The sequence below is a fragment of the Grampus griseus genome (assembly GCF_964374135.1).
Source record: "Grampus griseus genome assembly, chromosome: 3".
Lineage (NCBI taxonomy): Eukaryota > Metazoa > Chordata > Mammalia > Artiodactyla > Delphinidae > Grampus > Grampus griseus.
In genome coordinates this window covers 132,621,675-132,687,665 of record NC_139019.1, presented here as the reverse complement: position 1 = coordinate 132,687,665, position 65,991 = coordinate 132,621,675, and the positions used below count along the sequence as shown (strand labels likewise).

At 41.7% G+C, this 65,991-nt stretch overlaps 2 protein-coding genes across 4 annotated transcripts; both read right to left on the bottom strand.

The window, feature by feature from the left end:
* Nucleotides 1-38,389: 38,389 nt before the first annotated feature.
* LSM11 (LSM11, U7 small nuclear RNA associated) lies at nucleotides 38,390-47,196 on the bottom strand (the record flags this gene model as incomplete). Its single annotated transcript, XM_082650969.1, has 4 exons — nucleotides 38,390-38,800; nucleotides 39,481-39,564; nucleotides 41,372-41,511; nucleotides 46,749-47,196. The coding sequence occupies 4 exons, from the start codon at nucleotides 47,194-47,196 to the stop codon at nucleotides 38,390-38,392; spliced, it is 1,083 nt and encodes a 360-aa protein (XP_082507095.1).
* A 3,292-nt stretch (nucleotides 47,197-50,488) lies between these two features.
* On the bottom strand, nucleotides 50,489-56,460 carry THG1L (tRNA-histidine guanylyltransferase 1 like; the record flags this gene model as incomplete). 3 transcript variants are annotated; one of them, XM_082649986.1, is made up of 6 exons in its annotated part: nucleotides 50,489-51,172; nucleotides 52,236-52,343; nucleotides 53,553-53,641; nucleotides 54,444-54,613; nucleotides 55,272-55,448; nucleotides 56,270-56,460. In XM_082649986.1, the coding sequence occupies 6 exons, from the start codon at nucleotides 56,458-56,460 to the stop codon at nucleotides 51,011-51,013; spliced, it is 897 nt and encodes a 298-aa protein (XP_082506112.1). In that variant the 3' UTR covers nucleotides 50,489-51,010. The 3 variants fall into 3 exon arrangements, with proteins under 3 accessions (XP_082506112.1, XP_082506114.1, XP_082506113.1); XM_082649988.1 differs by lacking the exon at nucleotides 56,270-56,460 and having other exon boundaries at nucleotides 54,444-54,518; nucleotides 55,272-55,442; XM_082649987.1 differs by lacking the exon at nucleotides 56,270-56,460 and having other exon boundaries at nucleotides 54,444-54,609; nucleotides 55,272-55,373.
* Between the last annotated feature and the right edge of the window lie 9,531 nt (nucleotides 56,461-65,991).

Below are 65,991 nucleotides of genomic sequence, written 5' to 3'. Positions count from 1 at the left end.
CCCCTTTTTTCCTGATGAGTCTGGCTAATGGTTTATCAATTTTATCTTCTCAAAGAACCAGCTTTTACTTTTATTGATCTCTGCTATTGTTTCCTTCATTTCTTTTTCATTTATTTCTGATCTGATCTTTATGATTTCTTTCCTTCTGCTAACTTTGGGGTTATTTTTATTCTTCTTTCTCTAATTGCTTTAGGTGTAAGGTTAGGTTGTTTGAGATGTTTCTTGTTTCTTGAGGTAGGATTGTATTGCTATAAACTTCCCTTTTAGAACTGCTTTTGCTGCATCCCATGGGTTTTGGGTTGTCATGTTTTCATTGTCATTTGTTTCTAGGTTATTTTTGATTTCCTCTTTGATTTCTTCAGTGATCTCTTGGTTATTCAGTAGTGTATTGTTTAGCCTCCGTATGTTTGTATTTTTTAAAGATATTTTCCTGTAATTGATATCTAGTCTCATAGCGTTGTGGTCGGAAAAGATAACTGATACGATTTCAATTTTCTTAAATTTACCAAGGCTTGTGACCCAAGATATGATCTAACTTGGAGAATGTTACACGACCACTTGAGAAGAAAGTTTATTCTGTTGTTTTTGGATGGAATATCCTATAAATATCAATTAAGTCCATCTTGTTTAATGTATAATTTAAAGCTTGTGTTTCCTTATTTATTTTCATTTTGGATGATCTGTCAATTAGTGAAAGTGGGGTGTTAAAGTCCCCTACTATGACTGTGTTACTGTCGATTTCTCCTTTTATGGCTGTTAGCATTTGCCTTATGTATTGAGGTGTTCCTATGTTGGGTGCATAAATATTTACAATTGTTATATCTTCTTCTTGGATCGATCCCTTTATGATTATGTAGTGTCCTTCTTTGTCTCATGTAATAATCTTTATTTTAAAGTCTACTTTGTCTCATATGAGAATTGCTAGTCCAGGTTTCTTTTGATTTCCATTTGCATGGAATATCTTTTTCCATCCCGACTTTCAATCTCTATGTGTCCCTAGGTTTTAAGTGGGTCTCTCGCAGACAGCATATATATGGGTCTTGGTTTATTTTATTTATTTCTTGTTGCTGTTGTATGCTGGCCTCTCACTGTTGTGGCCTCTCCCGTTGTGGAGCACAGGCTCTGGACGTACAGGCTCAGCGGTCATGGCTCACGGGACCAGCCGCTCCCCGGCATGTGGGATCTTCCCGGACCAGGGCACAAACCCGTGTCCCCTGCATTGGCAGGAGGACTCTCAACCACTGCGCCACCAGGTAAGCCCAGGGTCTTGTTTTTGTATACATTCAGCCAGTCTATGTCTTTTGGTTGGAGAATTTAATCTTTTACATTTAAGGTGATTATCAATATGTATGTTTCTATTACCATTTTCCTAATTGTTTTGGGTTTGTTATTGTGGGTCTTTTCCTTCTCTTGTGTTTCCTGCCTAGAGAAGTTCCTTTAGCATTTGTTGTAAAGCTGGTTTGGTGGTGCTGAATTCTCTTAGATTTTGCTTGTCTGTAAAACTTTTAATTTCTCCATCAGATCTGAATGAGATCCTTGCTGGGTAGACTAATCGTGGTTGTAGGTTTTTCCCTTTCATCACTTTAAATATGTCCTGCCACGCCCTTCTGGTTTGCAGAGTTTCTGCTGAGAGATCAGCTGTTAACCTTATGGGGATTCCCTTGTGTGCTATTTGTTGTTTTTCCCTTGCTGCTTTTAATATTTTTTCTTTGTATTTAATTTTTGACAGTTTGATTAATATGTGCCTTGGCGTGTTTCTCCTTGGATTTATGCTGTATGGGACTCTCTGCACTTCCTGGACTTTATTGAATATTTCCTTTCCCATATTAGGGAAGTTTTCAACTATAATCTCTTCAAATATTTCCTCAGTTGCTTTCTTTTTCTCTTCTTCTTCTGGGACCCCTATAATTCGAATGTTGGTGTGTTTAATGTTGTTCCAGAGGTCTCTGAGACTATCTTCAATTCTTTTCATTCTTTTTTCTTTATTCTGCTCTGCAGTAGTTATTTCAACTATTTTATCTTCCAGGTCACTTATCTGTTCTTCTGCCTCAGTTAATCTGCTATTGATTCCTTCTAGAGAATTTTTAATTTCATTTATTGTGGTGTTCATCATTGTTTGTTTGCTGTTTAGTTCTTCTAGGTCCTTGTTAAACGTTTCTTGTATTTTCTCCATTCTATTTCCAAGATTTTGGATCATCTTTGCTATCATTATTCTGAATTCTTTTTCAGGTAGACTGCCTATTTCCTCTTCATTTGTTTGGTCTGGTGGGTTTTTACCTTGCTCCTTCATCTGCTCTGTGTTTCTCTGTCTTCTCATTTTGCTTAACTTACTGTGTTTGGTGTCTCCTTTTCACAGGCTGCAGATTCGTAGTTCCTGTTGTTTTTGGTGTCTGCCCCCAGTGGCTAAGGTTGGTTCAGTGGGTTGTATAGGCTTCCTGGTGGAGGGGACTAGTGCCTGTGTTCTGGTGGATGAGGCTGGATCTTGTCTTTCTGGTGGACAGGACCACGTCTGGTGGAGTGTTTTGGGGTGTCTGTGACCTTATTATGATTTTAGGCAGCCTCTCTGCTAATGGTGGGGTTGTGTTCCTGTCTTGCTAGTTGTTTGGCACAGGGGTCCAGCACTGTAGCTTGCTGGTCATTGAGTGGAGCTGGGTCTTAGCGTTTAGATGGAGATATCTAGGAGAGCTTTCGCCACCTGATATTACGTGGAGCCGGGAGGTCTCTGGTGGACCAATGTCCTAAACTCGGCTCTCTCGCCTCAGAGGCACAGGCCTGACACCGGCTGGAGCACCAAGACCCTGTCAGTCACATGGCTCAGAAGGAAAGGGAGAAAAAAAGAAAGAAAAAAACAAAATAAATTTATTAAAATAAAAAATTAAAAAGTAATAAAAAACAGAAAAAAAAGAAGAGAGCAACCAAACCAATAAAATAATCTACCAATGATAATGAACTCTAAAAACTAAACTAAGATAAACATAAAACCAGAAACAAATTAGATGCAGAAAGCAAACCCCAAGTCTACAGTTGCTCCCAAAGTCCACTGCCTCAGTTTTGGATGATTCGTTGTCTATTCAGGTATTCCAGAGATGCAGGGTCCATCAAGTTGATTGTGGAGATTTAATCCGCTGCTCCTGAGGCTGTTGGGAGAAATTTCCCTTTCTCTTCTATGTTCGCACAGCTCCTGGGGTTCAGTTTTGGATTTGGCCCCGCCTCAGCATGTAGGTTGCCTGAGGGCATCTGTTCTTCACCCAGACAGGGCGGAGTTAAAGTAGCAGCTGATTAGGGGGCTCTGGCTCACTCAGGCGGGGGGGAGGGAGGGGTATGGAATGTGGGGCGAGCCTGCAGTGGCAGAGGCCAGCGTGATGTTGCAACAGCCTGAGGCGCGCCGTGTGTTCTTCTGGGGACGTTGTCCCTGGATCACGGGACCCTGGCAGTGGCGGGCTGCACGGGCTCCTGGGAGGGGAGGTGTGGATAGTGACCTGTGCTCACACACAGGCTTCTTGGTGGCTGCAGCAGCAGCCTTAGCATCTCGTGCCTGTCTCTGGTGTCCATGCTGATAGTCACGGCTCATACTGGTCTCTGGAGCTCGTTTAGGCGGTGCTCTGAATCCCCTCTCCTCGCGCACCCCAAAACAATGGTCTCTTGCCTCTTAGGCAGCTCCAGACTTTTTCCCGAATGCCTTCCTGGCTAGCTGCAGTGCACTAGCCCCCTTCAGGCTGTGTTCACGCAGCCAACCCCAGTCCTCTCCCTGGGATTGGACTGAAGCCCGAGCCTCAGCTCCTGGCCCCCACCCGCCCTGGCGGGTGAGCAGACAAGCCTCTTGGGCTGGTGAGTGCCGGTTGGCACCGATCCTCTGTGCGGGAATCTCTCCGCTTTGCTCTCCACACCCCTGTTGCTGTGCTCTCCTCCGTGGCTCCAAAGCTTCCACCCCCTGCCATCTGCAGTCTCCGCCAGTGAAGGGGCTTCCTAGTGTGTGGAGACCTTTCCTCCTTCACAGCTCCCTCCCACTGGTGCAGGTCCCGTCCCTATCCTTTTGTCTCTGTTTTTTCTTTTTTCTTTTGCCCTACCCAGGTACGTGGGGAATATCTTGCCTTTTGGGAGGTCTGAGGTCTTCTGCCAGCGTTCAGGTGTTCTGTAGGAGTTGTTCCACATGTAGATGTATCTCTGATGTATTCGTGGGGAGAAAGGTGATCTCCACATCTTACTCCTCTGCCATCTTGAAGGTCTCCTATACTCTTAATAATTTGTACTAGAGTTTAAAAGCTTAAAAGAAATAATCGCTGCTTTGGGGACTGAGGTAAGTGATTACTCCACTGTCCTCAAAAGTTCCTCAGAGGGAACTATGACCACCAGAGGTGGTTTGTTCTAAAGGCATGGCTTGCTTTCATTGCCATGGTTGTCATACGGCTCACTTTATTTATTTATATTTAAATTTTTATTGGAGTATATTTGATTACAATGTTGTATTAGTTTCTGCTGTACAGCAAAATGAATCAGTTATACATATACATATATCTATTCTTTTTTAGATTCTTTTCCCATATAGGTCATTACAGAGTATCACAGGGCTCCGTTTAAAAACTTTACTTGGACTTTAAAAACTTGAGTGGAAAATTGTATGGCAAAAGTTTGATATTTATTGTTGAACCTGAAATACATTAATAGTGAATTTATATGTGAAATATATGAATTTTTGGTATCTAAGGGGCATTTATAAAGACAAGTTGAGTATTTCAAATAGTCATAACTTGCCTTTGCATATTAGTTTACAGAATGGATTCACACTCATTTCCTCCCTGATATTCACAATAGCCCTAAGCTAAGAAGGTAAAACAGTTATTATCCCCCCTTGTTAAAGATGAGGAAACAGGCTCCAAGAGAGCAAAGCTGTCAGTGAAGCCATGTCTCCTAGGATAGGTTTTTGGAATCCAAATCCAGTTTTATTCCACTATCCCTCATTACTCCTCTATTAATATTTCAGACCTTTCAATTTAAAGACTGTACATGCCATACAGATGTACTGTCAGCTTTTTGTTACATATCCCTGATCTCTGACCACACTGTCCCAGATGCCACACATAGTAGACCACTAGTAGATGGTTAACTATTATGTTTTTTAAGTAAGCACTGAATGTTTATGAAGTCTTTTTACATTTTCTAAAGGTTACCAGCTGGAGATGAGCCACAGGGCGAATAAAAACTGATCTATTCTGAAGAGTAAACCTTTGATTTCTTTTGCAGGAATGGTGATATAACTTGCACAGGACATTAACCAAATCTCAAAGTCAGGGATTTCCCTGGAGGTGCAGTCGTTAAGAATCTGTCTGCCAATGTAGGGGACATCGGTTCAATCCCTGGTCCAGGACAATCCCACATGTTGCAGAGCAGCTAAGCCCAGGCACCACAACTACTGAGCCTGCGCTCTAGAGCCTGTGAGCCACAACTACTGAGTCCACGTGCCACAACTACTGAAGCCCGTGCACCTAGAGCCCGTGCTCTACAACAAGAGAAGCCACCACAACGAGAAGCCCACGCACCACAATGAAGAGTAGCCCCCACTTGCCACAACTAGAGAAAGCCATGTGCAGCAATGAAGACCCAACACAGTCAAAAATAAATAAATTAACTAAATAATGTGTAAAAAATCTCAAAGGCAGGGCTTCCCTGGTGGTGCAGTGGTTGGGAGTCTGCCTGCCGATGCAGGGGACACGGGTTCGTGCCCCAGTCCGGGAAGATCCCACATGCCGCGGAGCGGCTGGGCCCGTGAGCCATGGCCACTGAGCCTGCGCGTCCGGAGCCTGTGCTCCACAACGCAAGAGGCCGCAGCAGCGAGAGGCCCACGTACTGCCAAAAAAAAAAAAAAAAAAAAAAACTCAAAGGCAGAAAATTCCAGCAGATTTGGACTAGTGTAATACAATGGCTCCTCAAGGGATGGGAAGACATATTAAGAGCAAGCCACAGTACAGTTGGATGGTCTTGGATTACTTGTTTAGGAAATCCATTTTAAAAAGAGTACTGCAATGTTTTCTAAAGATTATGTGCTCTAGGCTATTTTTAATTTGCTCCTGTGATTCTTGCACTTGAGAAATAGAATTGAGATGCCCAGTCACCAAATAAAAGTAGAAGTGGAGATTGTAGATTTAAGGTGCTCTTAAGGGAATATTTGAATTGACATCTTTAGAATAGGATTTTTAAAGGGCATTTAGAGACATTCAGGGGTTAAGATGGCAGAGTAGAAAGACCCTGAGTCTTGGTGTGCTCACCTCCTCTCATGAGCACACCAATATCACAACTATCTGCAGAACAGCCATCGATAAAAAAAGACTGGAACCTCCCAGAAAAGATCTTCTACAACTAAAGACATAAAGAAGGAACCACAATGAGATGTGTAGGAGTGGCAGACTCACAATATAATCAAGTCCCATTCCTCTATGTAAGCAACCCACAAACTGCAGAATAAATATAATTGCAGAGGTTCTCCCACAGGAGTGAGAGTTCTGAGCCCCAAGTCGGGCTCCCCAGACTGGAGGTCGTGCACCAAGAAGATGAGCCCCCAGAGCATTTGGCTTTGAAGGCCAGAGGGGCTTAGTTTGGGGAGTCCAACAGTCCTGGTGGAAATAGAGACTTCACTCTTAAAGGGCACATTCAAAATCTCACATGCACTGGGACCCAGGGTAAATGCTGTAATTTGATAGGAGCCTGGGCCAGACCTACCTGCTGGTCTTGAAGAGTGTCCCAGAGAGGCGAGGTGGGGGAGGGTGCTGGTTGCAACTCACCCTGGGGACATAGACACTGATGGCAGCCATATTTGGGGACTATCTACTGCATGGACACTCCTGCTGGTGGCCACTATCTTGGAATCCTCCCTCTAGCTCATTAGCACCAAGACCTGGCCCAACCCAAAAGCCTGTAGGTACTAGTACTGGGATGCTTCAAGCCAAACAACAAAATGTGGGGACACAGCCCCATCCATCAGCAGAGAGGCTGCCTAAAGTCTTCCTGAGCACGCAGCCACCCCTAGACACGCCCCTGCCCACTAGAGGGCCAAGACCCAGCTCCACCCAGCAGCGGGCAGGCACCAGCCCTGCCCTCCAGGAAGCCTGCACTAGCCACTGGACCAGCCTCACCCACCAGGGGGCAGACACCAGGCACAAGAAAACCACAATCCCACAGCCTGTGAACCCAGCTCACCCACAGCAGGCCAGACCCTGCCGTGAGACCAGCTGGGTTCTGGCCCTGCCCACTAGCAGGCCAACGCAAGCTTCAGGACACCCCAGACCCCATACCCAACTGTGTGCCAGGAACCAGACCCCGGCCTCTACTGCAGTGATCTGACACTGGCTCTGGGATCCCTGAGCCTTGTAGCCAGCCAGATTCAAGGACCTAGCTCTGCCAGTAGTCCAGCACTAACCCCAGGACCTGGCTTCACCCACCTGTGGGTGGGCAACAGCCCCAGAGTCTTCTGGACCCTGACTTTGCCGATCAGTGAGCCAGCACTAGCCCCAGGACCTCCTAGGGTTCAACAGTCAGCTGCCTAGTGACCAGGCCCTGCTAGCCAGCAGCCAGCAGCACCCACACAAAGCAGGGCCTGGCAACCACCCAGGCTAGGGGCCAACCAAGCCTACCAGACCACCCACATACTTAGCTTGCCACAACAGAAGGACACACACGGCCCTCTTAGGGGGACCCCATAGAGCATACTGCTTGGGTGTCCAGAGGGGAGTGTACTGCTAGGACACACAGGACGTCTCCTACAGAGGGCCACTTCTCCAAGGTCAAGAAATGTAACTAACCACAGACATAAAAAAACAAATAGCACCTTAGGCAAAATGAGGCAGCAGAGGAACATGTTCCAGACGAAGGAACAAGATAAAACCCCAGAAGAAGAACTAAGTGAAGTGGAGATAGGCAATCTACTTGAAAAAGATTTCAGAGTAATGATCTAAAGATGATCAAAGAACTTGGAGGAAGAATGGACACACAGAGAAGTTAGAAGTTTTTAACAAAGAGTTAGAAAATATAAAAAACAATCAAACAGAGATAAAGAATACAATAACTGAATGCAAAATATACTAGAAAGACTCAACAGTAGACTAAATGATATAAAGGAACGGATCAGCAAGCTGGAAGACAGAGTAGTGGAAGTCACTGCTGCTGAACAGAAAGAAGTAAAAAGAATGAAAAGAAATGAGAACACTTTAAGAGACTTCTGGGACAATATCAAGTACAGTAATATTTGCATTATAGGGGTCCCAGAAGGAGAAGAGAGAGATAAAGGGCCTGAGAAAATATTTGAAGACATAATAGCTGAAAACGTCCCTAACCTGGGACAGGAAACAGTCACTGAAGTCCAGGAAGTAAAGAGAGTCCCATAAAGGATTAACCCAAAGAGGAACACACCAAGATACATTGTAAACAAAATGACAAAAATTAGATAGAGAATATTAAAAGCAGCAAGGGAAAAGCAGCAAATAACATACAAGGGAACTCCCATAAGGCTATCAGCTGATTTTTCAGCAGAAACTCTGCAGTCCAGAAGGGAGTGGTATGATATATTTAAGGTGATGAAAGGGGAAAAGCCGATAACCAAGAATACTCTAACCAGCAAGGCTGTCTTTTAGATTTGATGGAGAGGTCAAAAGATTTACAGACGAGCAAAAGCTAAGAGAGTTCAACACCACCAAACCAGCTTTACAACAAATGTTGAAGAAACTTCTCTAGGCAAAAAAAAAAAAAGGCCACAACTAGAAACAAGGAAATTATAAAATTAAAATGCTCACCAGTAAAGGCAAACATACAGGAAAGGTAGGAAATCATCCACACATAAAGCTAGTAGGGAGGTTAAAAGCCAAAACTAGTAAAATTATCTATACAGCAAGTCCCCTACATACAAACCTTCAAGCTGCAAACTTTCAAAGATGGGAACCTGTGTTCTCATGTCCAATCACATAAGTTACTTCCCTTGTTTGGTGTATGTTGTCACGTGCATGCATCTACTATAAGTGGTTGTGCTTTTGTGGACTTTACTGTACTGTACCCTATACAATATCTTTATTTCAAGCCCAGGATGTCCAGAAGCAAGTGTAAAAGCAGCGGTGATATAGCTGGTACTGCTGAGAAGTGCCAAGTGATAATGATGGAACTTGCTGTGCAACATAAGAAGCTTACTAATGAAGACCTGATGGAACTGGAGGCCCAGAGAAAGGACGAAGAGAGACAAGAGGAAGAACTAACTGAAGAACCAAAGAGATTCACGATGCAGGAAATGGCAAGGGGATTTTCTTTATTTGAGGAGCCACTGTTAGTTTTTGAGGCACAGGACCCGAACGTAGAACAGTACACAAAGGTTGCAGCAGCTGTTCAGAATGCAAACCAGTGCTACTGTGTCATCTATGATGAGAATAAAAGAGCTGCTACCCAGACATCACTGGATCATTTTTTTCAAAAGGGTAGATAGAATTGAATCCAGCAAGGAACCAGAACCTGTGCCATCAACATCAGGTGTGAGTGAAACTGCAGCTTGCCCTCCATCTCCTATTGCTGATGATTCTCCAGCTCTACCATCTCCCACCTCCTCTCCCTCCTCCAGTAAGTAACTCTTCTTGCCTGTTCACTCAATGTCAGCCCCAGTATGCCAGCTGTTGTACTGTACTACTGTACTTTTCAAGGTACTGTACCATAAAATTAAAAATGTTTTCTTCATTTTCTGTGTTTGTTTTTTATGTACTATTTGTGTGAAAAGTATTATAAACCTATTACAGTACAGTACTATATAGCAATTGTGTTAGTTGGGTACCTAGGCTAACTTTGTTGGACTTATGAACAAATTGAACTTATGAACCCACTCTCAGAACAGAACGTTTGTATGTAGGAGAGTTACTGTATCCACGATAAGCAGTTAAGGGATACACAAAACAATTAGATGTAAAATATGATATCAAAAACAGTAAACATGAAGGGAGGAGAGTTCAAATGCAGGGTTTTTAAATTGCATTTGAGGGACTGCCCTGGTGGCATAGTGATTAAGAATCCACCTGCCAATGCAGGGGACACGGGTTCAATCCCAGATCTGGGAAGATCCCACATGCCGCAGAGCAACTAAGCCCATGCACGACAGCTACTGAGCCTGTGCTCTAGAGCCCGTACTCTGCAACAAGAGAAGCCAGCACAATGAGAAGCCCGTGCACCACAAGAGTAGCCCTTGCTCGCAGCAACTAGAGAAAGCCCGTGTGCAGCAACAAAGACCCAATGCAGCCAAAAATAAACAAATAAAATAAAAAATTTTAAAAGTGCATGTGAAATCAACAGATCACCAACATAAAACTATATATATATATATATATATATATATGTATATATATATATACACACACACACACACACACTGCTATAAAGGGCATTTAGAAATACTTGGCAATTTGAAAATACTAGTTTGATTGCCAGTAATTGAACTATCTTATTTTATTTATTTATTTTTTTGCGTTACGCGGGCCTCTCACTGTTGTGGCCTCTCCCGTTGCGGAGCACAGGCTCCAGATGCACAGGCTCAGCGGCCACAGCTCACGGGCCCAGCTGCTCCACAGCACGTGGGATCTTCCCAGACCAGGGCACGAACCCGTGTCCCCTGCATCAGCAGGCGGACTCTCAACCACTGGGCCACCAGGGAAGCCCTGAATTATCTTATTTTTGACAGGGAAAAAATACTAATTTTAATGAAAATATAAAAGTAAGTTTGGGCTCCCTCTTGCAAGAGCAACGGAATCACAACTAACTGCTGAACAATCATTGACAGGAAGACACTGGAATCAAAAGCTTTTCAGACAAGCAAAAGCTAAGAGAATTCAACACAACCAAACCAGCTCTACAACAAATGCTAAAGAGACTTCTCTAGGCAGGAAACACAAAAGAAAAAGGCCCACAGAAACAAACCCAAAACAATTAAGAAAATGGTAATAGGAAAATACATATCGATAACTACCTTAAATGTGAATGGATTAAATGCTCCAACCAAAAGACACAGGCTCGCTGAATGGATACAAAAACAAGACCCATATATATGCTGTCTACAAGAGACCCACTTCAGACCTAGAGACACTAACAGAGTGAAAGTGAGGGGATGGAAAAAGATATTCCATGCAAATGGAAATCAAAAGAAAGCTGGAGTAGCGATACTCATATCAGACAAAATAGACTTTAAAATAAAGAATGTTACAAGAGACAAGGAAGCACGCTACATAATGATCAAGGGATCAATACAAGAAGAAGATATAACAATTATAAATATCTATGCACCCAACATAGGAGCACCTCAATACATAAGGCAGATGCTAACAGCTATAAAAGAGGAAATCGATAGTAACACAATAATAGTGGGAGACTTTAAAACCTGACTTACACCAATGGACAGATCATCCAGACAGAAAATTAATAATGAAACACTAGCTTTAAATGACACAATAGACCAGATAGATTTAATTAATATTTATAGGACATTCTATCCAAAAACAGCAGACTACACTTTCTTCTCAAGTGCACACAGAACATTCTCCAGGATAGATCACATCTTGGGTCACAAATCAAGCCTCAGTAAATTTAAGAAAATTGAAATCATATCAAGCATCTTTTCCGACCACAACGTTATGAGATTACAAATAAATTACAAGGAAAAAAATGTAAAAAACACAAACACATGGAGGCTAAACAATATGCTACTAAATAACCAAGGGATCAAGGAGGAAATCAAAAAATACCTAGAGACAAATGATAATGAAAACACGACGATCCAAAATGTATGGGATTCAGCAAAAGCAGTTCTAAGAGGGAAGTTTATAGCAATACAATCCTACCTCAAGAAACAAGAAGCATCTCAAATAAACAATCAAACCTTACACCTAAAGGAACTAGAGAAAGAAGAACAAACAAAACCCAAAGTTAGTAGAAGGAAAGAAATTATAGAGATCAGAGCAGAAATAGATGAAAGAGAAACAAAGAAAACAATAGCAAAGATCAATAAAACTAAAAGCTGGTTCTTTGAGAAGATAAAAAAAATTGATAAACCTTTAGCCAGACTCATCAAGAAAAAGAGGGAGAGGACTCAAATCAGTAAAATTAGAAATGAAAAAGGGGAAGTTGCAACAGACACTGCAGAAATACAAAGCATCATAAGAGACTACTACAAGCAACACTATGACAATAAAATGGACAACCTGGAAGAAATGGACAAATTCTTAGAAAGGTATAATAACCTTTGAAGACTGAATCAGGAAGAAATAGAAAATATGAACAGACCAGTCACAAGTAATGAAGTTGAAAATGTGATTAAAAATCTTCCAGCAAACAAAAGTCCAGGACCAGAGGGCTTCACAGGTGAATTCTATCAAACATTTAGAGAAGAGCTAACACCCATCCTTCTCAAACTCTTCCAAAAATTGCAGAGGAAGGAACACTCCCAAACTCATTCTACAAGGCCACCATCACCCTGATACCAAAATGAGAGACACGACGAAAAAAGAAAATTAGAGATCAATATCACTCATGAATATAGATGCAAAAATCCTCAAAAATATACTAGCAAACAGAATCCAACAACACATTAAAAGGATCATACACCATGATCAAGTGGGGTTTATCCCAGGGATGCGTGGTTTCTTCAATATATGCAAATCCATCAATGTGATACACCATATTAACAAATTGAGGAATAAAAACCATATGATCAGCTCAATAGATGCAGGAAAAGCTTTTGACAAAATTCAACACCCATTTATGATAAAAGCTCTCCAGAAAGTAGGCATAGAGGGAACCTACCTCAACATAATAAAGGCCATATATGACAAACCCACAGCAAACATCATTCTCAGTGCTGAAAAACTGAAAGCATTTCCTCTAAGATCAGGAACAAGACAAGGATGTCCACTCTTGCTACTATTATTCAGCATAGTTTTGGAAGTCTTAGCCACAGCAATCAGAGAAGAAAAAGAAATAAAAGGAATACAAATTGGAAAAGAAGAAGGAAAACTGTCACTGTTTGCAGACGACATGATACTGTACATAGAGAATCCTAAAGATGCCACCAGGAAACTACTAGAGCTAATCAATGAATTTGGTAAAGTAGCAGGATACAAAATTAATGCACAGAAATCTCTTGCATTCCTATACACTAGCAACAAAATATCAGCAAAGGAAATTAAGGAAAAAATCCCACTCACCACTGCAACAAAAAGAATAAAATACCTAGGAATAAACCTACCTAAGGAGACAAAAGACCTGTATTCAGAAAACTATAAGACACTGATGAAAGAAATCAAAGATGACACAAACAGATGGAGAGATATACCATGTTCTTGGATTGGAAGAATCAACATTGTGAAAATGACTACACTACCCAAAGCAATCTACAGATTCAATGCAATCCCTATCAAATTACCAGTAGCATTTTTTACAGAACTAGAACAAAAAATCTTAAAATTTGTATGGAAGCACAAAGACCCTGAATAGCCAAAGCAATCTTGAAGGAAAAAAACGGAGCTGGAGGAATCAGACTCCCTGACTTCAGACTATACTACAAAGCTACAGTAATCAAGACAATATGGTACTGGCACAAAAACAGAAATATAGATCAGTGGAACAGGATAGAAAGCCCAGAGATAAACCCATGCACCTATGGTCAACTAATCTATGACAAAGGAGGCAAAGATATACAATGGAGAAAACACAGTCTCTTCAATAAGTGGTGCTGGGAAAACTGGACAGCTACATGTAAAACAATGAAATTAGAAGACTTCCTAACACCATACACAAAAATAAACTCAAAACAGATTAAAGACCTAAATGCAAGACTGGACACTATAAAACTCTTAGAGGAAAACATAGGAAGAACACTCTTTGACAAAAATCACAGCAAGATCCTTTTTGACCCACCTCTTAGAGGAATGGCAATAAAAACAAAAATAAACAAATGGGACCTAATGAAACTTGAAAGCTTTTGCACAGCAAAGGAAACTATAAACAAGATGAAAAGACAACCCTCAGAATGGGAGAAAACATTTGCAGATGAATCAACAGACAAAGGATTAATCTCCAAAATATATAAACATCTCATGCAGCTCAATATTAAAAAAAACAAACAACCCAATCAAAAAATGAGCAGAAGACCTAAATAGACATTTCTCCAAAGAAGACATACAGATGGCCAAGAGGCACATGAAAAGCTGCTCAACATCACTAATTATTAGAGAAATGCAAATCAAAACTACAGTGAGGTATCACCTCACACTGGTCAGAATGGCCATCATCAGAAAATCTACAAAAAACAAATGCTGGAGAGGGTGTGGAGAAAAGGGAACCCTCTTGCACTGTTGGTGGGAATGTAAATTGATACAGCCACTATGGAGAACAGTATGGAGGTTCCTTAAAAAACTAAAAACAGAATTGCCATATGATTCAACAATCCCACTACTGGGCATATACCCAGAGAAAACCATAATTCAAAAAGACACATGCACCCCAATGTTCATTGCAGCACTATTTACAATAGCCAGGTCATGGAAGCAACCTAAATGCCCATCAACAGACAAATGGATAAAGAAGATGTGGTACATGTATACAATGGAATATTACTCAGCCATAAAAATGGAATGAAACTGCATTATTTGTAGAGATGTGGATGGACATAGAAACTGTCATACAGAGTGAAGTTAGAAGGAGAAAAATAAATATTGTACCTTAACGCATATATGTGGAATCTAGAAAAATAGTACAGATGAACCAGTTTGCAAGGCAGAAATAGAGACACAGATGTAGAGAACAAACGTATGGACGCAAAGGGGGGAAGCGGGGGGGTGGGGGGGATGGTGGTGGTGGTAGGATGAATTGGAGATTGGGATTGATGCATATAAACTAATACGTATAAAATAGATAACTAATAAGAACCTGCTGTATAAAAAATAAATTAATTAAATTAAATTAAAAAGAAGTAAGTTTGAAGCATAAGTTACACAAAAACCCATTTTTAAGTCATCTTTTATAGGAAAGTGATTAAGATTAAAGAAATATTAAAGTAGCTTTAATTAATTTACTAGGTTCATCAGTGTTGTCCTTTGGACCTAATTCCTATAATGAACCAAGGAAAGGATATTGTAGCTGAAATTTTTCAGTTGTTAGGAACGTTTCACTTACTTTTAATTTCTCCAACATGGAAGGGTGTGTATGTATATTTCCACACATACAATATCAGTCTCTATATATTTATAATTATATAATAAAGGTTGGCTCTTAAATATTGTCTCTTTACCGAATTTTTTAGATGTCCCAAGAGCTCTCAAATTTGAATGATAAAAAGGTGCCATAAGGTATCGCTTTAGTAATTAACTGGTTCTTTAATAAGGCCTCAATTACTTTGTTTCATGATAAGGAAAAAAAAAATGTTCCAAGACAGAGTTACATTCGACACCTGGGAACCTCCTAACAGCTGGCTACCTAATGAATATGCATCTGCTTAAGAGGCTGTAGACCATTAATAAACCAATAGATGTAAAGCAGAAACAATCTTTGTCAGCTTCAAATGAGATTGGATGCAATGTGCTGTGAAGTGTCACTGTCACATTGAATCGAGTTTGGGAGGTTAATAATCCACCGTTAGCTACTCAGGTCTTTGTAGCTGTACACTCGTGCTAACACTCTCTCCAAACTGGTGGCCACGTTTCCAGTGTACCACTTCTTTCTCCTGCGCACCTGATTTGAGGCTTACAATGTCTGTGTTTCAAAAATGTCTTCCGTTTTATTCCACTAAACAACACGTTTGCCAAGACTCTTTTAAAACAAAGGAGACTTTTCCAGATGGGAAAGGCAGGAAATATCAGGGTCAAGTTGGTGCAAGATGGACTTGCAGTGAATTAGAAACTATTTAGAATGAAAATTCTGTGTGTCTGCAGGTAACCTGGGTACTGCTGGGTCCCTCTAAGGGAACCCTTCACTCCCCGTGCAGGCAGCGAGTCAGGTATTGATAACCTGTCTGAATGAGACCCTCAAGTAAGTGGTACACCCACCTAATATTAATAGTTGTGTGATCAGGACCATACTTCCCCAGTTTATCGATGAGATTTCTTGAGGGACATATTCATGGAAGACTTGTTTGAGACTATATCCTAGATGAGGGGAGATTATACCTAAAAGAGCTTGCACTTTCAAAACTAAATGTGTACCCATCACTCTGTTTTCACTGAAGTACTTGCTTACATATATATTTTGGGAGAACGTTAAGGGCAATGAGGAAAATTGGACATTAATTCTCATAAATTCAATTCAACTACCTTCTCTATTTCACTTGGCTTCTCTTTTTAAATTATGGTAAAAGATACATATTTTATGTGTATAATGTGGTGAATTTATGTGTATAAATGTGGTAAAATAACACAAAAATTACTATTTTCATCATTTTAAAGCATTGGTCCCCAACCTTTTTTGCACCAGGGACCGGTTTCATGGAAGACACTGTTTTCATGGATGGGGGTGGGGGGATGGTTCAGGCAGTAATGCGAGCGATGGGGAGTGATGGGGAGCGGCGGGGAGCGGCAGATGAAGCTTTGCTCACTCGCCCGCTGCTCACCTCCTGCTGTGCGGCCCGGTTCCTAACAGGCTGTGGATTGGTACCCGTTTCTGGCCTGGGGGTTGGGGACCCCTGTTTTAAAGCGTCCAGTTCTGGTAGATACATTCACATTGTTATGCAACCATTACCACCATCCATCTCTAGAACGTTTTCATCTCCCCCAACCAAAACTGTGTACCCATTAAACACTAACTCCCCACTCGCCCCTCCCTCAGCCTCTGGAAACCATCACTCTACTTTCTGCCTGAATTTGACCACTCTAAAGACCTGATATAAATGAATTCGTATCCCATTTGTCCTTTTGCGTCTGGCTTATTTCACTTAGCATATCTCAAAGCTCATCCAAGGTTTAGAGTATGTCAGAATTTCATTTCTTTTAAGGCTGAATAATATTCTATAGTGTGTACATACCATATTTGGTTTATCCATTAGTCTATTTTAAATGTACACTGTTTCCACTTACTGGTTATTGTGAACGTGAACATGGGTGCACAAATACCTGTTTGAATCTCTGCTTTCAATTCTTTTAGGTATACACTCAGAAATGAAATTGCTGGATCATGTAATAATTCTATGTTTTAGGAAGTGTCATTTGGCTTATTTTGGATTTCTGTTCATCTTACCTTGATATGGGGCCCTTAATCAGGTTCCATTTTCTCCCCTTGGTCTTTTCAAGGAAAAAGCCCAATACAACCTTAGGCTTTATTCTTTTTACTTTGATTTTTTTTCTCATTTCATGGCTGGAAAATAAATGAAAATGCACACCATGGGAATAAGTTTAAAAATGGGAATTAAGACACCCCCATTGCCCGCAACAGGAAAATGATTTATTACAAATGTGGTATTCTGTTATAAGCTGAGAATTTTGTTGTCTTTGAAAGAACCCATACATCAAATACAAATGTAAAAGTCTGTAATCTCTCAGTTGTATGAGTGACTCCTTTGTTAAATAAAACATCACCTTGAATTCCTACACAGAAATTATAACATTTTTTGTAGGAATGTAAGATCTATTTCCCCCCAAAACTCTATAAAAATTGACACCACAACTACCACCCCATTTAATATGCTCACATTACAGTTGGAAAGCCAAACACCAAAAATTTCAAATGGTGGACTGGCTCAGTGCTGGATGGAAGTAGTTTTGTAGGGAAGGACAGGTTGTACTGTTCATGTCACTACGACAATATTCTATACCACAAACTAGTAGGAAATCATATATTTGGATATGCAATAATATTCTCTAACTCTGAATGGGAGGGGAGACATTTATTTGAAGGAGTTCCAAGGCCATACTCAGGTTGACACTATTAGGCAGATGCAATCATACCTGTAGCATTTTCAATACAAGTTTTACAAAAATTAAATTTTTGTTTTTAAAGAAAAAAATTTCTTTGAAAATTGTGCTGCATCTTGTACGTACACCTGCATATCTTAAACACTAACAAATAAATGACTTAGACAATGTAAATAATAATATTCATTCACCCCTTGTAACATATTTGCAAGGCAACTTCCTTTTATTATTCTTTTATTCCTCCTTTACCTCACCACGTTACAAAATTATTTGGGAGCAGATAATATGTTCATTTGGTTTCAGTTAGGAGTGTAATCTGAGATGATGGTATTTTTCTCTGCCAAGGTTATATGTTATATTCTTATTGTTATATGGCAAGTATGGTCCCCACATTGGGGATTTTTCCATGGGCTTCCCACTTGCATTCTCAGGATTCAGCCATCGGTGCTGGGGTTGGTAAAATTCTTCAGTAATGTTAAGTCATTATTTAAATTCCTATTGTAGCTTTCAAAATTACATATTTATACTTTAAAAGGATTTTTTAAAATTTGTTATTGGTTGAAAATATGAGAATATATAACTATTTATAGCAAAAAAGAACAATAAAAAATCCAAGATCTGCTCAGGAAATATACAGGATTATAATCGCTCTGAATCAACTAATATCTTTTCCATTCCTTCTGCCATCTCTCGTTTGAGCTCAGAAAGACTTCTCACAAACACCTTGTAACAGCTTCCTAACTGGTTTCCGTGTTTCTAACCTTCACTTTCTAACTTCACTAACCTTCACTTCAGATATCCTATGCATCTCTCCCTGCTCATAAATCATCAGTGGCTCCCCACTCCCAATTGAATCAAGTCTAGATATTCAAGGCCATCTAACCCCAGGGTACTTTTCCAGATTTTATCCACTGGCTCTGCTCTCACGTGCCAACCAAAGGAAACTGCTCCCCAGTCCTGGCACACTCAGTGCCTGTTCTCCTCCCCATTGCTGCTCCAGGCCACTCCTGAACCAGGACCCTGGAGGCCTTCACCTGGACTCAGTGTCTATCAGTTGAAATACCCATACTTCTCTGAGAAGACTGAGTAACCCCAGGGGAAGTGATTTCTGTCTCTCTTTCCTTAGATAATTATATTAATAATAACCAGTAGGCACTTACAGCTGATATTTCCCTCTCTGGATGGAAAACAATAATAACATTATAATCATGGTTCTATTAACCTTTAGTATTAGCTATGTGTCAGGCACTATGCTAAAAAGTTTATATACATTCTCCTATTGAATTCTCATGATGTCCTGTCAGCTGGTCTTACAATGAAGTTACAGCTCCTGTGGAGGTCTGACTGTAGAAGCAGGAATATGGTAGATGTTGGGTAGGGTCAGAATTGCCCTTGAAAATCCCTTAAATTGTACATGGTTTTGTGTACATAAACCTACATAACTATATATGCATGAACATATAGCGTTATATACAGCATATAATAAACATATGTAAGTGGAGCATAATCCTGACCATGGACTGAAACCAGGCCCTGGCAGCGGAAGCGTGGAGTTCTAACGACTGGACCATCTGGGAATTCCCGGCCCTGCGTCTTTAAACACTAGGACACACTCGAAGTTCACATGAGAGTCAGGTGGAAATTGAACCCAGCAGAGGAAACAGCAGACTTGGGTCTCCCATCATCCCTTCCAGGCCAAACATGCACGAAGAAGAAAGGGCCTCGAAAGAGCCTATACTCTTTCAAGTGCTACTGAAGTAACATGCAAATCCACAGTGTACGCCTTATTTTCCAGATTAGGAGCAAACTGGGGCTCAGCAGGGCTGGAGAAAATGGCTCACGGTCCTGGCAGCCCCCGCAGTTGCACCAGATCTAACTCCCAAGCTCACGCTGCTAACCAGGCTGCTGAAGGTGTGGAGTGTGGCCCCTTCTAGCTGCGCTTGAGTATGTTTCCCACATGCTGCCTTGACTTGTGGCTATCCATCGTCTTTCCTCCACAATACTGAATGTGTGGAGCGTACAGGCCCTGTTGACTTGGCCTGCCACGGCACTCGGGACACAGCCCTGAGGAAATGTGATGGCTGGGCTGCCAGAATTCATGCCTGTCTGGGTGTTTGGGTGTTACGTAGATTGGTTCTTCCGTCACCAGGCAGCATACTTTTTTCTTTTCAAAAAAAAATGGGGCTTCCCTGGTGGCGCAGTGGTTAAGAATCCGCCTGCCAATGCAGGGTACACGGGTTCGAGCCCTGGTCCAGGAAGATCCCACATGCCACAGAGCAACTAAGCCCGTGTGCCACAACTACTGAGCCTGCGTGCCACAGCTACTGAAGCCTGCGCACCTAGAGCCCGTGCTCTGCAACAAGAGAAGCCACTGCAATGAGAGGCCTGTGCACCGCAACAAAGAGTAGCCCCCGCTCACCGCAACTAGAGAAAGCCCGCACGCAGCAACGAAGACCCAACGCAGCCAAAAATAAATAAATAAATAAATAAAATAACATTTTTTTTAAAAAAGGGACTCTTCTGCCCATCATGCTTGTTACCCTAGGCTGACTAGTAAGTTAACTTCCTTTTCCAGAAGGAGAAACTGAGGTCCCATAACGTTCTTAATAGAGCTAGGAGAAAACCTGGGACTAAATATTTCCAGAGAATATACAAGTGAATTCTCAAATATTTAGCACTGCTAACACCAAATGAGATCATTTTTTTAAACAGAAATCTATGATATGGGAGGAGAACCATCGGCATTGACAGAGCTGAGAATATTGACTTCTCAGTGATTCAGATCAGTGAATGGCTGGGGGAAGCAAGGTCCTGCATCACACAGCACGTCAATCAATGGCAGAGCTAGGAGGAGCCTGAGAACTAAATTTTACAGCTTCCAAATGGAAGAGGAAAGCTCCTCATGGAGCTGAGGATATAATCTGTTGCTTGATTACACGTGTCAAGATAGCCAGCAAAACCCTTTAAAGAAGGTCTAGCAGATACATTGTTAGTTTTTAAATAGCTTAAGGCAATCTTTCCCAACATGTGGTGCTTTGGGTTTTTTGCTTGTTTGAGTTGGTTTGGTGATTTGGGGTAGCACACGGAAGATTTTTTTTTTTTGCGGGGGGCATTTTTAAAGCCTTTTCCCTCCAGCTTTATTGAGGTATAACTGACAAAATTGTAAGTTATATGAAGTGTTCATTATGGTGATTTGATACACATATACATTGTGAAAGGATTCTCCCCCATCTGGTTCATTAACACATCCATCACCTCACATATTTAACTTTTTTTTTTTTTGGTGAGACCATTTAAGTTCTACTCTCTTAGCAACTTCAATTTTACAATGTTATCAACTACAGATACCATGTTTTACATCAGATCCTCAGACCTTATTCTCCATACAGGCGAAAGTTTATACTCTTTTACCAATCTCTCCCTGTTTCTTGCACCTGTCAGTCACTTTTCTACTCTTCGTTTTTATGAGTTTGACTTTTTTTTTTATTCCACATATAAGTGATACCATGCAGTTTTGTCTTCCTCTGTCTGACTTACTTCACTTAGCATAATGTCCTCAAGCTCCATGCATGCTTTCAAAATGGCAGGATTTCCTTCTTTCTTGTGGCTGAATAATATTCCACTGTATATATATTCCACATCTTCTTTATCCGTTGATAGACACTTAGGTTGTTTTCATATCTTGGCTATTATGAATAATATTGCAGTGAACATGGGAGCGCAGCTCTCTCTTTAACATCTTATTTTCATTTCCTTTGGATATATACCAGAAGCAGAATTGCTGGATCATACAGTAGTTCTGTTCTTAATTTTCTGAGGAACCTCCATACTGTTCTCCACAGTGGCTTCACAAATTTATATTCCCGCCAACAGTGCACAAGGGTTCCCTTTCCTCCATACCCTCGACAACACTTGTTATCTCATGTCTTTTTGATAATAGCCACTCTGATAGGTGTGAGGGGACATCTCATTGTGGTTTTAAAACATTTAATAATTACACACTTAGTTGTTTTAAAAAATGTCTTCCTACTTATGGCAAGTAAGGTTGGCATTCCATTTATGGCAGTGATATAAAAAATCTTTTTGAATATATTAAGTGAAAATGAGAAAATTTAAAGACAAGTATTTCTAAAATAATAATACCATGGTACTTTGACAAGGTAAAAATTGTGATGGTAATATGAGCAGGGCAGAACTTGGGGAAACACTGGCATATGAAATAACTGCACATCTCTGAAAGCTTTGACCAGTGATCCCAAAAGAAACTCCAGGGAAGGTCAAAGGCCAGAATGTTCTGTTTAATGCACTTTCCATCCAGATTCTTATGCAAGAAATGCCCCGAATTTTCTTAAGGTGTTCCTAGCAGTAGATCTGTTCCCCATCAACATACGGCACATTTCTTCAAGAACCCTTGGTTATTTACCACAAGTTACATCAATTGTTCAGTGCAGTGATCTTCAAAGGTAGGTTTACACAGGCCCTGGGTGAATGCCAGAGGATCCGCAAGGCATGACAAGGCTGGAATATCTATTTGTATTTTTTTAATCTAAAATACAGGGCTTCCCTGATGGCGCAGTTGTTGAGAGTCCGCCTGCCGATGCAGGGGACGTGGGTTCGTGCCCCGGTCCGGGAGGATCCCATATGCCACGGAGCGGCTGGGCCTGTGAGCCATGGCCGCTGAGCCTGCGCGTCCGGAGCCTGTGCTCCGCAACGGGAGAGGCCACAGCAGTGAGAGGCCCGCGTACCGCAAAAAAAAATAAAAAATAAAATACAGAAAAATAAATTTGCTAATGATTAATACACAGACTGACAATAGAGCAGATGTCTCTTTTATAAGTGTACACATTTGGGAGTGGGACACTAAACACCATTTTACAAATAGGACATTCAATCAAAAAGGTATGATTACTACCAGATGTGAGAAAGGGGTTGATTAGATCTAGGACTTGCACTATTGGTGTATTTGCGACCTGTTTTCTCTAGGCAGGCTTGTTCTCTCCCCCCCTATCTATCCCTGAGGAAGGGTGAAGTGAGAGAGGGCAGAAGACCCTGAAGAAGCCACCCTTGAATAAAAGATGTGTGTCCAAGAGGTCACCCTCACATGTGAAGGATCATATGCTGTTTTTTACAGTCCTTTGGAGATCTCAAAACCCAACCATCTTGTTCCAGTTCCAAATTTCAAAAAGGAAAGAAGACCCAAGCCACAAATGGACTGGGTTCCCAAATCTTCTTAGTATTCATCTATAACTCAGAATTAATTTTTCTATAAAAATGGCTTATAGTAATTCATTTTCTTAGAAGAGATCTATTTAATACTCAATATGGCAGAAATAGACATTTGCAATGACAATTTACAGATTATAATGCTGTTACAATACTAGTGATTAATGGAACAAAAATTGAATAATGTATTTTGAACCATGTTGTAGGTAGAGAAAACCATGAGAATGAAAAATAGAGACTTTCATGAAGACTTGGAAAATGGCTTCTAGTCTCCTTCGAGGACATGAAAGATACACAGAACTGGCTTTTTCTTGTCCAAGTTCACTGCAAAACTCACAGAGCCTCTCTTCCTTAATACTAGAGTATCACTAGTACACTCCTTTCACTTACATTCATGATTAGCATCCATCTTGGGTTGGTAAAGACGGAAAGAACAAAGATTCATTTGACTCCGACAGAACTTCACCCACCAAAGTAATTATTCATTAATATAAGGGTCTGCTTATATTTAACCTTTTCTTGTCTCATTAAAATATTATGTTCTCAACACACCTCTCAGAGATAATTCAGCTGGTGTTGGGAGTTGGGTATATACTGCTCTTCATGGGTGTTAAAAAAAAAAAAAAAAGGCCCAATGGTTCACGAGCTAAGGTTCCACTTTACTGGACCACTGTTTAGTTTACAATTGACAGAGATTATGGGGGTCCTTTCTGAGGCTTTCTCTTAAGGACCCAGGCAGGATGATACTTTTTCCACGTATCTGAGGAGCACACACATCAGATTTATTGTTTGGGCTAGGTCGCTTTTCCCAAAGAACTTAGAATCCATGGGACAATGTGGAAATTTATGAATATTTTAAAGTTTCATCAACACATCATGAAGGCACTAAAACAGATTGGAAATACATAAAACATAGCTGTAACCACTTGCAGAGGATGACAGTGGCAGGAAGACATAAGGGAAGAGAAATAGCTCTCTCTGCAGTTTCTCACGTACACACACTAACAACAAAATGCACACAAGTTCATATTGGGGTCTGATTGCAAAAAAGAGCCCGCACTTGCAAAAGAACAGTAATGCTAATGATGGCAGCGTAATGATGCCATCTCCATTTTCTTTCAGTCTCTCTCACCTTCCACTCTCACTCCCACCCTGCCTCCCTGTCTGTCTCCCTGGTTGCCTTTGCCATCCTCCTGCTCTAACATGAACAGGACACAAAGCAGAAAAGAACTGAACAACTGGTGAAATGGGGTGGCTGGGGGGGTGGAAACTCTGAGTTGTTCAAGACTCCCCTGTCTATTTGCCATGTTACTTTCCTCAGAGAGGCCTCCCCTGACGACTCAGTCACAAAGAGCTGCCCCAGTCACCGTCATCACACTCTCCCATTCTCCTGGTTGACTTTTTTCCCTAGCACTTTGCATTGTCTAAAGTAGTTGTTTGTATTTTGTTTTCTCGTGATGTATGATTTTTATTTCTCTTCCCTAATAGAATGTAAACACCATGAGAGCGGGGGATTTGCCTGTCCAGTTCATTCCAAGATCTCCAGTGCCCAGAACAGTGCCTGGTCCCAGGAGGCGCTCAGTTAATAAATGTTGACTCAACAAATACCCTGAAATATCCAACAGATGACATGGGCAACCAACAGTTTCTAGGAAGTAGATAGTAAGGACTCAATACATGGTGGTTATTATGGTTTTATTATTATACTGCTGTTAGCCAGAAAAATTACCTGGCCTCTAGGATTTGACCACATTCTTTCCCAGGCCAGCAAAAGAATCTGGTTCCTCTTGCCTCACCCTGATCCTAGAAATAAAATTTGTCCCCAGGCCTCAGAGCTGCATCCTACCCATCCTCAGCCATAGTCCCAACACCTCTGTGCCCTCAAAAGCAGGCTCACTGCGCGGCCGGGGCCTGTGCTCCGCGACGGGAGAGGCCACAACAGTGAGAGGCCCGCGTACCGCCAAAAAAAAAAAAAAAAAAGCAGGCTTAGTGTTACGATCCAGTCTCCTTTGAGAATATTGGGTGAAAAATCCCCACAGCCTTGGCCTCAGCTTTCTTTGTTCACACTGTTTGCTTTGAAGACCTTAACACGGTGCTGAGAAATCAATAAGCAGGGATGCTGCCAACCCTGCGTGTATCTCCTTCTGATTCTCCTCCGGGAGGCTTGGCTCACTCTGACACACTGATAAGTCATGAAGTACCCAGCTTGGTCTGCAAATTAAGCCCCTCATAAGTAATCAAGGAACACCAAGCTTAGCGTGCTGTGGGTTTTCCATCGTGAGTGTCATTGGATGAAATGAAAGTACACAGTACAGGTTTTCGTAATGAACAAGCCTCAAGTCAGGTTTGCTGTGATAGGGTTATCAGTCATTGCACAAATTAATTATTTAGGAAAGCACTTTTTACAGTGGGTTTTCATTTAAGTTTTGCCCCTTGATGTATGTGTATAAAAATGACTAATCCATTGGACACTGCTATTGTACTTGTGCATCTATCACTATCTGGCCTTTTTTTAGTAATTGGTTTATTAATTATAGCATCTTAATGATCTGTTTAAAATAAATAAACCATTTGCACCATTTCAAAGGTATTTTGTGAGGCTCAGCTGATATTAAAATAGCACCAGCCTTATGTGCTTTTTCAGCAAGTGACCTAATTAGTTAATAAAGTAATTGAATATTAAAAAGGATGTTGCAGGTGATTAAAATTTAAGAGTCTTCAGAATGTTATTAAAGCTATAAATCATACATCACTGTTTTAATTTGCATAGCTACAGAATTACTAATGGTCCCACGTGCACATGGGGCTTGGCAATTATTCCTTTAACAAAATGTTGGTGATGCTGAGGTACCAAATTCTTTCAACTTCTGTTGATAGCTGCATAGAAACCTGTTTCTGCCAGATTAAATATCTAACTGTTGAAATTGCTGCTTGCTCCCTTTTGACAGGTACAGACATTCATTCACTCAAGAATGAATTGTCCAAGAATTGTTAGGTGTTGAGTATAATGGTGAGGAAAACAGACATGGTCCTAATGGCGTTTATATTCTGGAGTTAGTTGGGCAGAGACACTAGTCATAAACTTCCCTAAATTCATGTATAATTACAAAAGGTAATAAGGAGCTATGAAGGAAAAGTACAGGATTTTGCTGGTGAAATCTGACCTCATCAGCTAGATTAGGGATCAAACACTTAATTCCAGGTGAAGGGGCTGGGACTTCACCCAGCAGGCTGTGAGCTCTTGTTCAAGCAGGAAATCCCTGATGAACCTGCCAGTGGTATGTAGGAAGGACTGGCTGGAAATGCTGGTTGTTTACCCAACAGCCATCACTCTTTCCTGGCTATCAGAATCCCAGTTCTATTTGGGTATAGCACTAGTACTATGCTCAGGGAAAGTAGGCCAAGGCCCAGGGATAAATGATGAGAAGTCCAAATCAATTGTTGTAATCCCATTGCCCTTTGTCTATGATTGGTTTAAGGTAGATGTGTTCTGAGGAACTCAAAGAGGCTTTCTGAAGAATGGAAAAGGAAATATACAAGGAGAACACTCCTTTCCTCTATGCTTTTGGATGTTAGCATGAGTGGTGGTGCTACTTGGAGCTATAGTAGCCATACTGACACCATGAGGGGGAAGACAAAACAAACGAACAAAGCCACACACATACATACACAAACATACTCCCTAAGCCTGAGGCCTAATATTGTTGAATTGCTGAACCAACTCTAGAAACTTTGGATGTCTTAAAATATGAAAGAATAAATTTAAGTTGAATATTCTGTTACGTGCTGCCTAAAGCATCTTAACTGAACCAGAGGAGTCAAAAATGAAGATACTGGAAGCTGAAAGACAAATTAAGAGGCAAATATAACTGTCAGGTGAGCAGTGATAAAATGCTAAGCATGGTAGGGTGGAACAAGACGAATGGAAAGTAAAGTCAAGAATGGAGTTGAGGGGCTTCCCTGGTGGCACAGTGGTTAAGAATCCACCTGCCAATGCAGGGGACACAGGTTCGAGCCCTAGTCTGGGAAGATCCCACATGCCACGGAGCAGCTAAGCCCATGCACCACAACTACTGAGCCTGTGCTCTAGAGCCCGTGAGCCACAACTACTGAGCCCACGTGCCACCACTACTGCAGCCCGGGTGCCTAGAGCCTTTGCTCTGCAACAAAGAGAAGCCAACACAATGACAAGCCCGTGCACCGCAACAAAGAGTAGCCCTCGCTCACTGCAACTAGAGAAAGCCCACGCACAGCAACAAAGACCCAACGCAGCCAATAACTAAATAAATAAATAAATTTATCAAAAAATAAAAGAACAGAGCTGAGGCATTGTGGACACAGAATCAACAGAATTTGTCAACTTACTAGTATCCAAGGTACCAGGTAATGGTAACTGCCATTCACTGAGTATTTCCTATGTTCCAGGCATTATTCTGAGCACTTTACATGCAGCATCTCATGTAACCATTTCAACAACTTTATGAAGTACTATTAGTTTTCACCATGGTTGAATCCTGTTTCAGTCATGCCTTGATTTATCAAGTCAAATCCCAATATCCTCTATAGCCACCAGTGGGCAAAAGCAGATGACTTGCTTCAGACTCCTTGGGAAAGCTGCTGGCTAGACTGCTGCTCCTAACATTTTTCATTTCATAGCACACATAGAAAATTATAATATTAAAGCACACACTGGGGTAAATGCGAGGGGACTCAGGCATCTATATGGGGCTTCGCAAAAGCCTTCACTACTCTTTATTATATAATTATAAGAAAATAAAATTCAAAATTTAGGGAAGATATTAAATACTGAATTTGTGTAAAATTTCTAAAAAATAATCTCTTTGATTTTTAATGAAAAATTTGTTTTTTATGAATATAGTTTTTTAATATCAGATTTTATGCTTGAAATAGCAATTCCTGAAGACTTAATCCAATCAATACTTACTAATCACGGTCTCTTCAAATTCTTGATAGTCATCACTAACAATAAATTTTGTTCACACAAGTGATATAAATAAAAGTAAAAATTCTTCTGACATCCTTCCAAATTTTTTACAACTTTTGAGTCATATTTAAAGTGTGTGTGTGCACGCGCACGCAGTCGTTCAAAGTAGTTCTTGTGGTTAAAGTAGTCATCAGGTCCACACACAAGGGAAGAAAGCTGATACAACTGCATTCCCACTTCTTAACATTTTGATTTTCTAATCTGAGTAAGTCTTCTGGCACTTATAAAATGGTCTGGCCCTTTTGTTACTAATTCATGGCTTTCCAAGGATGAGAAAGCTACAAAAGTGGGATAACCCAAGGAGCACTGAAACAACAGGAGTTATTCTTGTGGGCTGTTCTTGTGCAGCAAGAACCCACAAGGTAAGGGAGACATGAAAAGAAAAGGAAAAGCTATTCACCTGCTGACACTTCTACGGCCCTGACAACTTCGTGTTTCCATACCGCTAAAACGTTACACTCTGCCTTATGGTATATTTGAATCCAGATTCCTATATAAGACAATTTTCCTGGTTGGGGCGCATCTCTGGACCTGGAAGCAGGGAGAGAGGACTCTTTGGACTTCACATTCACAAACACCTCACATACAGACTGTGGCTCTACCTCCAAATGAGGCTATGCACCCACTCACAGGTACACAGTGAGGATTGGAAGCTGTACGTCATTCAGCCTGAATTTTACAAATACACCACATTTATGCCTCTTTGACATTTCTTCACTATTTTCATGTATTGCAAGCCTCAAATAATGGAAATGGCCAGGCTCTCTCTCTACCCTGAAGAGGCCCGTGTGTGTCTCTGTGTGTGTCTTTTTATGTGTATTTGTCCTCCAGTGCACATTTTCATAAGTGGATTGGATGTAACATGTTCAATTAATTAAGGAATACATTTTTATTACCAACACCACTAACGGTTATATCCTGATCTCCATAAGGAACTGGCCAACTGGGGAGATTAGCGTGCACTGGCTCATGACTGGAGGGGAACAAAGATGTGTGGTCAACACATCTGCTTTGCACGTTTGTGCTTTGTTTATCATAAAATGGGCGATAATGATAAGGATGTGTAAGAAGCACAGTGTTAATGACAGTGCCGATGGAGAGTGTGAACAAAAGCCATGACTTCTGAGAAAGCTGGATGTAAATTAAACCCCAGATTTGTTCAGACTATAGGTTTTATAGCTACACGTTTATGGCTATTAGAAAGATCTTTGGTGTTGAAATTCCTGCAAGAATAATTTCATCACTTCAAGTGTGAAACTCCCTAGTCACTGATTCCAACTTCTCCCATGGAAGCAACTGCTTTAGAATATTGTTTTTGCTGACGTGACCATTTTATTACAGAACATAGTGTGTATTACGTAACACATGCAGCTTATATCCATGCATTTCATAACACACAGGAGGACACTGACCACTTGTGGCTCAGGAGGTCTTTGCCTATAGTCTGAAGATAAACATTTTAATTTCAATAGTTGCCTATTTATTTTCATGTATACTTTCAATTTAAGGCAAATTTCCCTATTTTGCACTGATGGTAGTGATGCATAGCTTCTTTTTAAGTGTTAGCTAAAAAGTGAGTCAATGTATAAAACATATCAAATAAATAAAAATGCAGTGGTCTATTTGGGATAAGGCAAAAATCATGGAGATGCTCTGCAAATGACCCAAGTCTTGGAAACCATGGGCTAGGTAATAATAAGAAGGAAGATGTAGGCTTTGGGTTGCGTTTCTGATAGCGATGATGGCCACACATTCATCCTGGAGACCAGTGCCATACACACGTAAAGCTGCTGCCTGATGCCCCAGGAGCGTGCTTTTCCACGTGACACTAATTGGCCCACACAGGAGTGAAACCATGACCCTTCCCTCATTAGCCACATGCTCAGACCAGCTGAGCTAGCTCGCTCTGGGTCACTGGGGTCCCATGTAGGAAATTACCATTCCAGTGCCCTGTGGTCCTCTCGTAACCCCAACTAATGAATGTCCCGTGGAGCCTAATGTCATTCCTGGGGGAGCACATAGCTCTCCCAGCAGTGAAGAAGTTGATGACATGCTGAAGTTTTAACCTAGGGAGAACCAACTGAGGCGGCACGGAGAACTCAGGAAGCCTGGGAACAATCTTTCAAACATCTGTGTGTTAGAAAAAGGCCTGGCCTCAGGACATGAAATGCAAGCACAGGGAAGTGAAGAAAGCAGCTGAGCATCACACAGCAAGTTTATCATAGCAAAAATGACAGTAAGTGCTTGCTGTCTGGGCTGAGCACTTCCTGTCACCAACCCTATAAGGTAGGTGGTATTATCCCTATTTTAGAGATCAGGAAACCGAGGCTCAGAAGTCACTAGTAAGCATCTAAGATAGGCACTCCTCCTAGGATTGCCATATTGTGGAAATTAATACATCACCAAGTAGAAGGGAAATATTACCAGACAGACAGCTTGCCAAACCTTTCTGCTTGTGCCCCCTTTTAGGTCTCAGGGTAAAGACTGTAGGCCTTCAGGTAATCTTTATTTTTCTGTTGCTTTAGCACATCCACAGTGTAGCCTTTAGAAGAGTTTTTTTTTTAATAAGATGAATAATAAGATTAAGAAGGCAAGGCCTAGGGAAAGCATTCTTCCCAGGTGTTGGAGAACACTGGAAAGAAAGGGATGGCAGCAGCCTTTCTATATGCATTCTGAAGACCTGGGAAAGCCCACTAGCCACTCCCCCTGCTTTTTTAACAAGACTATTGGATCGATACCCCTTCCAGGGCCAAACTAACTGCTGGGTGAAATGAAATACCAAGTGGCCCTCACTTGGCAGCCACTCTTACCAGAGCCGCAGCTGGCCCACTGCCCTGGGGCTGCCCACTGCCACAGTCCTTTCTGGGAGCCATGAAGGCCCATGTGAGTGTCCACTTCCAGCCGAAGATCAGGGCAAAAGGAACTAGAGACACTTGGCACAAAACAAAAGCCCTAGTTTAACTCAGCCCTCTGTTTTCTGATTAGTCTAAGGGGATGACTCAGCTTGTCCTCAAAGCTTCCTACTCAATGCCTGTGAAATTTGATATTTTTAAGGTGCAACTGGCTAACAATCAACAGATAGATAGATATCTAATCAATAGATAGAGACAGAGTCCCAAATTTGACATTTATTAGCAGGAGAGATGTTGGTAAGTTATTTAACCTGTTTCAGTTCCCTCACATATATACTGGGGATAAAATCTTCCCCTCACAGTGGCTGTATCTGAACAAGGCAATGTGTGTAATACACTTGGCACACAGGGCTCTAATGCTCAAGAATGACAGTACTTCTTATCGCATCCTCTGTCCTCTGCCCCCTCACGGAGCGCAACTGAGTGAAATGTGATGCAAGTTGTCATGGTCCAAAAAGGCATGAAATAAAACTCCTTATTATCATCTTATTTTTAGTTGTTCATTTGAAGACCAGCGTCTAGTTATTTCACATACTGTATTCCTCTTCACCATAGGCTGCTGGGAAATTATTCCTTGACATAGAGAGGGGAAGGTCTTTTGAAGGCCTTGATGTGAAGCGCTTAGAAGACTTACCAGCACTGCCCACCCACCCCTCCTGCCCCCAGTGCCCAGCCTAAAACAACATACTTTTCTATTAGAAAACTTTTCTTGCTTGCAGCCTTGGAGTGGAGGCTTAATTCTGGTCACAGAATTGTGAGAGAACTGCAACCTCTCTCATAAATGGGCTCTCAGGCATCAACACTGGAGGAAACTGAATTGTTTCCAAAAGCGAGACAGCGGCTAAGAAATAAGGGTATCAAGACTGTTTTCCTGGAGTAATCTCCTACCCAGTGGGAAGAGGCCAGGCGGAGCAGACAGTATTCTGAGAAGAAATGAGGAGCCCACAATGTGAGAACAGCAACAGACTCCCTAACATAGTGGACAGCGGGCCATCTCTCTCTTCACTCTTCCGCGGGCACGTTGGCTGGCTGATTGCCATCGGTCAGGCTTCCTTAACTTCACATTATGTAAATTCAGTAGTGGTAAGAGATGTTTATATTGCCACTTGGGTTGACTATAGTTTGTTTTTCTTGATTATCTCAGTCCAGACTGGTGAGCATTTAACAATAAACTGTATCAGTGCCTGGAGATCTGGAGACTCAGATCCCCCCCTGGGACTCTGTAGTTAAACAGTTCTCTTTAAACCACTGCCACCTAGTGGTAACTGAGCAGACTGAAATGTGCTTCACTTATGTCCAACGAGAGAATGGGGATGGGCAAAAAGGAACTTGTTTTTTCCCTGCCACCCTACCCAGGAAGCATAGGGAAAGAAGTGACAGAAGATGAATCTCATTCCACTGGCCTCCACTCCCTGCCAATGTTTAACCATCACTGTACATTTTATATGTCAAGCTAGCGGACTCTTCTGACTTTATTTTGACTAATGAGGACATTTTCATTTAATCACAAGCCTTTGAGATATAAAACAAACAAGCAAGGGCCAGAACTGGAGCACCTGGGTCTTGCCTCCCTTTCCTCTACCGTGGTGGTTAGAAACTTCCTGATGTCAGCTGCGCCCAACTTAATGTGTTCTTTGAAAGTAGGGAATTGGGTCTTGACAATTAACTTGAGGGTTCCCCCTCTAAGAATCAACGTCATTTTTGCTTCTCCACCTTACTCAGGTGACTCAGCGCTAGAAGCACACGGAGGAGATCAAGTAATCAATGTGGCAAATCTCTGCAGAGCAATTTCCTGTACATGCACAGAGGAGCTGGTGGCAAATTCAGATATTCCTGGAAGCATATGAGGATCAACGAGTCAAACGCAGTAAAATCCTCCGAGGTGAGCAGAGTCAATGGTGATCTCAGCAGGTTGTGAAGAGAGTGGATTAATGCCAGTGAGCTATTAGGTAGAATAAATTCACAGAGCAATTACCACTGCTTGGGGCTTAGAGGAGATAATTCACAACGTGGGCCAATTTCCTTTTCTAAGCGTGAACTTCAAATAAACTTGGAACAACAAAGCAAGCTCAAGGATAGTGATGTAGGTGTGTGAGCTCTGGTAAAGAGAAGGCACAAGGTTACAACAATGAGACTGCAGAAAGCCTGAGATGTTTCAGCTTTCTAGATCAGTGTCCTCCCTTGGTAACAGACTCCTCTGCCTCCTTCTCTGCACCCACCCCTCTCCAATCAGCAGACACAAAGCAGCCAGTATATTGTATTAATCATATTTATTACAGTTTCCAGACTCCCATATGACAAATACCTAAAGCAGAAGAACACTGCAAGCTGACGTTACTAGCAGCAACCCACCTAAACCCTTCCTGGGAGGAAGGGTTTAGGTGAATTTAACAATGAGGAGTAATTTCAAGACAAGAATAAAAGTCATGTTTTTTCTTTTAGCAGCTGGTATATGAACAGTGAAACTATAAATACAGAGAGTCATCCAGGTTTAGCCTTGTCTAAAAAACATTAATAAGTCACGGTGCAGAGGGGTATCCCCAGGATTGCCAAACAGAAGGCTAATGCCTTTAGATGTCAGTATGAAATAAGCAGATCACTTTTTAAGACACTGCTTACTATCTGCTTTGCTGTCAGGACAACAGAAAAAGAACTGGACTGCTGCCCTAGAACTTAGCTCACACATAATTCAGTCAGACAATCATTGTTTCAATCACCCCTAAATTTTTTAAAAACACATCCCCCCCCCCCCCACCGACAGCTCTAAAAACATAACATCAGACATTTGCTCGGAAGGACTAAAAATCAAAATCAATTGCAGTGTATTCGGAACAGCTTTTACGGCTTTCTTGAGGGACAGTTCCTATCTCTTCAGAGAATGTTTTTAAAGAAGCACTAACTCTGGTAGCTTATCAAACTACTCTTTATTCTAAATAAATAAGACCAACTGAAGGTCTCAGGTGTACTTCTTCCACACACACCCCCTCCCCCAGATCTCCAAACCATCCAAAGCCATTTCTTGACAGAGAGCTTTCATTTTTATTAGAGGAGTGCAAGAGAACTTACAAACATGTGAAAAATACTCGAAACACCGACAGTAAAGGAGGCCCAACCCTTCCTCAGAGCCCAGAAAACTGTGGCAGGAACCCCAAAGGCTTATCTTAAATCCATCAACTCAATTTGCCAGAAAGTCATGACAGACCACTCACCATTGCCACACAGGCCTAGATGGGATTTTCCTTCTTTACAATCACTAAGAAAAGCCTTCTGGGAGTTATTGCCCAGAAGAACACAGGCTGATGAACAGAAGCTACTGAAAAGGGGTCGACTGCATTCTATATCTGGCACAGGAAAAGGAAAATGAAAACATCTGGAAACCATTACATTTATACCATGATACTCTTAGGTGAATCTTTACCTTCCCTCAGCAACCATTTCTTTCATAAAAAATACACAAAGGCTTAGAAAGCTTTGGGGCAGCACCAGTGACAGCTAGCTGTCTTTGAATAATTTTAATTTTTTCCTAAAGGCAAAATTAAGAGAAACTTAAAGAAGTAATTTACAGAACAGATTCTATTTCATGGTTTTGCCCATGCCAGCTGCTATGGAAACAGTACAAACAGAAATACAAATAGCCACTCTACATCAAGTTAGGTTTCCATTTTTTCTCAAGGGATAGAAGCAGTACACCTAGGTTTCTGTAAGCCTTCTGAGGATGAAGGGCAGCTCATAGCTCAGGGCCTGACAATCTCTAAAAGTACTCCTGGACTATTTCACCATGAGGATAGGTAAAGCCCTTCTTCATTCGCTAACGACTCTAGCAAGGATTCTACGCACCTAGACTTTAACGCTAATGGTTTCTAGGCTTTCTGACTTGACATGCGCCATGCACGGAGAGCAAGGAACCAACCAGTCCAAGGCCACCTGCCTTAGACACTGATAACTCCAGCTAACCATCGCACAAACGGCCCACCTGTTGTAAATGGTCTCTCAGAGGAAGCAGAAATACTTCCCAAATACTAGCACAAACAACCTAAAGTACAGTCTCTCCTAGTGGTGAAGCAGTAGAACCATCTTTGTGTACAAAGAATGGCTCATGAAATCGTTCTGGGGGTGCAGCCACACCTTCCATTTCTCGATCCCTTGTTACTTCCTAACAAAGCTGGATACTCCTGAGAAGACCTCAACAAGTGTACAGGTCTGCCCTGTGAACTGCCCTGAAAACACACTGCCATGTCTAGAGATTACTTTGAAGAATCAAAGTTGAATGTTCAAAAATAAGTACTAGTGTCTCAAGCCCAAATCCCTAGAGAATACCAGAAGCCAGTTTTGCTGTGTTTTGGCTGCTTAGGACACCCTCGACGAGTTGATGGGGGCCCTCCAGAAATCTACCATTCTGGCTTTTACTTTCCCCTTTTCTTTTCTTGCCTTCTGAGGAAGACTTCAGCTATTTCCATAGCAACTTATTTAAATGTCCTAGATGACCACATTTTTGAGCAGCATATACATTTTTAGGACATATTTTTCATTCCTTTTGAACAATTTCTCCCATAATAAAGAAAAAGCAATAATTAAAAAAATTACTTGTCTAAAAATATGGTTATCATGCTTTGTACACAACAGCACATTTACTAGATAATACTCATTCCAGAATCACTGTCCAAACCAAACAAATAAATGGGGGTATATGGGCACATAAGACAGATGACACACAGTTTTGTTTTTTTTTGGTTTTTTGCAGTACGCGGGCCCCTCACTGCTGTGGCCACTCCCGTTGCGGAGCACAGGCTCTGGACGCGCAGGCTCAGCGGCCATGGCTCACGGGCCCAGCGGCTCCACGGCATGTGGGATCTTCCCGGACCGGGGCACGAACCCGCGTCCCCTGCATCGGCAGGCGGACTCTCAACCACTGCGCCACCAGGGAAGCCCGACACACAGTTTTAAAATAATTTTCAGATCCAGAATTAGTAACTTGGGCAGAAAAGCAATAAATCAATCCTTATATGGATACATGAAAATTAAATGCAAACTAGAAAACGAGCATGTGTTTAAAATAAATCAGGTTAGATTTAATCAGGCACTACAATGAATGGAAATTGATTATATTCCTTTTGATTCCAAATTTCCACTTTATTGGGAAAATCTAGTAACCATTACAGCTTCTAGCTGAGGGACAAGAGGACAGACAGATGGCGACTGCCAAACAGGGAGGACTGGTAAAGAGGTAGAGGCAGGGATGCCTGATGATTAAACAAGACAACTACTAATTGGGGAACTGAGATTTTAGCCATACTGTTTAGAAGAGATTTAGACTGGCAGATTCCAAAGATAATTGTTCACGAGCGTTTGTAACCTAGAACTTCTCTAAATGTATAGTGCACCTAATCTGGCTCTAAAGAGTATATTTAAAATGCATTTTGAAACAAAATCAAATAAACAAAACAAAACAACTTCCACAGATGCCTCTTTGGGGATGCGTTGTTTTTAGGTGCGCATCCTTCCTTCGGTGCTGTCATATAAACCCCTCAGAAAGTGCAGTGGAATTCCCTCTCATCCTGACCAGCAGAGGGTGGGGGCTGGGATACGGGGGGGGGGCAGCAACGAAACGCCCCTCTTCCTTTACTGAAGATACTCTTCTGAACACTTCCATTGTCCCTTAGGAGGAAGGAACGGAACATGGAAAACAGTTCCTGAAGATATCACTGCTTTTTGATAACAAGATCGTAACTGTGACACCTATGGAGATTACTCTCTGATATTATATAGCACCTACCTTGCTCATGAAACACTGAACTTTTACCAGGCTATGAAACAGGGTGAGTAAAAATCACTCATGGCACTTACACGTGTTAAAAGACTTTAAAATGCCTTCCCCAAATTCTTTTACTCAGTGCCCCTGTGAGGTAGGTGTCTGGTGGGAAAAAACTGAGGCACAGAGGGGTTAGTCTGCTCTCCTCTCACTACATGATGAGCCAGAGTCCCAGCTCCTTGAACTTGATTCACCAGCTTCTCAGAAGGCTTATTTAAGTAACACGACAAATACAGCAGAGGAAGTTTTTCTTTTCAAACGTTTTAACTAGTTAGCTATTTATCATTCTCACTTTGAACCTAAGTTATCTAAAATAAAACCAAATAATGTATAAACTAACAAAACAAAAGGTCAACGTTGCCTAACAGTCTGTGTCAAGATATAGCCTATTTTGCACTGGTGATTGGAAAAGCATATGGTTCAAGTAGAAGTAGTAGCAGGTGGTCTAGTGTTCCTGTTACTCAAGCCAGGCTGAGTAAAGTGTCCCTTACAGACACCACCGCTGTACTTTGTGAGAACCTCTTTGGTCTGAAACAAGGGAATAAAACTCCACCCCTGTTTCATGGAAACCATCCTACAAGATACTCTAGACAGGGGCCAGCCCTGCCTGGAAAGAGTACTCTCGGCCACATAATGAGTGTGTATTATTGAGTCCACGCAGAACTCTTTGAAGCCAGACATGAAGGTCACAGTCTCCTGACATAAAGCTCACAGGACAGGTCACACTATATACAGAGGGGCAATACACAGGGTACATGCACTAGCACCATGCCACAGAAGTGAAAGAGAAGGACAAGAGCATCTTATAGTCCCATCTGGTACACCATTTGCAGAAGCTATCTCTGGCAAGAGGAAGACCAACAACGAGGTCCCATATTTCTTTCCATAAAGTGGAGAGGCATAAAAACACAGCATTCATTGCTAGATGCTTTGAGCATACCACCTACCCAAATTTCACTCTTACATAAATTGGTGGGCTTCTTATATCTTATAGATATTAAAAGATAACAAATTACATTTCTTGATCAAGAGAGAATGGTGTAGAGCAAAATTCAAAGGTCAGTTACAAGATGTGGGTTCAGGGCTCAGGGTGATTTATACTGCTACTCTTAGAAACAAATTTATGAGTACTCAGGGCACTAGCTTTTAGAAATGAGAACATTCTTTTTGAGGTGTTTTTTTCCTTCACCGTGCTATAGTGTCTGTGGAGTGAATTCAATTCATACCATGCTCCCTAATTCAAATCTAGTATTTGGTTTGAGTGTCTGAAGTAGACCATGATACCAAATAAGATGCATGTACCTCTGTACAGCTTTTGCCTTGATATTAATGCACACACCCACCCACCCTCTCAAGGCCTATTTCCCCTTCAGGGACCTCATCTCCCAGAAGGCCCGAGCCTGGCTCTATGCTCTGCACATGGCAGACCAGAGGGAATCATTCCAACTCATAGCTTCACTGGGATACTAGGATATAGCATAGCAGCGATTCATGCATTTTATTTCGAAAAACCAAAGCTCAAGTGAGGCCGAGCTGGTCACTGTGCAAGATGAACCAGCAGGACATTCTCGCCTCGAATGAAAATCTGATTTATGTGTCGAGTGAATACCTGCTGGTAATCCACTTTGGGCTTTCGCTTTTTCTTACGGGGCTGGCCCCTGGAAAGGGTGGTGGCCCTGGAAAAGGTACCTCCCGCACTCGACCCTTCTGTCTGTGTAGTCCTCCCTGACAGCTCTGACCTGGACTCCTCCCTTGCCGATGCCTGCAGGGAAGAAGGGACGGAGCGGGAACGCTTGCGTGAACCCCGGTCAGTGTCTCCTCGTCCCCACACTGAAGCCACCTTCCAGGTGGATGTCTGGGAGTATCTGGACAGAGTGGAGTCTTCAACTGCAGACTTGGAATCTGTTTCCTTCTTGGAGGAATCCTGCAGTTTTAGTCGATCAAAGAGCTATAAGGAAAGCAATGACAAGTATTAGCCTTCCCTTTAGCTTACAACATCCCTCTTTCAATATGTAGAAGAAAGACTAGATTCCTTTATCATGCTCTGTGGACTGCTTGCTTTGCAATTTTTAAAAATTTAGTGGGCTTCCCTGGTGGCGCAGTGGTTGACAGTCCGCCTGCCAATGCAGGGGACACGGTTTCGTGCCCCGGTCCGGGAAGATCCCACATGCCGCGGAGCGGCTGGGCCCGTGAGCCATGGCCGCTGAGCCTGCGCGTCTGGAGCCTGTGCTCCACAACGGGAGAGGCCACAGCAGTGAGAGGCCCATGTACCACACACACAAAAAAAAAAGTTAGTAACGAATTTTCTATTTCTAGCCGTAACTCAGATAAATCAATAAATATGTCAAGAGAAAAGGCACCCACTTTTTCTATGGTATAAAACTGAAAGACTTTTAAACCTTATAAGAGGTAACTTGTTGTTCAAACAATATGCAAGTAAGAAGCACAGACTCATTTTTGATTCGCTGGATGCATGGGAAGAGACTAATGAAGACCGTGGTCCAGGCACACCTGGTTGATAGCAATAGGGCTTTTCCACTTGGAAACCCTGGTCCCTGGGCTCAGTGATCTTAATTCCTAAGCTTGAAAGCATGTTGGGTACTCAGAAAGTCAGGGGAAACTGCCTACCCTAGTGAGAGTCAATGAAGAATCCCGTTCATATGCTTTGCCTAGAACAGGTTTTCGGTAGGTCTCATCCACATCAGTAAGTGCCTAGAGAAAAACAGACCAAAGTGGGGAAAATAAGGTAGCATTCAAATATTATTTTTATAGCTTTCAGGAAAAAATTTAAAAGGCAGAATAACATCTAATTATAGCAGAACTAACCTTAACAGGTGACTCAGCTCTTGGGCAGAAACAAATGGTTATACGTGGCACCCTCTGAATAGGAATTCCAAGCGGCTATGACCATGTAAGATGGGTTTCCCCTATGGTAAGGTGACTTTACCAACGCAGGGTAGAGGTTCATAAATTTCAGGGAGCATGAATATCTAGGAAGTTTATTAAAATACAAATCTAAGGCTATCCTCCTAGAGATTCTTCATCCTGGGATGAAGCCCAGGAACTTTCTACTTGAACCAAAAACCCCATGATTCTGATGCAGGACAGCCTCAGACCACACGTTAAGAAACACTACTGCTGCTTTTCCCTTTTCAGTCTTATGACAGCAATTAATAGAGATTAACCAGGGTAACACATAGAATTGCTGGTGAATTCTTGTTGTGGAGAGATCAACCTCACAGGAGAGCTATTAGGATCAAATCAGATCAGGTATGAGAAATTACTTTGAAAAGTGTGAATCACCCTACAAATATAAGCTGACAGTATTATGATTACCACCACTGTTATCAAATATATTCTTTTAAATCTTTTCCTTCAAAGGTAAAATTATAATAAAATATTTTCCCTACACTTTAGAGATGAGAAAACTGAGGCTCAGAGAAATTACTTGGCCTAGAGTCACACAGCTACCAAATGGTGAAGCTAGGATTCAAATCCAGGTTTTCTGATTCCATACAGCTTAAAACATGGTCTCCGCAGCCAGAAAGGATAAAGTCATGGTCCTTTCACTTACTAACAGTGTGATCTGGGACCAATCTTCCAAAATCGCTAGCCTCAATTGCTTCATTTGTGAAATAAAACAGTGATAGACCCACAACTTATGCATTGAGATAGTATATATAAAGCCCTTAGTACAGTATCTGGCACATAGCAAGGGCTTAATAAGTATTAGCAACTATTATTATTATCAAAGTTATTTTAACTGCCTCCTATCATAGTTGTGCTATAATATATCCCTTCTCTCCTACAAATGTTTAGTAAATAGACAGTAAGCCTCTAGAAGACTGAGGGCACGTGGTGCGCTCCTTCACACGGAAACACTATGCAAAGTGTCCGGCGTATTAATATGTCTGCTTCCCCTCTATCCACATCTGTCTTTCTGAAAGCTGTAGAGTAAAAGTTCCTTTCTGAAATTTCTGTACCTAGCACTGTGCCCAGCCAAAGTAGGAAGTCAGCAAATATTTTTAAATGAATGAAAAATAGTTGGTAGGAAATCAACATAAAATTACTAAAAGATGAAATAAGTAATTATTCCTTAAGGCTAGATTGCTCAACCCTGGCACTAATAACATTTTAGACCAGATAATTCTTTGTTGTTGGGCAGGGCGGCGGGGGGTGGGGGGGGTTGTTTTGTGTACTGTTGGATGTGCAGCAGCAGCAGCCCTGGCCTCTACCCACTAGATGCCAGTAGTACCCCATCCCACAGTCGTGACAATCGAAACAAATGACATTGCCAAATGTCCCTGGGAAGGAGGAATGGGCAAAATCACTCCAGGTGAAAGCCCCTGCCTTTGGGAAAAGCAATAAAAAGAACTTTTTTGTTATTGCCCAAGAGAGTGCAAAGATTCTAGCTCCTCTGGGAAGTTATTCTGGAGGTTTTGCTGAATAAGGTCCTTGAGATATATGAAAAATTTAATCCCTAGAAGGTTCTCCAGCCCCTTGAGAAAGGTTTAATTACCATATTCCAGAACTTGTCAAATGCAACAAGGAAGCCCGTACAGACGCCCCGAAGTCCCTTGAAAGTGCGGATGTGAACATTCACCTTCACCCCCTCCCGGATACAACGATGGAGTTCACCCAGAGGGCTGCCTTCGTGCACTGAAACAAGAAGAACAGTCAGCACAGCATGAACACCTGCTCTCATTCCCAGAATTAACAACCAAGACCAGCCAACCATCTCCAGCAACACAAGGCAACACGGTGTAGTGTCAGCCACACCACAGGAGCAGGAAGGCCCAGTGGGCAAAATGGCTAGCGTAGGCAATGCACACTGAATCGAAACAAGATTACCTGGAACGTGGATAAACGAGCTGTATGGCTACCATCCAAATGTTTCACTACCTCTCTACCCTATTTCTATGATGTCACTGATTCTAAGAGGCACCATCATTTTAAAACTTTTTTGGGAAAAAAAGAAATACTACATTAAATGTGTGCATCAGCAGCTAGATTCTTCTCAGTTCTATGCCCTGTTAAGACAACCTTTTTCAGGATAAAGCTCATGAACCACATATCCAGCTTGAGCCTTCCAAAGAACAAAAACCCTCGTCATAGGTTTAAAGGAAATGAACCATGTAACTCATTTGCCCTGAAACACATGCAATCGTCTAAGAAATAATGGCCTTTCGGCCTCTCAAGTCTGAGCTACTTCATGCACAAGCTCTCTGGGGCCACTAGTGTTTCAGTGTATATCATCTTTACACTAGGAGGAAGAGGCCTGGTTGTATTCCAAGCCTTGCTGGTATAAAGGCACCTGCTGAGCATCTGACTCTTATGACATTGCTGATAAGCATCATACAAAAAGAGCAGTATGACAACTCATGGGAGGAATGCTGGGATTATAAACTGCAGCTTTTACTATGATGGACTCTTATTTTCAGAGCTTGGGAGCAAGGCTGAATTTTATTTTTATTATTTCATGTTAACTTAGCCTTCAAAATATGCTGGCTATACTACATAAAATCTCCCTAAAGAAAACTGCGTGAGCACACGCGTGCACACACACACACTCTCTCTCTCACAGTCACATTCACACTCACACATACACAGTCTCATTCTTCCCCCCAAGTTTGCAAGGCACAATTCTTTGGAAGTTATTGTCATTGACAGTAAACAAACAAAAAATCTCTGTTTTGTTTCTAGTGGCATAAAAGAGAACAAAAGTCTTGCACTTCAACTTGGATAACTAAGGTGGTTACTCTTAACCTCCTTACCCCTCACTCATAGATTGGCTTATAAATGATGGCAGTGATAAATTAACACAAGAAGATATGCTTGGATTAAGTGACTTGGCACCCTCAGATTGAGGGTTCAGCAAGAAGGCACAGTTGGAGGCAGAGTGACAGAAACAGTGGCCTTGGAAAGGAACATGAGAACCTTGGTCTGATCTTCATCACCTATCCCTCCTCTAGCCATCTTTTAAAATTCTTTGAACCTATGACATATAAAGATGTATGTACATATATCTGGATATGTGTTATAGACAGTGTCAAATCAAGCACTGTAAACAAATTTTAGGTCATTATAACTAGTTGTGTGAACTTGGCGAACAACTTTTCTCTATAAGCCCAAATTTCCTCATTCATAAAATGAGGTTAGACTAGTTAACTTCTAGAGTCATGTAAGGAATAAGCCTTTATAGTTCAATTTCTTAGAAACTGATCACAATGCCTGGATTATTCCGTTTACCTATACACATTCACTCCCCTTTCTCACCATACACGTATATGTTCCACAAAGGGTGGAAAGACCACTCTTTTTCTAACTTGAAAGAAAACAGGGGCACCACTTCTCCCCATGCATCCCTAAATCAGAGAGGAAGGACAGGCATGTATCTTAACAACTGTCTCATTCTAATTAAATGGCAAACTCAGGTTTTCCACCCTCACATGTGTGCTTTTCTTTTGATTTTTTTTCTTCCAAAGATTTAATAAGGTGTAATTCCAGGGAGTATTTCTCTCCTTATGTGATCAAAAATACAACACTAGCACCACCTATCAGAGCAAAACGCCAAGACAAAAATGAACTTCACATTCTGAATCAGAAGGCACAGTCTGAATCTCTTTGCAGCAGTGTCTGTGACAAACTCCAAATGGATATGAACCAGGCTTCTATATATATAGATAGATAGATACACACACAGACACACACACACACATATATACACATACACATATGCCTTATCTTTGAAAAAGTTATTCTTCCAAATCCCACTCTCCATTGCCATTACTCTTGGGCCACACACTTCCAAATCCAGGTCATTTTTAACCCCACTCTTATTTTTCCCTGCTTGTAGCCAATACTAAGTCCAAACACTAGATTCTCAATAACTAAGACCTGCCCTTTCTTTTCTCTTTCCACAACTAACAATACAGTCCAGGGCCCATCAGACGACTGGTTTGCTTCAAGAGTCTCCTAGCTCCCCTCCTTCACATCAGCAACAGCATCATCATCACTGTCACCAACATTATCACCAATTACTGAGCCCTCAGTATGGGCCAGGCCCTATGGTAAGTTTAACTTTATACACATTATTTAATCCTCACAACTCAAACAGGTTTAAATAATTTGCTCAAAGTTACTTACCTAGTAAACAGCTGAGCCAACAGTCAATACTGGCAGGTTATATGCATTCTGACCTGGGGCTTTTAATTATGAGAGTCTAAAACTAATAATAACCACAACAACAATCTACAACAATAAAAACAGTGACATTTAACACTCACTGAGTATTTCCCTACATGCTAGGCCACATTACAATTGTAAACCTTTAAATGTGTTAACTAATTTAAACTTCACAACTAGATTCTATTATTGTCCTCACTTCACTTATGAGGAAACTGAGGCCCCAAAGAGTTTAATTAACTTGCTTAAAGTAAAACCGTTGGAAAGTGGAGGAGCAAGTATTCAAACCTAGGCAGTCAAGCCCCTGAGGCTGTGCTCTACTCTACCTCCCCAAACACATTTTACTACTAGAAACTCAGCAATCAGAAACATTTGCCCTACAAAGCCTTTTGCTTAAGAATATACACCATGGTTCCCACTCTCTCTCATAACAAAGTCAAAGAAAAACTCTTTGGTCTTCAAAACATTCTGGCTACCAACCCCTTTCTGGACCCAAATTCAGTTTTCATTGATCTGGACACAAACCACATATGCAGCACCTTCCACCCACCAAAAAAAAAAAAAGCAAGGAAGGAAACATTAGAATGTATTCTTCCTCTCCTGAGACTAGCATAATGGTTAAGCATATAGCCCCTGGACTGGGACAACCCAGGATGAGCGGCAAACTGACTAGTCACGTGATGCTGGGCAAGAAGTTGAACTCAATGAGTGTCAGTTTCCTCATCTATAAAAGTGGATCCAAGGGTAAAATGAGATGCAATGCATCTAAAGGGCTTAACACTGTGTATAGCACATACTGGCTCAATAATAGCAGCTATAATTAACAACAATAAAGTTACCACCTGACTTACAAAGGGGCATGAGGAAACTTTCTGGTGCGGATTTGCTCTGTATCTTGATTGTGGTGGTGATTTCACGACCATACACTTGTCAAAACTCACTTTAAAAGAGTGAATTTTGCTATGTGTAAATTATACCTCAATAGTCTGATTTTAAAATAATTGCTGTTATCTTCAACCATGCCCTTCCTTAACTTCAAGACCTAAAGCTGACCTCATACATGAACTATTTCTTGAAAAAATCTAATCCTCACCCACGCTTCTGTACTTTTTTCGCTTTCTGAAGGTCATCAACTCTTTGTGCTATCTACTCATCTTTACCATGTACACCCAAGTGTTTCCAGTGGTGGGATTAAAATTTTCAGTGCCGAGGGCACATTCTGAGACTTTGATTCCAGGCATATATTTATCATGGGAAGTCAATAAAGTTGGCTTTCACACACTTTCATACCAATAATATAGCAAAGTGCTCCACAGGGAAAGGCAAAACCACCCACCACATAGAAATATTTCTTTTCTCTTGAAAATCTTGGAAGCAAAGCAATGATTGGCAAAATGGAAATAAATGTTACAATCTGAGACTTGGAGTGCATTTCAAAGATCTGATAGTGGCAAAAAGTATGGGCAAAATAAGGTCCCCCAAACTGCTCTTAATTTAGGAACATGCATAATCTATCTTTGTGCCACTGCTGGGCAAGCAAACTGGAATAAACCCTAGCTCAGGCAGGGATTCTCCAGCATAGTAAATCATCCGACAAAGCCACCCCTAACAGCACTCAGCCTTTCAGGATGTTTCTCTCATAACAAACACATTTCTAGAAATGAAACAAAATATTCCTTTGCTTAGCACAACCCTCCATTCCAAAGGCAGTGATTTAATAATGCCAAGATTTAGCTATCAGTATACAGATGCTCTGAATGGCTAAGTAGGTCATTGTGTCCATGGGGCAGATGTCAGAACTGCTTGCCAGATGACAAAGATATAACCCTAGGCTGTTTTTTATTCCATTTATACAAGACCTAACACACATTAGCAACTTCTGCTGTTTACAGCTTTACTCTAAGGATCTGTTAGGAGGCTGCAAGAAATTCCCTTGTGCCATTTACACCTTCAGAACATGAAATAACCTGTGCATATGGTAGTATGAGCCTGACAGACACAGTCCTGCACTCAGCCTGGCAGAGGGGCCGTAAAATAGCGTCTGCTTCACTGGCATTTTGTGCCTGCTGCATTCCAGGACTTGTGACTTGCTAATGTGAACATAGGTATATCAGCACCCTGCAGCCCTTCTCCTGCTTACAGCACTGAGAACGAGCTGTCACTTAATGTGCAGGGGTTGTGGGATCATGTCTCCTGTGCTACCTGAACAGATTTCCTCACACTGCATCCCAACATCCCCAGATCTCAATGACCAAGCACTCTCCCACCCCTAATATTGGCTATGCCGTCCCTCCCCGCACCGTGCGTGGTCCCAAGACCTCAACACCTCTGCAAACCCTACCTGTGAGGTCCGGTTTCCAGGCCCACCACCTCTCCGGACCTCCCATCACTCCTGCAGATCCTTTCTGCAGGCTCCTCATCACCTCTGTAGGCAGTTCCGTGGACCCCATCACCTTTACTCACGTTATCCAAGCAGACACTCCCCACGACTATTTATTACCTCCACAGCCTTACCACTCTTCCCCCGCAGCTCAGACAGACCCTTCACTCCTCAAGCTGACCCTCCCCACAGTCGCTGATTATCTCAATATACCAAGACCCTCCCCCGATACACGTAGACCCGCACCAAGCCGCTATCACCCCGCAAACGCCTCCAGGGCCGCCGCCTTCTCGACAGCTGGCCCGGCCCCAGCCCCGCCCGCCGGACTCACAGGGCATTCTCGTGAGCACGTTGCGCGGCGCCTTCCTGCTCCGACCCGGACCCCGCCGCCGCGCCCCGGCGGCCCCGTCCCCTTCCTCCTTGGCCACCATGAGGCGGCGGAGGCGCTGGATGCGCTCGGGGTCCGGGGCGGGGATGTCCGGGCGGCGGCGGGTCCTGCCCAAGGGCCCGGCGGCGGCGGTGGCGGGGTCCCCAGAGCCCGCGGCCGCGCCCCGCGCCCGTCCGCGCCCGCCGCCCCGGCACCCGGTCCTGAGGAAGCTCTCGTACTCGGCCAGGTTGTTGAAGCAGGGCGCGTTGGGGTAGGGGATGGGAGGCAGGCGAGGCGCGTACAGGGCCAGCAGTGGGTCGAAGCTATCAGAGCTGACATCCAGCCGCGGGCTGGGCGGGCGCGCAGGGCTGCCGGCGCGAGCCGACCTCGCCCCCCTCTCCCGCTCCTCCATGTTTGAAAGGCCCGCAAGCTGAGGCCGATGGGAAGGAGAGGGGGCCGCCAGAGGGCGGCACTGCGCAGCCGCGACGCGGGTCTCTCTGCGCCGGCCTGGCCGCCAGGGGACAGCATCTGCCCGCGCTCTGCGTCTCCGGGGGTGTGGCGAGCGGCTGCGACCCGCCCGGTCTTCGCAGCGCATCAGCGTTGGGGAAGAGGTTAATTTGCTCTAACGCAGTGTTTCCCCCATCTATATCATTATCACTTTGGGTGTTTCCTAGTGGTGCGGATTCCCTGGGGGTGGAGCCCGGGCCCGGCAGCTTAACAAGCTCCCCAGGTGTTTCTCTGCTCTCTGGAACTGCGCTCTACTCCTAGCTTGCGCTGGCGGGAAGCAGTGGGAAAGAGGGCAAGGAATGCCCTAGTTTGCTCTCATGCCGAGTACCACTGGGGTTTAGCTTAGGTGGGCTCCAACTATTTAGCTTCTCTGGCTCTTTACATTCTCATCTGAAATGTAGAAATGGTCGCCTACCTCACATAATTGTCCAAAGAATGAAGAGATACTGCATATAGAGCGCATAATAAATGCTCTGTGAATGTTAACTAATATTGGTTAAGTGTACAATGAAACTGAAGGATGATGGGTGGACCCTGGTACTGCATTTCCTACACCCTCTGCAAAAAGAAATTTACGCATACACCAGAAAGACGCTAGTATTAAGGCAAATTCACTATCATTGATCTTGTAAGCATTGCTTAGCACCTGGAGGAAATGAGGATGCCGCGATCGGAGGACAAGATAACAAGATTTTCAAAACCTGGTTGTACTTTGGAGCCTCTGTTCAGCGGAATATTTTTGTTTTTTGATATTAAAATAATAGTCTACTCTACACCAAAGGCCCAGATATTACCCCCTCATCCAGCAGAGCCAAGGTGTTTCCAGTCACCTACAGGCCACACAAATCACTTTCCTAACTGCCACCACTCTCCCAAACTGCTATCAACTGGTATTAATTCTATACTAGTTGCTTTTGTGCATATTTTAAAGTTTCCTTAAAACCTGGAAAGGAAGCCCCAGAGAATACTATTCTCTTAGAGAGCAGGATGAAAATATACAGCTGTGAAGTATACTTTAGAATACATGATGCAAAATAAAAAAGATAACATAAAAACTACCAACAATGCTTCTGATAGCACTACATAACTCAATAGGTAAACCCGGGTCATTCCTTTGCTCAAAACCCCTGCCCCAACACAAACGTCAAACCTGCAAACTGCTGGCAATTCAACGAGCAAGTGCACATCCCCGTCTTGTAACAAAATCAAGTGATAGCCTTTGTGGTATCACATAGCACCCACAGAAAACACAAAACTTCCGTGGGTAGTTGTCTTAAAAATTTGTACTAATACCTTATATTTGTTTTGATATAAAATGCTATAATTTACTTACAATTAAGTTAAATTTGCCAATCAAGAGCTACATTCTTATTGCCTTACTTGGCCTATCACAGTGTACTAGCCTAGGTATATCATATTTGGGCCTTGTTACACAAAGTGTGGTACATTGACCATTATCCACCAAAAGCCTTTGAACCCCAAAATCTTCATGCGGAAAGCTTAGAACTGGCATTTTAAATGAGTATTTCAAGTAAATTTGTTGCATTCAGAAGTCTGTGAACCACCACTGTGATGAAGGGATGTGAGCCTGGCTTATGTAAAGATATACACACATGAAAGTTGGACTCATACTGCGTTTGTATGAAAAAAAAACAAATGAAAAATTAGGCCAAGGGAGTTGAAAGCTTTATTTTTTTCTCTCAAAGAAATCTTATCAATTACCAAACATGAGCCATGTCTCCTATTCCCACGAAGCGAAGAGAACAGCAAGGGAAAAAAAGGCATTGACAGATGGGGTGTCAATTGGTGAGGGATGAGACCAGCCGTTGCCCTTTCAAAAATACATTTTCTTCTTGGCTGTAAATTCTACAATGCAAGACCAGGCACTGGGATGTGGGCTGTCTCTTAGTTAATTCTTTATAGAGCCAAATTAATCTTCTTCCTCTACAACATGAAATGAGGACAAGAGGAGACATGAGTTCTCGACCACCTACCCCCACTGCCTCCCCCCTTCAGAGGCCAACGGCTTGGCGACACGCAGTTCCTGCTGCTCCTCACCCAATTCCACTGGCCCGTCGGCAGGCAGAACTATTAGGACTCCTCTGCCACCTGCTACCTGTGACCCCAAGATGAGGGTTGGTCCCTCTGTTCTCCAACTCAAATGTCACTGTTCCGATTATCCAGAGGCTACCTGAGAATCTTTTTCAGAAGTCCACAGGAAGGTGGCTTTCAAAACTGAAGTGTCTAGAGGACAGAGAGTAAATGTTTCTTCCTCCTCGTTCATTCATTCTCGCTGTTTTCTTTCTCCCACATAAACAGGTAATTCTCTTTCTTCTTAGAAAGAGGTTAAGTGGCCTTGTAATCATTGCCCCTGGCAAGATGATCGTAACTATCAGGCTGCCAACTCCACAAAATCAATCTAGGGAATGTTTACACAAGGACATCCAAACCACAACTCATTTGTTCAGCTCAAGTTGCCAATCTGGAGATTGGCACAAAGCCCTGAGTTTGCCCTGGAATTCCTGAATTCAGAGGCATCAGGCAGGCATCAACCCATATTAACTCCAGGTCTGCCAAAGATGAATGCAAGTAGATAGGTGGGCAAGGTGACCAAGGTCACTGGATTCTGTGGTTAAGAATAAGTGGGTGACTGGGCATATACCCTGAGAAAACCAAAATTCAAAAAGAGTCGTGTACCAGAATGTTCATTGCAGCTCTATTTACAATAGCCCAGAGATGGAAACAACCTAAGTGCCCATCATCGGATGAATGGATAAAGAAGATGTGGCACATATATACAATGGAATATTACTCAGCCATAAAAAGAAACGAAATTGAGCTATTTGTAATGAGGTGGATAGACCTAGAGTCTGTCATACAGAGTGAAGTAAGTCAGAAAGAAAAAGACAAATACCGTATGCTAACACATATATATGGAATTTAAGAAAAAAAAAATGTCATGAAGAACCTAGGGGTAAGGCAGGAATAAAGACGCAGACCTACTAGAGAACGGACTTGAGGTTATGGGGAGGGGGAAGGGTGAGCTGTGACAGGGCGAGAGAGAGTCATGGACATATACACACTAACAAACATAGTAAGGTAGATAGCTAGTGGGAAGCAGCCGCATGGCACAGGGAGATCTGCTCGGTGCTTTGTGACAGCCTGGAGGGGTGGGATAGGGAGGGTGGGAGGGAGGGAGACGCAAGAGGGAAGACATATGGGAACATATGTTTATGTATGACTGATTCACTTTGTTATAAAGCAGAAACTAACACACCATTGTAAAGCAATTATACCCCAATAAAGATGTTAAAAAAAAAAAAAAAGAATAAGTGGGTGAGAGTAAAGTTTGGGCTCATCTTCTATCATAGGTGAAAAGAGCTTGACAAGTTTTTATAAGGCTTACGCCACAATCTAAAAATGATTCATTTTGCAAGGCATAAAATAGTTCTTGCTTTATAAAAATAGTACCATGATTTTTAAAAAACTGTACTTCTACCAAAGGAACCATGTTTCAACACCGAAAAATAGGTGTTCCACTTAAAGCAGAACAAGATACACCACCCACATTCATCCCTTCTTTCTCTGTTCCCCTCCCAACCAGAGCCATGTCACTCCCAGGACACTGTTCTGCATGGCACAGATGCTAGGGCCACCTAAGGCCAGGAGACTTGGGGGACCCTGCATGGTCAAGCACACCAGTAATGAAAAGCAAAGGGTCAGCTGTCTTCATGTAGGATTTCTGGATGTTCCTTCCAGAAAGCATCCCCAATGACATCGCAGTGTAAGGGCACCGCCTTAGTCCTGGTCCGGGTCACCACCATCTTTCTTCCTTCCATTTCTGCTGGCAGCCTAACTTCTTTTGTCGTGACTTCATCCACCTATAGGTAAAGTTAAAATATTGACACATTAACTAGAGAGTCAGTTTGGGAGAGAAGAGGGAGAAGTGGGGCAAGTTTACTTTTTTACTTTATGTACTTCTGACAAATACATATTTTCAGGCATATATATATATATATATATATGAACATATATATACATATATATATATATATCAGAGATATATGTATATCTCTCACCATACATGAATTTCTTTACAACTAAAATACTTTTTAAAAAAGTTATGTTGCTATATTTTGAAAGGAGACCTTAGGAACAAAGAAGGGATTCTATGTTCCTTGTTAGCAATAACCATAAAATTAAAGACATTTCTGCTCTCCCACCTGCATTAAGAAGGATCCGAGTCTGTGCCAAACAAATGTTTTAAAAATACTAATAAAAGAGCTGAAGCTGCCAGTGGGATACCTAATACCCCTTAATACTTGAAAACATTCATTTCAGAAAAAAATACTTTAGACAGAAGGAAATAAATTTAGAGACTTCATTATGCCCAGGAGCTGGAACAGAGCAAAAATATTGGTAGAATTAAGGATACAGGTGAATGCACAGACAGAATATTAAGTTAAGTATGAATGTCTAGGGAAGCCCTCAAACATTCTGCAAGGGACAGAACCCTCACATGCAACATCAGTTCCTTATATTACAGTTCTCATGGGATGGATGGACCATTTAGTGGAATTATCCAGTGTGGGAGAAATTATTTTTTTAAATGTTCTCTGAATGCAAAAATTCTCATATCTGCACTTACCTGTTTAAAGGGGTTTGATGAGATTTGGGGAGAGCTTATGACATGGAAAAGTGTAATAATTCTAAAATTCTGTGATTCTACTTACAGAATGGGGGAGTCCAGATCACAATGTTCACTGACAAACTGACAAAACGAGCATCCATAATAATAATCGATAGCATCTCATTTTGGAAAGGGTCTAATCTGTGCTAGTTACTGGAGTCACATCAGCATACAGGCAGCAGGCAAGACAAAGCCTGGGATGGGCACAGGCTTTCCTTCTGACCTCCGTTTTTCCTCAGACGTAACAGCATTACCTTCTGCCATATCAACACAGTTCCCTTCCTATACATCAGTGGCTCATTATTGTAGTTGATGTTGAATTCAGAAAATAAAATCTCATTCTTGTCTGCTGTAAGAGTTCCCTGAAGAAATAAAAACACATATAAAAAGCTTTGTAGGTCTTTTCTCTCCCCTAACCCCACCTATCCATTCCACTCTCTACCTAGACTTCCACAACAAATCAAGAAGTGGAAGCATTTCATCAAACGTCACATAGGTGTTAATGAATTTTCATCGTAAAAGCAGTTCAAATCTTATTTAAATATCAAAATTCATAAAATTCTCTTTTGTAGCAAATAACTGCCTTTACAAGTCACTACTGTGATGGGGTGAGAGGAACTAATAGTAAGAGTACCGATTCTGTACTGGATAGTTTTTGTATTATTTGACCCTCATAACCATCTCCATTTTAGAGATGAGAGCTCTGAAGCTTAGAAAGATTATATAAATTTTCCGAGGCCAAAAGTGCTCTTATTCGTATAAGAATCAAAATCTGATCTCAGCACTTCCAAACTCTGGCTAGATCTACCAGTCTTCCTATTACTGCTACATATGCAACTTTATCATGATTGTTAATAATGACAACCATTTACTGCGTCATTTTAAAGTCCCAGGCATTGTATTAGGAGCTAATACAACACATCATCTCATTTCACGGTTAGTTTTCCTACAAGTAGCATGGTCATCTAATGATACAAGCCAGTATTTATTAAGTACTTACAGTGTGCCCTGTACTAGCCTTTATGTGTTTTACATGCATCATGCCATTTAACTCTCACCAGAAACCTATGAGGTAGGAACTACTATCTTCTACATTTTACCTATTAAAAACTAAGGCAGAGATGATAAAATTAAACAAAAGCCTCTGAGTACAATTATTTGACCCCCAGAGCCTAAACTCTTAATGATACACAGGAGTCCTAACCCCAAGAAACTCCAGGTCCCCAGCAGGGATTGACAATCATGAAGCAGCCAGGTGGGGCTGACAAAAAAAGAAGAGCATGTGCCCTTTATAGGGGGCAGCCTATACACAGCTCCAGCTAAGCACTACCATGTGGGAGTGTAGAGCCATTATTAAATCCATTTTCCAGCTGAGGACACTGAGGCTCAGGGAGTAGTAACAACTGATCCACAGTCACAAAGCAAGCAAGCAGCAGACCTGCTACTAGTATGATCTTTCTATCTTTTCAAAACAAAACCATAAAAATTTAAGAGCTTAAAAAGAAGGCCAAATGTCATGAGAGAGCGTAAACTGTCCCCCCTTAAGTATTAATGCAGTAAGATCTTTATACCTGTAATCTCTCTTGGGCTTGTATTGGTGTTAATCCAGACTGCTGTACAAGTGCCCAGAAAACTGTATTATAAAGATTATTGATGTGACCTGTAAAGAAAACATAGTTGGCACTGTGTACGCACATAGAATCTTTATTCAATATTCACCCTTCAAAGAGTACTGGAACCCCACCTCTCTCCCGCAGAGACATATAATTACTTGCGCAAAGCCATACACAGGGAACACAGGGGGAAGTGGTCAAGCAGAAAAAACTTATTTCCTAACAGTTTTATCCTGTCATTTCAGTTGTGCTTTACACAAATCTGTTAACTTGTGCATTAAGCTAAGGAATACTTTCCAAGTTATTTGATTTATATTATTCCCACCTCTCTTCCAGTTCTCCTGGCAAAATCAAGACACACCAAATGAATAAAAGTCTAACAAACATTTCACCATAGTCATGTAAGGAAGGGTCACAACTTGAATACCCACTGAAGCCAGCACAAACATAGGCGTGTAAAGCAGAGTTCCCAGGGGAACAACAGGGAATGGTAGAGGCTGAGGCACACTGGCTCCTATGTGCATGAATGTGTGCCTGTGTGTGTGTGTTTATGTGTGTGTGTGTCTGTGTGTATAAAGGCAGTAGTCACTACGCAGGTTCTGACCAATACTAAGTGGGAATATAGACCTAGTATTGCCAAATCTGATTTTTCCAAAAAAAAAAAAAAAAAGTTGGAAATAGGTAGTATTTACATAAAACCTTCCAATTTTTCAAGTATTTTCAACTAATTTAAAAAACTTGAAATATTGCATTCCAAACAAAATACATGGGCCAAAAATGTATCAGATCATCACCTCTAATATAAGGAATCAGTAGTTTAACTACATCTGTTTATTTGGTTTCACTTACAATCTGCTTGCCGCCAGCTGAGATAGTCCTTTAAGGTCTGGTTGCTAGGATACACCACGACTCTTCCATCAAAGCCTGGGGGATACAGAAGGGGCTGGTCCTCAAAGTAATCCCGCCAGTAAAACACATAGCTGGAGGCGAACTGGGAGACCACGTGAGTCATAAACTTACTTGCAAAAGGCACAGTGGGTGGAGCAAGAAGAGAGAAAATACATGATATTAATTCAACACCATGACAGGGTCTGTGGGTGTAACAGAGAGATAACACAAACTGTCTAGTAAGCCAAGAGTGATGGGTCAAGAAAAACTATTTTAGTATTTCAGTTATATATTTAAAATGCAGCCTGTCTCTCCTTCTAGTCCTATAAGTAATTTACTAATGTCAAATGTTATTCCATAGCGTGTGACGTGAACTTATGGTTCAAGAGGTTTTTTTTCAAGTCTTGGAAGGCGGGGAACCATTGTTTTAAAAACATCCCAATTCATTACGTGATCTGTTTCCTGTGAGAGTTTCAATATACTGCCAAATCAAATATCAGATCTGTCTAATTTGTACTGAGAACCTCCTTAACTAAAACTTTAGTTTCTCTTTCTAGTCTTAATGTTCAATGCCAGATCAGTCTAGAAGCTAAGGTGATGGCGAATACAGAGAAAAACTTAAAGAGGTATACAGAATGCTCAGGTATCAGATGCAAGTACAACAGTCTAACCTGTTATATACATACATTCTGCAGTTGCAAATACTACAGTCTGTAAGTTTGTGATTAAGATAAACAGAAGCCAAATGCTGGTAGGAAATATTCTGAAGGAGCTAGGCCACAAAATTACCTGGCTCTTCTTTTAAACCAATTACTTTTCCGCTTGAACACAAAGCTGTACTCATCACTCTGCCCATATGCAATCACAATATCCTCCAGTTCTTCCATTACGGTTTGGGCACATTTAGTCATTAGATGGAGAGCACGGCTGTCATTAGGTTTTGCAAAGTTGTGCTTCTCAGCAAACCTTCATAAGGGAGAAAGAAGAGGGAAAAGGGTATGGGTGGAAGAGAGCTTGTCATTAATACCACAGATCAAAGGGGCTACTCAAAGAGCGCTGTGAGTGTGCTGTGAGTCCAGACATTCCAGTAGCCACAACCTGATCCATTTCGTTAAGAACTCTAGTTTTTCTTGCTCTAACCAACTGAGAAAAAGTAACATAAATACTAAGCCTCCATTCCCTTTTCAGTGAAATGGGGATAAAGTTACTTCATAGGATTCTCCTGAAGATGAGAGGGAGATAAATATAACTATGCCTGGCTCCTTGGAAGTGTTCAATAAATGTTAACTACAATAAGCATTACTAAAGTAACACTTTTAAGACTTAAATTCCCATCTTCCTGCTACACTTTTCTTTTTTTCTGACTTTTTCCCTCCTGAATCCAGTCCATGTGTTCTGCTACTTATAATGAAACAACATACTCTACAGTGGTGCCCACAGCGAGGCCAGAACGGGCCGCAAAACACTCAGCCCTCAAAGATACCTACCAAAATAGCTTGTCAATTTGTTGAAGAGCTGAAATAATGGGCCCGAGAGTGACTTTTTCCACCACAGTCTTGCTAACGGACACCCCAAGCCAGCTCCTCACTAGGGGAGCACCGTGTCTCATTTACCCCACCTAGCTCGCGTTCAAGCCGGTTGTAGCCAGCACGCAGAGTGATGCTCAGTGCCGCGCGCTCACTGGCTGCCGAGTTACCCCGGTAACCACGAGCTCGGGGCTGCGACAAATGCGTCGCATTCTCTGGAAGCACTGGCGAACCACGCAGCCCTGAGCCCAGCTCGCTCACCGATGGAAATTCCTGCCGTCCAGCCGCACCACCACCCAGCAGTGGGCAAGGCATGTGTCGTCAGCCTCGAAGTCCCGCACGTACTCGAACTTGCTCTTTGCCATTGCCGCTCCCAATTTCAAGCACCGTCTCAAAGTGACGGAAAAGGCAGCCAAGCAACCGTTAACTTTCACGGCGCCAGCAGCCCACATTTCCCCCACGGAAATGAAAACACCAGAGAGCTCCACCCCGGAAGTTCCTGTGTCTTCTCACGGTCGCTCTAGCCGTAGTGGAGGCCAGCATCTCTCTCGCCTCTCCTTGTAGTTCTTAATGGACTTCCGGGCCTGGAAGGAGGGTTCCATGCTTCCCTTAGCACTACTCATGGCTGTTCGCCTGTCTCCTTCCGTCCTGCAACAAATCATTCTCACGAAATTTTAAAAAATTCATCTCTGGCCAAGTTTGAAGGTTTGTGATTTTTTTCTTTCCAAATAGTATTTGTTGTAGAAAATGTGGGATATATCGAAAAATATAATTAAGAAAATTAACACTTCATGCTTCCCCTCTCCCCGTCAAAGCACTGTGGAAGGTTCTTTACGGTCTGTTTTTATATATGTATGTTTACACAGGGAATACACAAAATTGGAATCAGACACCTGTGCAATTTTTGTATTTTTTCCACTCACCTCGAGTATTTGCCAACGTCATTAAATATTTCAAAGAGTGACTTAAATAAATTAATTAAAAGGACTCATTCTAACATACGTAGTACTAAATTAAGTCATTCAACTTTTTCACAAAGACTCATGCTTGAGATCTTGTTGCTGGTAGATACTAGTAACAGTAAAACCCTCATATTTGTACGATGCTGTATGATTTACAAAGCTCTTTTGAATTCATTACCTTCATATATATATATCCCTCAAAAAAAATCATTCAAACAATATAAAAGTATATATGGTGAAAAGTAAACCTCTCACTGACTCCTAACTCCCTACTTTAAGCAATCACTGTTACCAGTTTCTTGCATATCTATTCAGGGAGAGATATAGAAATAGAGACAGGGATGAACATAGAGATAGAGATGTGTTTTGTTTGGGGCCAAATTATGCTCAGAGACTGAGACTGTCTTTGCTAATATTTTATTTACCATAGGTTCACTGTGGGAATTATAATTTCACAAGCCAATAGCATACTGGATATGTCTCTTAATAAGCCAATAAAGAAATAACATACTCCAGATGATAGATTGCTTACACTATTGTTCCAGGCAAGGGGAGATAAGAGAAAGTCCAAATTCAGTTGAGGTGTATCTTTCCTATGTGGTTGGTTCTCAGGAGACTTGGCTTAGCCAACCACAAGTTGATGTCCAGCTGCCAGCTAAACGAAAGTGGAAAGTCCCCTGTTGCTAGAGTATGTTGTTAGGGAATGAAGCCTGGTGTTGAGGTGCAATATGATCTTTGCTGGGTCCCTGCACAGCTTTCGCCAGTGCTGGTAAAAGAGTCACTTTTACCAGCAGAAGCTTATGCTCCAAGGGTCTTCAGAGAGCTGTTAGGTCAGCAAAGAGTCACCTTGCCCAGTTCAAAACTTTCGGATAGTCCTCACAAACTCCTCACCACAGTTGCTTCTTAGTCTGTTTTTATTGATAAGCCCCCAGTGGGGCCCCTCAGCAGTTGAGCTGCTGGGTGCTTATCGATGACAACAGATGAGATAATGACATCCTGACACAACTTACTTCATTCTTACAGCAAAACAACTTTATTTCTTTAGTTTTTTTTTTAAAGAAAGATTCTTAAATGTATTTATTTATTTATGGCTGCGTTGGGTCTTTGTTGCTGCGTGTGGGGTTTCTTTAATTGCGGCGAGCCAGGGCTACTCTTTGTTGCGGTGCACAGGCTTCCCACTCCAGTGGCTTCTCTTGTTGCGGAGCACAGGCTCTAGGCACGCAGGCTCCGTAGTTGTGGCTCGTGGTCTCTAGACCGTAGGCTCAGTAGTTGTGGCCCACAGGCTTAGCTGCTCCACAGCATGTGGGATCTTCCCGGACCAGAGCTCAAACCCGTGTCCCCTGCATTGGCAGGTGGATTCTAAACCACTGAGCCCCCAGGGAAGCCCGAAACAACTTTATTTCTAAAAACAGCTTTTTTTTGCCTTTGCCATAAACAAGTGGATTAGAACAACTTCACTTTAGTCATAAACAAGTGGATCTGAAATCATATCAAACCACTTGGAGGTTTCTGGAGCAGCCTAGCCCAGTAGATGAGAAGGAGCAGTGATGTGCAGTAGCTGAGGAAAGGATGGGGATACCTCACTGCAGTCCCCCTCAGCCTTTGGGGCCTAGAAAAGATCATTATCATTATCAGTCCCATAAGAAGGATCTCAGAGGTTGGTGGGGGGCAGGAGCTGGGAATTGCCTCTGGGGCCACTGGGCAAGTAAAGTTACCCCTCCTGGAGACGATATGGAGACAGACAGAACTCGAAGGGCCAAAGGGAGCTATGGCTGCTTCTCTTCAAGGGATCCTTGGAGGATCAGGCTGGTGCTAAAAACATGGCCCCAGGCACCATGCCAACTCAGGAAGAGAGGACTTCCCACCACCCAGCCAATTACGTAGAAGGCCACTGCCTTGTCTACAGCCTAGTTCAGCCCTCAATTGGAATTAAGCCTTGAAAAGAGGGGAGTGATGCAGAGAATCTCAGAACCAGAATGTGCCTCCCACCTCCTTCCAGGTTGTTGGAGTGGGAGCAGAGTGAAAGAGCAGACCCTGGACCTCCCACTCCAAGCCCTTTCAAGTAAGAGGCCAGGCCTGCACTGGGGCTTTGAGGGAGGGGACACTTTTCACAAAAAGACAAATACTGTATGATTCTGGAAACTTGATGAGGTGCTTAGAGAAGTCAAATTCATACAGACAGAAAGTAGAATGATGGTTGCTAGGGGATGGGGGCAGTGGGGGAAGGGGAGTTGTTGATGAGTATAGAATTTCTATTTTGTAAGATGAAAAGAGGCCTGGGGAATGGGTGCAGAATAATGTGAATATACTTAACACCACTGAACCGTACTTAAAAATGGTTAAAATGGTAAATTTTTTGTTATGTGTATTTTACCAAAATTAAAAAAAATTCTGCACATAGATATTTATGACCTAACTGCATGCTGACCTCTATTTTTCAAAAATTCTATTACTTAGAAGATCATTTACTCACTAAGACTGACAGAAAGAAAAGTTGCCTTTGGTATGGAAGTCACGTTTCAGTTTGTCTTCCCCAATGCTGACTCATTTCATTTATACTAAGAACTGCATTATGTAAATGAAATTTAGGGTGGAGGCGGGTAAGAAGGAATAATTTGTCTCTGAAGTCTCCTTCCCTGCTCTGAACCACTGTAATCAAATTTGTGGCTGGGAGTAATGCATATGCTTCCAGGAATGAACTGCCTAGTTCTGTCACAGTTTTGAGGCAGAGAGAAGCATTAGGACATACTAGGACACACACAGGTATAAAATTTAGAACTATTATTCTAGAGTAAATTAATGATTACACATCTTGTAATTGCCATAATACATTTATTCTGAATTTTTGAGACGTAGCTTGCATGGGTCAGAGTGAATGGATTTTATTTCTGAATAGTCATTGATTGTGTGTCCTTAAAGGGACATGCTTAGTCAACTACCCATTCTTTCTCTACTTAGCAGCAGTTCCGTAAGTCATGAGGACATGGTCCCTGGAGGGCTTGGAAAAAAATATTAGGAGAGGGACTTCCCTGGTGGTCCAGTGGTTAAGAATCTGCCTTCCAATGCAGGGGACGTGGGTTCGATCCCTGGTCAGGGAACTAAGATCCCACATGCCACGGGCGGGGTAATTAAGCCCATGTACTGCAACTACTGAGCCCGCGTGCAACTAAGATCCCACGCAGACAAATAAATAAATAAGTAAATATTTTTTTAAAAATTAGGAGAACAGAAAGGGGAAATTAGATGTATGTTTCCTAGTCCACTTGACCTTGTTCCACTTAATCTCATGAATTTACTCATTCATTGAACAAATGTTTCTTAATTTCCTACTATGTACCATGCACAACAGGATACAACATCAAACAATACAGCCATGGTGCCTGCACAATGGAGTTCATGGCCAATGATGGAGACAGGCATTAAACAAGAATTTCACAAGTAACCATTAAACTAGAATTGTGTTAAGTGTTGTGAGACAGGTTGGAGGCCCTGCCCTGATTGGGGGACTGGGGATGAACGATGAAGTTTCCCCTGAGGAAGTAATACTTAAATTGAGATCTGAATGATGAGGTCAAAAGATAGCTTGCTCTGCATGTGCCTAGTGTCGTTGAATTTTAATGTTGAATGAATATTTCACCAAAACATTTTGCTTGTACAAAGTTTTGGAAAAGGACCCAGAGTGACATGAGTTTCCATATCATGGATCAGGCAATTAATAAATACCTAATGGGAGCCTTCAATGTGTAAGGGCACTGGGCAAGATACTGACTGGAAAAATGTAATAAATAATCATAATACCTTCCAGATGTAAGAAACTTACAATTTTCAAACCATATTCTCATTTATTATCTCATTTTCCCTTTCAATGAGTGTGTGGAGGAGGCAGAAAAATAATTCTATTTTTCAAGAAAGGAAACAAACTCTGTGGGAGCTGGTTAAGTGATATGCCCAATATCCCACGGCTTCCACAACCAGAATTAGAACCCAGTCCTTCTGATGCCAAGTCCAAGTTTTCTCTACTCTATGACCTTGCCTTTCTATGTTTTAAAGGAATGAAGTGGATAGCTGTTTTTTTGCCTACTCAACATCCCTTTTACTGTCTTTTGCCAAAGGCACCCCACTGTCCTTTTCCCACCCTCAGACCATTTGGTTTATGTGGGGATAACCCTATCCCACCTTTGCTCCATGGTGAGCACTTGACTAAAACCACTGTGGTGTCACAGTGTGAATTAGAAAAATGCACCCTCTCCAGCAGATATAGTTCTGCACGAGGCAAAAACATGGTGTGCCCTGCACTGGACCTCAGCTCCTGCTTGTTCTCTTTGCAGTGAATAACCTGCACAAACACTTGTGGCGGCCTCACTAATAACTGAGATCTGTCTAATCAGGTTCAGAGATATGCACCTAGCCCAAGCCACGTCAATGAGACAGTCTAGCGTTGTGCTACAATGACTGGGAAAATGAGACTGTCTTCCTATTAGAGTTGCTACACTGGTAGCCACAAAGCTTCAAGCAGGAAGAGCCCATCCCTGCTCCAAATTAAGCCTGCACAAAAGGAAAAAGTCTGAAAGATGCAGAAAAAATTTTCTGATGACACTGATCACAATGCCTGGATCCAGTGCTACTCCTAGACTCTTATAAGTTCCAGGAAAGCAGGGACCTTGTTTAATATTTTTCAAAGCTGTATCGCCCTTACCTAGAACAGTGTCTGGCACAAGGGAAGCAATCAATAAATATTTGTTGAGAGATTAAGCCAATAAGTTCCTTTTTTATTTATGAAATTGGGTTTTTAGATGTCTCAATTCATTGGGGTATATAAATAAATAATAACTTCATTTTTTCCCCTAATAACTGCTCTCTCTTGTTCTCCTTTGTTGTTGGTTAGCAATTTCCTTAAAGAATCTTGTCCAAAACCATACCTTCCCAGTTAGTAAAATGTATTAGTGTTGGTGTTCAAATACTGGTCAAGAGCACAGTGCTCCCCTGGAGGGTAGGCAACTCTCCCTCTCTGCCCTATTCCTCCATCAAGTCAGGATGGGGAGGTGGTTGATATAGCAGATCTGGTTTTGGTATCAGGGTGATGCTGGCCTTGTAGAATAAGTTTGGAAACATTTCTTCTTCCATTTTTTGGAATAGTTTGAGAAGGATAGGTGTTAACTCTTCTTTAAATGTTTGATAGAATTCATTTGTGAAGTGATCTGATCTTGGACTGTTGTTTGTTGCGAGTTTTTAAAATTATTGATTCAATGTCATTACTGGTATAGGTGTGTTCATATTTTGTTATTTCTTCCTGATTCAGTATTGGGAGATTGTGTGTTTCTAGGAATTTATCCATTCTTCTAGATTGCCCATTTTATTGGCATACAATTGTTTATAATAATCTCTTATGATCCTATTTCTATGGTGTTGGTTGTAATTTCTCTTTCATTTCTGATTTTATTTATTTGGGCTCTTTTTTTTTTCTTGATGAGTCTGGCTGGCTAAAGGTTTATCAATTTTGTTTATCCTTTCAAGGAACCAGCTCTTAGTTTCATTGATCTTTTCTATTTTTTTTCTTTTTTTGGTCTTTATTTCTGCTCTGATCTTTATTATTTCTCTCCCTTTACCAACTTTGGGTTTTGTTTGCTCTTCTTTTTTTAGTCCTTTAGATTTAAGGCTAATTTATTTGTAATTTTTCTTATTCCCAGAGCTAGACTTGTATCACAATAAACTTCTGTCTTAAAACTGCTTTTGCTGCACCCCATAGATTTTTTGGATCGTTTTTTCCATTTTCATTTGTCTTTAGGTATTTCTTGATTTCCTCTTTGATTTCTACAGTGACAAATTTGTTGTTTAGCAGGATTTTGTTTAGCCTCCATACGTTTGTTTGTACTTTTTGTTTTTTTTCTTGTAGTTCATTTCTAATTTCATAATATTGTGGTTGGAAAAGATGCTTGGTATGATTTCAGTCTTAAGCTAACTGAGACTTGTTTTGTAGTCTAGCATGTGATCTATCCCAAAGACTGTTGCATGTGCACTTGAAAAGATGTGTATTCTGCTGCTTTTGATGGAATGATCTATATGTACATCTATTAATTCCATCTGGTTTAATGTATCATTTAAGGTCTGTGATTCCTTATTGATTTTCTCTTTGAATGATTTGTCCATTGATAACAGTGGGGTGTTAAAATCTCCTGCTGGTATTATGTTGCTGTCAATTTCTCCCTTTATGTTTTTCCATATTTGCTTTATGTATTTAGGTGCTCGTATGTTGGATGCATATATATTTACAATTATTATATCATCACAAAACTTTGTTTTGAACTCTATTTTGTCTGATATAGGTATTGCTACCCCAACTTTCTTTCTGTTTCCATCTGCACAGGATACCTTTTTCCATCCTCTCATTTTCAGTCCATGTGTGCCTTTAGATCTGAAGTGAGTCTCTTGTAGGCCACATATAGATGGGTCTTGTTTGTTTTCTTTCTTTATCCATTCAGCCACTCTATGATTTTTGAATGCAACATTTAGTATATTTACATTTGCAGTAATTGTTGATAGGTATGTACTTATTGCCATTTTGTTAATTGTTTTGCGGTTGTTTTTGTAATTATTTTTTGTTCCTTTTTTCTTCTTTTGCTCTCTTCCCTTGTGATTTGATGACTATCTCTTTTTTTTTTTCTTCGGTACGCAGGCCTCTCACTGTTGTGGCCTCTCCCATTGCGGAGCGCAGGCTCCGGACACGCAGGCCCAGTGGCCATGGCTCAAGGGCCCAGCCGCTCCGCGGCATGTGGGATCTTCCTGGACCGGGGCACGAACCTGTGTCCCCTCCATCAGCAGGTGGGCTCTCAACCACTGCGCCACCAGGGAAGCTCCTGATGACTATCTTTAGTGTTATGTTTGGATTCCTTTTTCTTTTTTGAGTGTGTAGCTATTATAGGTTTTTGGTTTGTGGTTACTGTGATGATCATACTACTATATATATATTATTATTATTATCAAATATAGTTATATTAAGTTAATAATCTCTTAAGTTCAAATGCATTCTAACAAGTCTGCATTTTTTTAGACCTATTATTTCAGCTTTACTGAGGTATAATTGACATAAAATTATAAGACGTTTAAAATGTACATTGTGGTGATTTGATGTATGTGAACATTGTGAAAGGATTCCACCCATCTCGTTAATTAACACATCCATCACTTCACATATTTATCCTTTTGGGGGGGAGGTAAGAACATTTAAGTTCTACTCTTTCAGCAAATTTCAATTATACAATACAGCGTTATCACTAGTTGCCATGTTTTTCGTTAGATGCTCAGACCTTATTCATCTTATAACTGAAACTTTGTACCCTATTACCAACCTCTCCTTATTTCCCCTAACTACCACCCTGGCAACCACTTTTCTGCTCTGTTTCTAGCCTTCGACTTTTTTTTTTTTTTTTTTTTAAGATTTCACATATAAGTGATTCTATGCAGTATTTGTCTTCCTCTGCCTGGCTTATTTTAGATTAATTACATTTAAAAAGTACTCCAACCCATGTCCTCAAAAGCTGTATAATCTTCCTTTACAAATAAGAGTTTTTATTTAAATTGTATAAAACCCATATATGGTTTGCATTTTTTTCTTATTAGTCATCAATTTTATACACATAAGTGTATACATGTCAATCCCAATCGCCCAATTCATCACACCTCCACCACCACCACCCCCTGCCGCTTACCCCTCTTGGTGTCCATATGTTTGTTCTCTACATCTGTGTCTCAAGTTCACCCTGCAAACCGGTTCATCTGTACCATTTTTCTAGGTTCCACATATATGTGTTAATATACGATATTTGTTTTCCTCTTTCTGACTTACTTCACTGTGTATGAGAGTCTCTAGATCCATCCGCATCTCAACAAATGACCCAATTTAGTTCCTTTTTATGGCTGAGTAATATTCCATTGTATATATGTACCACATCTTCTTTATCCATTCGTCTGTTGATGGGTATTTAGGTTGCTTCCATGACCTGGCTATTGTAAATACTGCTGCAATGAACATTGGGGTGCATGTGTCTTTTTGAATTATGGTTTTCTCTGGGTATATGCCCAGTAGTGGGATTGCTGGATGATATGGTAATTCTATTTTTAGTTTTTTAAGGAACCTCCATACTGTTCTCCATAGTGGCTGTATCAATTTACATTCCCACCAACAGTGCAAGAGGGTTCCCTTTCCTCCACACCCTCTCCAGCATTTGTTGTTTCTAGATTTTCTGATGATGCCCATTCTAACTGGTGTGAGGTGATACCTCATCGTAGTTTTGATTTGCATTTCTCTAATAATTAGTGATGTTGAGCAGCTTTTCATGTGCTTCTTGGCCACCTGTATGTCTTCTTTGGAGAAATGTCTATTTAGGTCTTCTGCCCATTTTTGGACTGGGTTGTTTGGTTTTCTGATATTGAGCTGCATGAGCTGTTTATATATGTTGGAGATTAATCCTTTGTCCGTTGATTCGTTGGCAAATATTTTCTCCCATTCTGAAGGTTGTCTTTTTGTCTTATTTATGGTTTCCTTTGCTATGCAAAAGCTTTTAAGTTTCATTAGGTCCCATTTGTTTATCTTTGTTTTTATTACCATTACTCTAGGAGGTGGATCAAAAAAATCTTGCTGTGATTTATGTCAAAGAGTGTTCTTCCTGTGTTTTCCCCTAAGAGTTTTGTAGTGTCCTGTCTTACATTTAGGTCTCTAATCCATTTTGAGTTTATTTTTGTGTATGGTGTTAGGGAGTGTTCTAATTTCATTGTTTTACGTGTAGCTGTCCAGTTTTCCCAGCACCACTTATTGAGGAGACTGTCTTTTCTCCATTGTATATCCTTGCCTCCTTTGTCATAGATTAGTTGACCATAGGTGCGTGGGTTTATCTCTGGGCTTTCTATCTTGTTCCATTGATCTATGTTTCTGGTTTTTTGTTTGTTTGTTTGTTTTTTTGCGGTAAGCGGGGCTCTCACTGCTGTGGCCTCTCCCGTTGCAGAGCACTGGCTCCAGACGCGCAG